The sequence below is a fragment of the Coloeus monedula genome, assembly GCF_965178545.1.
Source record: "Coloeus monedula genome assembly, chromosome: 1".
Lineage (NCBI taxonomy): Eukaryota > Metazoa > Chordata > Aves > Passeriformes > Corvidae > Coloeus > Coloeus monedula.
In genome coordinates this window covers 130,677,425-130,749,513 of record NC_138781.1, presented here as the reverse complement: position 1 = coordinate 130,749,513, position 72,089 = coordinate 130,677,425, and the positions used below count along the sequence as shown (strand labels likewise).

The 72,089-nt window shown below is 40.9% G+C and overlaps 2 protein-coding genes across 2 annotated transcripts; both read left to right on the top strand.

Annotated features, from left to right (window-relative positions):
- The first annotated feature begins 27,139 nt into the window (after nt 1-27,139).
- LOC309572208 (fatty acid-binding protein, adipocyte) lies at nt 27,140-30,551 on the top strand. Its single transcript, XM_082280333.1, has 4 exons — nt 27,140-27,320; nt 28,551-28,723; nt 28,943-29,044; nt 30,330-30,551. The coding sequence occupies exons 1-4, from the start codon at nt 27,248-27,250 to the stop codon at nt 30,378-30,380; spliced, it is 399 nt and encodes a 132-aa protein (XP_082136459.1). The 5' UTR covers nt 27,140-27,247; the 3' UTR covers nt 30,381-30,551.
- Nucleotides 30,552-36,898: 6,347 nt separating this feature from the next.
- LOC309572215 (myelin P2 protein-like) lies at nt 36,899-40,647 on the top strand (the record flags this gene model as incomplete). The annotated part of the gene is made up of 4 exons (XM_082280347.1): nt 36,899-36,971; nt 38,456-38,628; nt 38,898-38,999; nt 40,597-40,647. 4 exons carry the CDS (start codon nt 36,899-36,901, stop codon nt 40,645-40,647), a joined length of 399 nt encoding a protein of 132 aa, XP_082136473.1.
- Nucleotides 40,648-72,089: the final 31,442 nt, after the last annotated feature.

Below are 72,089 nucleotides of genomic sequence, written 5' to 3'. Positions count from 1 at the left end.
ATATGATGGGTGTAATTCACACTGTTCTTAGAGCCCTTTCCCTGTCCAGGTGTGTTATAATTCATCCACAGTAAGCCATACCCTTTCTTTTGTTCTTTCTCCTTGTTTCTGATAATCAGACAATAATACATTTGACAATAATATACATCTTGTTTATCAAGATAAAGTAAACCCCTTTTTTCCTGCCTAAACCATCAGTCTGACAGCATCATTTGGCCTCATAAAAATCTGCTGCCTTCTTTTTATGGCTGCAGTACAGCTATGCTAACTATATTGCTAACTCTACTAAGCTTATCTCAAGCTGAAGAATGTTTCATAAATTTTGCACTTTCTTTCTTGGTTTTGAGGATTTTTTTCTTCTCAAAACCCAGTCAGAAGCCAAAAAATTGCACTTACAACTTCTGTCTGCAGAATGTGTTTCTCACTCTCCTAGATACAGAGAAATTCAGAATACTCTGAAGACACAGACCTAAATGGATCAAAACCAAACTATATAAAGAAAATTGAGTTTATCTTAAGCTAATTTCATTTTAGAGGATGGTGAGAGAAGCAGGGAGGCAAGGGACTGGTTTTTGATTTATTTTTTTTTCTGTTTGCTGAGTGGTCTGTTACAGTTTGTCTCCAAAATGCAAAAATGCCTCCCCTTTCTGCACAAAATTAGAGAGCAGTGGGTTGAGCCCTGTAGTTTTATTTTTCATGTAGTAACAAACAGAAGACAACGTTTAAAGAGCCTGGGAATTGTTTTTCAAATAACCCACGCAGCTATTTGTGCATACATGCACAGTGTATGAAGGTGAGAAGCCCTTTTGAATCTGTCATTATGATGATATCAGAAAAGTATTGCTTTATCACCAGTAACTCTAAGGTTTCTTGGATAATGGGTCCATAAGATTACAGGTCCTGTGGGTGTAGCTTATCTGGTCTGCTCGCCATCTTCCCATTACCAGCTCACTGCATCTGCCTCTGGATCTGGAACCTGTCCTGGGGAGACCTCATTCTGCAGCAATGCCACCAGTGATGGGTGCAGGGAGAGAGACACCATGCATGGCTCACACAAAGGGTGTGATCTGGGAAAGCCAGGAGGGGACAAAGTCTGGAGTCATGACTACCATGGCAATAATACAGGTGGCTAGTGCTTCTGGTACTGTTGGGTGCCAGAGTTGTTCAGGAAGACCACTCTGCCCACGGCTGGGAACCTGTCCAGGTCTGGGAGCTGACACCTTATTTCCCTTGAATGAGCCATGTCCAGCCCTAATGCCTGGTGGGAAGCCCTTCAAACAGAAGTGAGCAACCCATCTCACCAGGATCTTGCTAGAGCCTGTAGAACTCATGGACACACTGACAAAACTGTGAGTTTTGGAGCTGCTGTCAGAGTTTGTGTGATTTTGAGCAGAGGGCCTTTTGCCTCATGGGCAGTAGCCCACAGAGCTGATATACCTGCAGTTCTGTGTACATAAAAGACTGAAAATCAAAGACAACTTTGAGAGAGCAGGTGGGCTCAGACATTAGTCCATTTTTTTTTTCCTACAGATCAGGTGGTCTGTAAACACTGTTACTATCCTTACAAACCCCACCACTCTCTTACACATCTTCATGGGTTTGGGTCAGCAGAAATTTAGAGTCCTCTGATGGTACAAGACAGAGGATGCTAGGTCAGACATGTGATATTAGCAAAGACATGGTCAGTCAGCCCTTCAATACCAAGCTCTGACTAGCACACTATAAATGAATAAATATATATGTAAGGAAACTCAGTGTAGCCAGTCCCCAACATTAAAAAAAAAACCCAACAAACAATGGTGACCTCATATGGCTAATTTTAAATATATGTATATTAAATTGATAAATTAGGTGCTATTACTTTTCAGGTACACATCTTTAGTGGAGCTTTGGTTTTTTGGGGGTTTTTGTTTTTTGTAGTCAGCAAATCTATAAATTCAGATTTTAAAAGAAAGCCTGTCTCCCATGGGACTTGAAGGAAGCTATGAATGTTGAGAAACGCAGGTAAAACCATCAGCTGGAAATATTGATATCAGAGTAGAGGTTTTCTGTGTGTCCTGGGGTGTGCACATGTGCACAGATGTGCAGGTAGTGTGGAGAATAACTCCAAAACTGATGGAATCAGAAAATGGTCACATTTCCTAGGAAAAAAGTACTCTAAACAGAGCTACAAGAAAGGTCCGATCTATTATAGTGCTTTAACTGGTTTTAGATGCTTTTCAAAACCACTTGATAATAGCACATATTGAGAAAAATAAGGTGAATAGCAGAAAGCATCAACAGTTGTGTTACAGCAGAATTTCACCTTTCCTTCTGTGAAGGCAAGAAATGCTTTGTTCTTTTACACAACATATTATATCCTGTTTTGCTAGGAAGATAAATGGTATGGTACTTTTTTTCAATTTTTTTTTTCTTATTTTTGTTTCTTTTCTTTTTTTTTTTTTAATTCACAGCTGGTCAATGTTAGCAGTGACAAGGCTTCCAGAGCACAGTTATGCTCACCAAGGTGAAGCCACACAGCTACAGGCTCTTTCCATCATCAGGTCCTGTCAGAGCTTTGGCACAACTTGAATTGCTTTTCTTAGCAAGGCACCTGCTGCATTTAAAAAACAAACAAACAAACCAACCTTAATTTCTCTGGAAAGAAAATGCTGTGGCAGCAATCTGCCAGCCTTGCTGGTACAACTGAGACTTTTATCAGCCAGCCCTGCCTGCACATGTAAGGCTCCCATCAGGTACTGGAGGGTGAGTGTATTTTTCCAGATATGTTCTCAAGGGCAAACTGCACATGTCTTGTGAAGGTGTGGGAAGAGTATTTGGACTGTTATGCCCTAATGGTGATAAAACCACTGTGTAAAGAGTTGCTTCTTTAAAATAAGTTTTCACCACATCACAAAGATTTCTCCATCACTGGGTTTTGAACATCATTCAGTGTTTTTTATACACAAAGTCTATGACTCACTCATAATCCCAGTTAAGGATTTATTTTAAAACTTCAAACTCAGAGTACTCTTCAATTTCTTCAATAGGTTTCTACTGTTCCCTACATTACATGATTGTCTGGGGTAGTGTGTTGGGGAGGTGAGCCTTAGGGGAAACATCAGCAGGTTGTCAAATTCCTTTTAATCCTACTCAGCAGAAGTAAACTAAATCTTAGTGGCATTCATATTTATGAGATACCTTTATTTTTCTGAGTCTCAGTTCATTGAGAAGATCATTATTTTAATCCTGCTTTACCTGGTACTGCTTTCTCTCTTAAGTAATTGTTAGGAAAGGATTTAGTGAAAAGAAGATGAGGGAAATGGTAAGGGCATGGAGAGCTGCCCACCAGAAATAACACACTGGTAACTTGAATAATTGGCCAGTATTAGCTGCAGTGGGATGCATCTCATTGGGATTAAGCTTCAATGCACCTGAGTTTCCCAGGTCCTTTCACAGAGAGTCATGAAGCAACAGACTTTGTTGGGGTTCCTCCCCCCTGGCATGGGGTCCAGGGGGAGGGGACCCTGGGGTAGAGGCACGGGGTTTCCCTGCTCCCTGGTCAACCTCGTTCCCCATTGGTTGTTTTGTGTTCCCCTGCCCGGGAAGGACCCTGCTGGTCCTGTGATTAAGGTTCTTCAGCGGTCGTCCAGCCATGCGGCTGGAGAATAAAGATCTCTGAAAAACATCTCTCAAGAATCAGTCCCTATTTCTTTTCCACGGGCCTCGTTGTCTATGTATGTTCAGAAATCCCCACTGCAACAAATGGTGATAATGCGTGCATAACAATTCCCTGGAGTCAGTGACTGTGAAACAATCAAGATTTTGAAGATCCTCAAAAAATTCATGAGTAAAGAAACTTTCTGGATCTCTCTTCTTGCTTTTGTTTTGCTGTTCCATAAACTATGGAGGAACTGTGGAAAAACTCTTGGCTCTCCGAGCCGCATAAGGACATTTATCTTAAACGTGAAAAGATTCTTGAACAACGATTTGTAAATTTTAGCTTAATTCAAGCTCAATAAGAACTGAGACACTTCCTGACATGGTTGTTTAAAAACTTTTTATATGTTTCTTGGGACTTGATTCTTACCAAAGACTTTTAGAAGAATGTTTGGACACAGTTAATTTCTGAGTCAAAATACGTGCCGATGGAAGAATATTTTCGTAAATATTATTTAATTACTGAGACTGTTGAACAGTATCAGCTGTGTCCTTACGAAGGGAAGCCTGGCTCAGGGACCGTGCAGCCTCGGCCATGTGCGCGAGTGCTCTGCGAGCAGCAGCGAGGCAGTTCCCATGCGTGGGCGAAGCGGCACCAGCCGTGGTGTCAGCAGCGGAGCGAGGTGTGGCAGGAGCGGTGTGACCCGGCGGTGCCCACCCAGCCCCGCACAGCGCATGGTGGAGCGAGCCCCGTGAACGCCCGGCTGAGAGGGGCAGTGTGCGGGCAGCGGCTGGTGGCGATGGTGGTGGAGCGGAGCCACGCACAGCCGAAACACGCGCCGGGACAGAGTCGTTTGCAGGGCGCGGGGGGGCTGCCAAGGGGGGGACTGGCCAAGACGTGGGCGTGGCGCCAGGCAGCGGCAGCACAGCTGTGACCAGAGGCAGCAGCAGTGGCAGTGTGCAAGGAGCTGAGTGGTGCGGCCTGGCCCGGCCCGTGCAGCCACGAATGAGACCCCGAGAAGTCAAGACTCCGCGGCGAGAGCGCACAGGCACAGGCAGCCCCGATGGCCCTGGCAGCACTGGCAGCACCCGCAGTTCCAACACAGGAGCGAGTGAAAGCGAAAGTGAAAGCAGGAGCACAGCAAGACAGAAAACAGCAGCCACTCAGAAAAAAAGAAAAAATCATCGTAGCTAAGGTTTTAGGAATAGAAAAATGGTATAATGTCAGACAAAATTACGGTTTTATAATGAGATGTGACAACAAGGAAGACATATGCGTTCATCGTACTGCCATTATGAAGAATAACCCCCAAAAATATATCCCAAGCTTAGGAGATGGAGAAGTGATAGAGTTTAAGATTATTCAAGGAAGGAAAGGCCTGCGAGCAGCAAATGTTACCAGGCCTGATGGTGTTTCTGTAAAAGGCAGTATATATGCTGCAAATTGTAGTCATCCCAGACAATATCCCCATTATAAGTCCCCCCTGACAGTCTCCCTTTCCTAATCCTACCTTTCCCTTTTATCCTATATCCTGTTATCCATTTTTCCACCCATGGTTTCCCTCACAAAACCCTGCCTTTACCAATTGTTCTCCCAAAAATCGCTTTCCAATGCTGAGGGGGGGAAGAAAAGGGGGGGAGAAAGAATTAGCTATTGTTGTTTAGATTTCCAACAGGTACAAATGGAAGAAACCCTTTCCTGCCTCAGTTTCCCCACAAAGCATGCTCAGAGAGTCCTGTCACCCTTCTGCCAGCTCTAAGATGTTCCAGAGAAAAAAAATCTGCTTGGACATTTAGAGACTCAAGCGGGTGGCTTGTTTTCTTTTGAAACTATTCTTGTTATCCAGTTGTTTTCAATGTTAAGTTTTAAATCTCTTTTAGTTAAAACAAAAAGGTGAATTGTTGGGGTTCCTCCCCCCTAGCATGGGGTCTGCGGGGAGAGGACCCTGGGGTAGGGGCACGGGGTTTCCCTGATCCCTGGTCAACCTCGTTCCCCATTGGTTGTTTTGTGTTCCCCTGCCCGGGAAGGACCCTGCTGGTCCTGTGATTAAGTTTCTTTGGTAATCGTCCAGCCATGTGGCTGGAGAATAAAGATCTCTGAAAAACACCAAGAATCAGTCCCTATTTCTTTTCCACAGGCCTCGTTGTCTATACATGTTGCAGAAATCCCCACTGCAACAAGACTTTCAGCAGGAAATACTAATCTTAGGAAGCTGTAATTGCTTACATCACTCTCTGTTGCTCACATCACTCCCTGTTGCTTTGGGCACAAGCCCTCTGTGGGTGTCCTCTTATTGCACAGTCCAGTGAGAGGAGGGCCATCCACCCTTACTTCCCACAGGCATGGGTCTAACAAAGCTTCCTAAATCTCCAGGGTGGTGGGTGGGCTATGTTCATCCACCATATTATGCTAAATTTTACACAGTGACAGATTTGGACTGTCTGAAAACTCTTCAAGACTACTCCCAAGCAAACAGTAGTTTTCAGCTGTGCTGTGTGATTATAAACGTATCTGGAATCTGAATGTAACACACAGGGTAAAAAAGGTAATGTGATAAATACAGCCATTCAGCCATAAGAAATTCCTTTGAGAAAATCTTTGCTTTCAAACCAACCTCAGTTTTTCCAATGATTACCTCAATTTCAGATCTGAAGAAAAATCTTATGAAAGTTGAACTAGGCTTGTCTTTGTCCTCAGCAATTTCAGTTGGTTTAGACTACCAAATAATAAAGAGATTAAAGATGTTGCATCCCCATGGAAATAAGCCACTCCACAAACATGAATGTTTTTGCCAAATTCTAAAATAATTATTTGGTTAATTTCTTTATTTTCATTTAGCAGATATTAAATATGAATTGATTTTAAAATGCTATGTGCCCACTGACCTACCTTAAGTGAAGTAATTGGAAACCCAATCATGTGATGATAGTAAAAGGTCACAGAATGAGCTGCTGCTCCTAACACCAAGCAAGGACCTAAGCAATAGAAAGCACAAATGAGAATTTCAGCACATCTCTCTGCCCAGCAAACTCGTTTCTCCTTCAGTTTCTCTGTTGGGATCTTACTCAGAGGTTAAATTATTCACCTTCCCAATGGCTACTGCAAAAAAGGCAACATTAACAAGCACTGTGGTACAAAATGCATGGTATGGCCAGACAGTCTGATGGGACCTGCTGGTCTCCCATTGTATGCTGTAACAAAGAAGCAGGATCAAAAACATGTAGCAGAAGGCAAGGGCAGTTGTTTAGTTAATATTTAAACATATATACAGCTTTCAGCCCTTGACAACAGCATCTCCATCAATTACACAGAGAAGTCCTTGAATACTGCCTGGATAACTCCCAACTCATGTTCCTTCTCTGGATATTTGAAGCTGTTTGCAGGTTTTTCCCCAACCACTCAATTTGAGTAGAGCTCTTAATACTTGTCTTATTTTCTTTTCTGTTTGCTGCTAACGTACAGAAGTGATTTCACCATTTCTCTACTTATAGCAGAACTCTGAATCTCCTCACCCCCTTTTCAATGGCAATCGCTTCTTCTCCAGTGCCCCCAGAGATCTCACCCCTGCTTTGTCTTTCAAAGGTTCCAGAAAAAGTCTTTTGTCATTGTACAAACAAGTTCTCAAACCCACAAATTCTCATCTTTTGAACTCTCATTTCTTCCTCTGCTCTTTTCTTCAGCATCACTGTACACTAGCCTTAAGCCATCATCTGCCACATTTTAAAGCCAGGAATACTACATATCTCCCTGATATTTCCCACTCAGTCCCTCTGATATTTCCTGCCTATTGCTGATGCTCAGCTAAGGACAAGAGCACTGAACATCCTTTGCCTCTGGGAAGCCATACCAGCATCATCAGCCTCCCTGCAAAACTGCCAAGTCACCTATCTAGACTTGCACTCTTATGCCTTTGAGAACGGAGTAGGGTAGGAAGCAGATGAAGATTGTTAATGGGAATTCAGAGTCAGCTGAATTGTTAATGGGAACAGTGAAATACTGTGGGATAAAGACTGAGATAAGAAAGTGAAGGGCTTGTGGATTGGCTTGTGACACACCTTTTCACATCAGTTCTGCCTAAATAGCATGTGTCATCATTCACAAGAATATTCTGGTTTTTATGTGTCACATGGATAGGGACACTTAGGCCCAGATTGCAAATGAATCTCCTTTGGATCATGACAGTGAAACAGTTGTTTCTTTTTATCCTTCACCATATCCAGAAAGGTCATTGATCATCTTTTGGGAACCTGAGATTAACGTCCTTCAAGAAATTATTGTAATACATGGAAGAACTTAATAAGACATGTTTTTTATGTATATTCTTATATGTACACACACACATATATGTACACATATATAAGTATAGAATATATGTGAGTGTATATATATGATATGATCTTTAAAAAGACTCTTATTGACACCAGTTAAAAATAGAAATAAGAGAAATAGGGATAGGAGAGAAAGGATGAAATAGTTTACTATCTTATTTGCAAGAATAAGGTGGCAATAACTATGAAGACGGAGAATATCTTGGAGGGAAAAAAGGAATAATAAACTCAGTAAAGGCTGGAAATGAAACTGTGGCGAGTAACCTATTTTGTGAGGTTTACACTGGCTGTGTAATCTGCTTCACTTAGAAGAGAATGTCAACTCTCTGCTATTACATCCACTTACTAATAACCCATATGTCAGTCTTCAGTTTTGGTAAAAATTGTATGTTTATCACAGAAACAGTGTTAAAAGGTAAGCTCAGTTTTATTATCTTAAGGATCATTTTTATTTTCCATGAGAAAAAATATGAAATTTTTTTATGGGAAACATCAAAACCCTAAACAAAAGGATAAAATTTTGCATCCAGAAAGCAACGAAACACTGTTTTAATGAAAATCCTTTTAAATACCAAGAACACTTTAAAAAGAGCCAACATTTGAAGGACATAGAAGATAAGAGCAGTCACATTTGTTCTTAATTTGCTAGAAATAAGTAAATTACTTGAGGTGATGCCACACCTTACACGAGGTGAGGCAGAGCAGGTGGGACAATCCTGTGCCTTGACTGGCGGGAGATGCTGCGCCTGATGCACCCCAGGACACAGTTGGCCCACCTGGATTTTGTGATTCTTTCTCATTTCAGTATGAAATGGCATGCATTGCTCGTGAGCTGCAGGTGAATACTGTACAGCAACAATATGTTTGCAGATTCATTTTTCATGTAAGTAGCGTCTCGGATAACAAGATTCAACCAGTTGTAGTATCACATGATCTTAATTCTTCAGGTCTCTCTGGACTCTGGAAGAGTACTGCTAGAGAAATGAGTCAATCTGCGTCTCTCCTTAGTTTGCTTTCAAGCCTAATCCTCGTTGGATGTTTAAATCTTCTATTTCAGCTTGTCTGGTCATGAGCAGCTTTGGCAGTAAATGGAGCTGATGGGTAGAGTCCCTACAGCTCTAAATGTTATTATACACATGGTTTTCTTTACAGAGTCAGTACATGTGCCAAAAGCATGTATTCTCATTTGTGTTCAGCTCCCCATTTAGTGATCAGTTTTTAGCACTATTTTAGCCCACTAGGAAAGCTGAAAAGGGGAATGCACTACTGCCCTTAGCAATAATTCACATTATGAAGATGGTTTAATGTATGCTGTAGTGGGTTGAACCTGAGTTGATGGACAGTCTTTTAGGCAATGATGCTTCTCATAATTTACATATTTAAACCGCACAGAAAGGCGGGAATTGCCTTTTGTCCCCACTTGCCTGCTAGAAGGTGGAGGGGGCCTCGGAGCCTCCGGGCTCGGCCGGGCCAGGGCCCCTGCCCCTCCCCTTTTCCCAACGCCACGGCGCAGACCCTGGGTCACTGGGTGGGAACCGTCCCAGAGCTGCAGACAGCTAAACCCAGCCATGGACTGCCACACAGCTAAACCCATCTGGCATGGCTTCCTGGGACCGGCGGGCCCTTATCCTCTCCTCTCTATGCGGAGCCGGCGGAGCCAACAGGAGCCGGCGTAGCCTTCTGTCTGCAGCCAGCACACTTTGCGCTGAACTGAAGAAGACACCATGCAGCCCAGAGCATGAAAAGAGAGAGGCTTTCTCCACTGCAAAGCCTGAACAAGGACACTCTTAAACGTTGTGGCTTCAGAGTCAGAGAGAAAGTGAGTCACATGAGACGAAGCTGAACATGGCGACGGGAGAAAAAGACGGCAGTGCCGCGTTTTTCGCGCATAGCTTAAAAAAAACTTCTTGCATGCTGTGGTAAGAAACTGTAATATCACAAACTGTTTGTCTCTTTAATGTATTTGAAGTACATGGGGGGATGGAGAATTCACGTGTGGCCTGTGGAAATTGTAAAGAGTGCCTATGCCAGGCTACATAGAAGCACTGAAAGGCTTTTAGAGACTTGTGGAGAAGAGAGCCTTTGTGTTCAGGCCAAAATAACTCATCCTTAAAAAGATTAATAACCCCATGTGATAGCCTATGTTTGGCAGTGTGAAGGAACTGTGAGATTTTCATGGGAGAGATGTTTTACACCACAGCAGATTGTTTCTTTCTGGGCCGGTCTGCTGTTGGTGACAGTTTGGAAACCATGTGCAGCTGAAGAAAACCCTTTTTTCCCTTAAGCATAAGAATGAGACTTTTCAAGAACTGCAGCACTGACTAACATCCCATGTTCTGTTACCCTTTGTGTGAGTTGGGTAAAAGGAGGAAAGTGCTGGAAAGGGGGAGGGGATTTGCTTTAATTTCTTGTTATTTCTCTTAAATTTTAATTCTATTAGTAATAAAACTCTTTCTCTGTACTGCAACTGTTTAAGTTTTGTGCCTGCTTTGCTTTCTCCTAATTCTTATATCACAGAGGGGAAATGAGTAAGTAATGAATATTTTGAACTAAACCACTACACTTAATTGGTGTTTCTGCCCGGTTTACAAACTGAACCTGCTACATGTGCCTTTACCCGCACCTCCTGAAGTGCATTCTGACCACAACTGCAGGGTCAGTGTCAAATCCAACACATTTATAGAATATCCTACAAAGCACTTCTGAGGCAGTTGTAAAAGACAGCAGTGGACTGCAGTGCTGGAAAATGTCTTTCCTACTTAGCAAATAAGAGTCACTGACTTTAATAAATGATAAATCACATCCTATCCTCAGCAGGAAATTAAATATTTCAGATGCTAAGAGCTCTTCAAGACGACATGCTGTGAAATGTTTGCATTTCCTATCAGTGCCACTTTTTTATTTACAAGACCTTCAATTCCACAGGAGTTTGCTAATTTTTCTGGCAGAGAGTAGACAATTTGATTTTTTTTTTCTTTTTTTTTTATTTTATTTTTTGAGTGGTTTTATCCTCAAGGAAACCAGTCAGGCTAGCCAAACACAGCATGACAATCAGGGCTGAAAGGCATATGACAACCTTCAAAACAACAAATGCCTTTAATGCAACACAATCTTCTTCATACTGGGTAAGGAGTTCAAACAAACGACACCACGTGACTGTAAAACTGAAGTAAAAGTCAAAGGTTTCCACTAGATTGCCCATATTTCCAGAAAAGAGAAAAGACATGCCGCTTATCAGCAAGAACATTTGTAAAACCCAACTGCTTTTGGAAAAAAATACTGAAATGGAAATAAGTATTTCATACCTAGGAGCAGACATGACCAAGGATTTCAATAAAACCACGAGGGGTATGTTTTCTGCATTGGATTCATGGAAGTTAAGGTATTCATCTGGCCACACTTCTGTATTTCCTAAATCATTCAACTTCACACAGTAGTGACAGCAAGTGGGACAGATAACTTGAATTTGATTAAAAATATCTTCTGGAGACATAATGATGATGATGATGATAATGATGATGAAAATAACTGGACTTGTAAACAAGATACGGAGAAAATCTGTCAGGCTTTATTAATCTCAATTGCTATGGGAGTGTAAATTCTATTTTTAATTTTTCCAGTTTCTGCTTTGAGACACAGGCTGTTGTTATGCCTTAGAGTGAAGAGCTGTATCAACATAAGAGTAACCTTTTGGTGTGTGTTTGCAGTGAAAACAAGATGACTATACTGCATTCAGCTTCCTTCTCAGTCTTTGTTTCTATATGCAACTCAAGCCATGTATGCTCCTCACTGTGAGGCACACTTTCTATCCCTCAGGCAATTTGTGCAGCTCATTCTGCATCCAGCAGTCTTTATACCATAAAAGTATCATACTCTTCTTAACACCACGAATAATCATATTAGCCCTGTTTGTCACACTGGTGTTAACACTTGGCGGTCTTTTCAAAATCCTTTACAAACATGCCATTTCCCAGTATTCCATTTTTTATGCATACTGCAGCACATTTTGTTTGTTTCCAAGTCCAGCTCATGCTGTATTACCAACCCTTCATCTGTCTTAATTTATCATTCTGGCAGCATTTGTGTCATTCATAGGATTTATTGGCAAGGATTTTATATCTATTTCCATTTTTAATAAAGGTATTAGATTGAGCCAGTACTGACTGCTGCCCAGCAGTTTTATGCCAAACCAGTTAAGTGATTGATCTACAGCATACGGATAGCATTCGGGCATTTCTAAGTGGTGGATAATCACTCCTTAATTCCTCAAGACCAAAATCTGTGCAGGCAGGAGGTTTAAATTTAAGATAGTTATTCATGTTCCCTCTGTAGCCAATGGAAAGATAAATTTATTTCCATGTGCATCCTGCCATAAAACATACCCCACTGGTATGTGGCCTGTCTCACTGCATCTTCTCTGGAGCTGGAGCTTAGTGGACTAACTTTGCTAAATTGACAAATTACTGTGAAATTTCTGAAATTAAGTTATATGAACCCAAGCCTCTATGATTTGGTAGAAGAGAAATACCATCCTAAAAAACAAACTGAAATTCCACTGTAATCTCAAGCATCACTGTAGCATGAGCAGGAGGCTTGTGATTACCTTTGCATTTCCTCAGAGCAATGTGACTGTGGAAAGCAGGTCACCCAACCAGGTCCAGAAACAGAACAACACAAAGTCCATAATCAAGAGACAAAAAGCAGAAGGAGCAGAAGCCTGTTTTCAGCCTCCATTCCAGTGAGAAAGTGGCTCAGCGTGTGCCTTATCGACATGATCCATTTTCTCTGCATAGTCGGGTCACACGCCAGGAACAAGATCCACTGAAGGGCAAGTTTGAGGTAAGTTAACATGACAGATTCTATGAAAAGTAGATGTACACTATAAACAACAGCTCCTGATTTATAACCAAGTCTAAAATTACTGACATAATGTTTTCTGGAGCTGTTGCATATCCTCTACTCTTAGGTGAAGAAAATTCAAAGGAAGCCTCAGGCAACATATCAGTCACATCAAGGTCTGAAGTAGGAGGAGAGTACTTGAGTTTCTTGGAACTGATGCTGCTTCTTAGACACTGCCTGGAATTCTGGAAAGGTCAGGGGGGTTGCTGTGACTACTTTCCCCCTCTTTGACTGCCTCTACAGATGGCTGGGTGGCTGAGGGCTAGCATGCTTTCTTGTTCAGTCATTAGACATTGTTTCTTAAGTACTGTAGCACTTGCCCAAAAATGTGGAAATGATGGGCCATATTAAACCTTCTACTTCCACCAAAGGGAGTCACAGCATATTTCTCCCAATTTGAAGGCTATTTTTCGACTCAGCAGAAGAATATGATCAACTTCTGTTAAGAAATAAAAAAATGAGGCAGTGGAGTATTAAAAACAACATTCTTCTATCTAGGAATAGTTCTTCTTTCCTAAAAGTATATAAAATTCTTACAATTAGAATTGGCAGTCTTTGCAATATAGTTATTATTCATTGTTGACTTAAATGACACATTGCTGAGATTATTTAATCTGCTGTACTTTATTAGCTCCCTGATGATTACAGGGATACAAAGCAACAGTTAGGACCAAGATGTCATTTGGATATTAGAATTACAGTGACAAAGAGAAGACATTGAAGGTCAAGGAAACGATTTATATCTTTATACACAGAAGATTGAATGCTGACCAGTGTTTCAAAGTATGATTGGAAAATTACACTTAGTGGTCATGTAGTTCTAATTCAAGAGAAAAACATTATTAAATTATTATATATAATTTATATATATATATATATATACATTATTAAAAACATCATTACTAGGGACAGGGACAAGCATAATTTTATAATCCTCAACTGCTCAAGTTCAGTTAGTGCAAATGGATGAAAACCTTGAGTGCATCCAACTCTCATCATTGTTGTCATCATGTAGAATGTAGCTGATCTAAGGTTTTGAAATCAAGTTACAGAGCTTCACAAAGGAGCACTCTTGTTTATTTTTACAATATATTAACACAATTGGCAATGTTTTCTTCTAGAATAGCCAGTGACCTAAAAATGAGTATATTTGTATGGTGTAAGGCACTATTGGTCCTCTGTTGTGTATAAAGGAGAATCCAAGGTGACTTGCTTTGTTATAGATACCCATTTTCTAGACATCCACATTTATCCAGGACACTCTTATCCAGGATATCAGCCAAACCACACTAGTCATAAAATATGAAATTATTAAGCTTTCCTTTACTGACATTTAGGGTTAAATCCTCTATTTGACATAGTCTAAGTACAGATTGTTTTCTTGGTGGCCACAGAACAGCTGGTGAATTGCCTATACTGCAGCTCAGCAAATTACAAGCTTATGACTGAATTAAAGTTATCTGCCTTTAATTATCACAGCTGAAGCTGAAGATCCAAGCCAACAACTCCTTCTGGTTTGCAGGTACATGCTCCGACTCTGATACTGGGACATGCAGAAATAGATTACTTACAGTGACATTTATTTCTGTGTTTTGAGAAATGGATTACTTAAGAAGTCCAAATATTCTTGGAGTTTAATTTGATCGTGAGACTCTTTCATACATGATGGTTTATTGCAGCAATATCACAGCACAGAGCTTCCAGTAAGAATGTTAGACACAAGCAAGTAGCTCGTCTTTTCCAGATGCCAGAAACTAAACACTGCTTTGAAGTAAATCGCTGGATAACCCCAAAAATCATTGCATTATAAAGTGTAAGGAGTAAGAACATTCTTCCTTGTGCTTTAGAAATAGCTTTTCAGGGAAGGGAAAAAGGTGTGCATGATTTGCTTGGTCCCTATAGCTGGAAACACCTTCCACCATGTACTTGCTTCACTCCTTGGTGAGGTGAACAAATCTGTGACATTTCTTTTACTCTCATATCCCAGAAACCTAACCCAATTTTCAGGTTTTTCCTGAGAAGGGAAGTTGCTGCTTCCTAACCTATACTAAAAGAATTCTATAGAGTCAGGAAAAGGAATAAAGTTATTTGATTTTAAAGGAAATGTTATACCAAATTTGTAAAAGGCTTAATTTTTCCATTCTGTTAAGAAAAAAATGAAGAACATTCGGGAGCCTTGCCTTGCCTTTATCCACCTTCATATGTTCACTCAGTAAGGTTCCTCATTTGATAGGCATGTGAATGGAGAAAAAGAGTCACCAATACTTGAAAGAGAGATGTGAATATCTGGACCCGAGGAGAGGCAGCAAAGACGAAGGCTGCAAAATGCAAGAGCTTGAGTTTAAAGGCTAGGAAGCGTAAGCAACTTTAAAAAGTATAAGCAACTTTATTGCATGAAAAGTTACTAATATACACAGAGAGGAATAAGTAGTGCAACGATTCTCTTCTGTTTTGCCTTTGCCTTTTCACAAACTTGGTTGAGAAACAATTAACTCCTTTTTCATCCATCTCATTGATGTAGCTCTCTGGAGTCAGTGCCTGCCTTTCCATTCATCTTGATGGCATTAACAAGCCCTAATCTAGGAGAAAGAGAGGCACTTTCCTCTCTGAGCACTCTGGTTCCTGGCAGCACTCTGGCCCTCTTATTCACACCATAAAGCAGGTCGCAGATGATCACAGACAGACACATCTCAAGCTCAACAACTCTTCCTTCAAAAGAGAAAGTTTTTATCTGCCTGCTTTGTGGAATAGAGGAAAGAAAAGGAGAAAAGAAAAAGTCTTGTGTACTTTCTGCTCTCCAAAGAGGCTTATTATTAGTGTATCATGACAGGCAGCAGAAAGTAGGTTTTGAAGTATGAGGGACATGGTTTCTGCAGAAGTCATGTTAGGTATTAATTTACCCCAGGTTGCCCAAACACAGACCATCCTCTTGCCTAAAAACAGATTGAAAATTTGGCCATTCAGCCACAGAGATTTGAGTCATTGTGACCTTGAATAGTATGAATTCAAACAATCCAAATAGATTTAGTTCAATCTTCAGAATTAATGTTTTCGATCAATGTTCAACATAACTTTTCCTGTTCAAACATGTTGCTTTGAACAATACAATAAAATTTGAAGATAAAAGGAAAGGTGAGGCAGAAGGCAGATCCACTGGCCTCTGAAATGCACTAAAGAGAAATCTGGGATTGAAGTATTCTGGTTGCACTTGACATTGTCCCAGAATGAATAGGAAAATTGCCACTTCAGTATGAAGACTAAATTATGTAGTTGGCAACCACTCTTGGTGGTTGTTGCACAAGAACACTCAGTAAGGTGTTTCCACAGATTATTTCACTCATTCAAGCAATATTCAATTTTGAGGCTTCAGCTGGCTGACATTACTGCAGACTCAAGTAAGTAGAAGTCATTTTCTCTTCTTACATGTTAAGCAAACCTATAATCTGGAATTATCCTGGTGTTTGTGCTGGCAGACCTGGACTCCGTTTATCTCCAATATGACATTGAATGACCTTTTTAGAATTAAATTGTTCTTTTAGTATGCAACGGTAATAATCTTGCATTTATCTTCGTAATAGAAATATGGTACAAGTAGAATCATAGAATCATAGACTCATTAAGGTTGGAAAAGACATGTAAGATCATCAAGACCAAGTGTTAACTCAGCACCACCATGTTCACCACTAAACCATATCCCCAAGTACCACATCCACGTTTTTTCTTGAACACTTAAGGAGAAACTAATCAAGATGGTGCTAATTATATAACTTCAAAATAATGATCTGTTAACCTAAGTATTGATATATTTAATACACTGGGTTTTGTCATATACACTAGAAAGTGACGGAATCTTACAAATTTCAACTTAAGTATGTGTGAATCCAAAGGCCACCTCTTTTGACTTATTCAGGTTGATTATGAATGTAGGAATCTTAATCTAGATTCCACACTTGCCCAACTATGTATGAAAGATAGAGGTCCCCTCAGGATAAAACTTTATTTACAGCCTAATTCCAATAACATTGAAGCAGGAGGGCCAGCCGGTCCTGGGGTGCATCAGGCACAGCATTGCCAGCTGGTCAAGGGAGGGGATTGTCCTGCTCTGCTCTGCACTGGGTGCAGTGAGTGGTTGAGTGCTGTGGGCAATTTTGGGCACAACAATATAAGAAAAAAACAGTATGGTATTAGACAACATCCAAAGGAGAGCAACAAAGATGGTGAAGGGTCTGGAGGGGAAGCCAAATGAGGAGTGGCTGAGGTCACTTGGTCTGTTCAGCCTGGAGGAGACTGAGGGGAGACCTCATTGCAGTTACAGCTTCCTTGTGAAGGAACTTGTAGACTGCAATGAGGGAAGAAGGGAAGACACTGAACTCTTCTGTCTGGTGACTAGTGACAGAACCCGAGGGAATGGCCTGAAGCTGTGTCAGGGGAGGTTTAGGTTGGATATTAGAAAAAGGTTTTTCACCCATTGGGTGTTTGGGCACTGGAACAGGCTCCCCAGGGAAGTGGTCCCAGCACCAAGCCTGACAGAGTTCAAGACAATGCTCTCAGGCACATGGTGTGACTCTTGGGGATGGTCCTGTGCAGGGCCAGGAGTTGGACTCAATGATCCTTGTGGGTACCTTCCAACTCGTGGTGTTCTGTGATTCTGTGATTCTGTGAACAGCACTTTCAAGTGTGAGTCAGGATACTGAGTTAAGCCTCTTCTGCTTTGATCCTAGAACTGGCTGCCAAACGGAAAATTTTTTTTTTTAAACAGTTGCCACAGTCAGGTTCTGGACCAGCAAATGTTCAGGAAACGTATGGGTAATTTGCTGTACCAGTTGAGAAAGCAGTCTCCAATATTTTCTGCTTCACAGAGCAGAAGTTGTTATGCAGCTAGATTAGACTGTATTAGGCACATAGCGTTTATGTAGTGCCAACCGACTTGGGTTGTTTGGTTACAGTGAGCCAAGCTTGCCCAAGAATGAGCCTGTATGTTGACCTGGACTAGTCTGGATATAGTTGTAGCTAAGCACTTCCAAGCACATGACAGATGTGTACCACCACTTATCCTACAGAATCAGAGTGGTGGTAGGAGTTTTCTCAGATGTATCAGTATGGTCTGCAAGATACAGTAGCTTCAGTACTGTCCCAAATTGCACGCCTTCTGACTAGCAGCAGGTAGTGTAAGTCTGATCATTATCCTACTAGACACTTGCTGGAACTGGCAAATAAACCTCTCTGGCTTGACTCTCCAACATTGTGTTTTTCAGCCAAGTACTTTTGTTGCTAATGGGACAAAATGCTTAACACCATGTTGTCTTGAGAAATAGTTGTTAGGCAAGACAAGAAGGATATAATGCTATTTCCACTTCAGAAAATATCTATTTCTATAGGGGGTGAGATAGTAAAAATGATCTCTCATCATTTCTAAAGACAAAAAAGAGTTCAGCCTAAGTAGGTATCATGGTAATCAAGGAAACAAACCATGTAATCTGCTAGGTTTGCAGCTAAAAATTCAGTCTTAGCCTGAACTTGGATTGATGGGCTGAGGCCAGTGGTATGAGGTTCAACAAAGCAAAGTGCCAGGTGCTGCACATTGGTTACAACCACCCCATGTAGAGTTATAGGCTGGGTGAAAAATGGCAGGAAAGCAGTCCAGTGGAAAAGGACCTGGGGGTGCTGGTCAATAGCAGCTGAGCATGAGCCAGCTGCACCCAGGTGGCCAAGAAGGCCAATTGTCTGTATCAGCAATAGTGTGGCCAGCAAGATCAGGGCAGTGACTGTCCCCCTGTACTGGGCAGTGATGAGGCCACACCTCAAGTGCTGTGTTCAGTTTTGGGCCCCTCACAGCAAGGACAGTGAGATGCTAGAGCATGTCCAGAGAAGGGCAATGGAGATGGGGAAGGGCCTGGAGCATAAGTCCTATGAGGAGCAGCTGAGGGAGATGGGGGTGTTTAGCCTGCAGAAAAGGAGGCTCAGAGGTGACCTTATCACCCTCTACAAGTACCTGAAAGGAGGTTGTAACAAGGTGGGAGTCAGCCTCTTCTCCCAGGCAACTGGCGACTGGACAAGTGGACATAGGCTCAATCTGCACCAGGGGAGGTTCAGCTTGGACATGAGGAAAATTTTATTCACAGAAAGGGTTGATAAACATTGGAATGGACTGCCCAGGAAGGTGGTGGAGTCACCATCCCTGGAAAAATGTTCAAGAAACAACTGGACATGGCACTTAGTGCTATGCTCTAAGTGGAGATCAAAGGTTGGACTCAATGATCTTGGAGGTCTTTTCCAACCTAAATGATTCTGTGATCAGTGATTCTGTGAGCTGTTATAGAGGCAGAGGAAGAACTGTATAACAACTATAAGTAACCAAAACAGCAGAACAAAATTTCCCTATCTCCACACTCTGAGAATCAGGAGATGTAGCTTCAGTAGCCACTTCATGCTGAGGAAATTCAAGCCTGCATACCCCACCTCCCACTAGCACAGTCAATGTATCAGCTTTCTTGGGCAGGGGGCTTCTTCACAGAAGACTTAGGGACTGTGTCAATGACTGGGCACAATCATGCCTTAATTGGGTGAGCAGTTTGAAGGAGCAATAAGCCAGGAACTAAATTTAAAATGACAGAAGATATTTTCAGATACTTCAATACAATTTCAGCAAGTTAGTATTGGCTTACAAGAAGCTACATTAACAAAGCTAAGGCAGAAAATACTGTTAGAACAGAGATATGTACAACCTAAAGCCATATCAGACCATAAAAGCAATTAAGTGATGTTAGCTTAAATAATTTGTCCGCAAGACTAAAGTGATATCAGCGAATGAGGAACCCATACCTGCAGGGGCTGAGGAAGAAACAGGATCTGTTAACAAAGAGCATGCATCATGCCATGCATCTCCAATAGAGACCTACAATTTGTCATACCTGCCAGCTGTGATGGAATCTTCCAGAGGGGAAAAAGTAGAAGGCAGAGAGCATTTTAAAGTAATTTTTAGGCTTTGGGATAGCAGATTTAAAGACTCTGTGTACCAAAAATAAGGCTTGAGTATAGTTAGGAATTTGGGCAAAAGAGCTGTAGGGACATTCTCTGCCCACATCTGCTGAAGATGGTGTTGGGAGGGATGCAGCACATAGGGTGGGAAACTCCACCTTCCCTGTGCAAGCTGCCCTGTGCTTCCAGTCCCTCCACAGCATCTTAAACAAGGATCTGGATTACTACCTTACATTAAGCAATGCATTTTACAGACACTCCCTTATTGGTGATGTGAGTTTTTTACATGTCGAACACAAACAACATTGACTAGTCCTGGCAAGACAGCTGTCCAGAGCAGGAAGGGCAGGAATAATGGATTGCTTAGAAAACCTTAGCATTTCTTTCCTCAGAGATCCTTTTGATTCCCAATCCATTATATCTGGTACAAGATGAGATGAAACAAGATTGTCAGTGACAGTGAAATCCACTAGCGAGGTGGCAGTGAAGGCAGCTGCAAGAGGCCACTGGCCTAGGCAAGGTCAGTGGCTGGGCAGGAGCTGCTGGCTCCTTCTCCCTCCCTCCAGCTGGCAGCGCCCAGGGGCAGCAGTCAGCTGCAGAGGATTAGAGATCGGCTGTAGAGAGCCAGAGAGCTGCCACCCTTCACACCCACCAGCTCCTCACCACGCTGCAGGAAGAGGGCTCTGGAAGGCTTTAACTCTGAAGGGCATTTCATACTTGGATTTTTTTCACTTTCCTTTACATAGAGCACTAGGTCTTTGGCTGTGATCCAAATGCATCTGTAAAAACAGATAGCTTTCTGGCAAATAGAAGGAGGAGTTCACTGAAAGTTTCAGAGCAAGCTGTCAGATTGAAAGCATAGGAAGCCAGAAACTGCAGCATGCAGAAAGGAGACATACATAAACAAGGCTGCCAAACCCATATATATTTTACCCAGAGTGCAGGTTTAGCAGAGCTTAAATGTTTTAGTCTTGTTGAAATATTGCTCTTACACTTTGTTCTTTCTTTGCTGTCTTAGAAACAAATGACATTCTGGAAGACCTCTTGCTTCACAAGAGGGCACCACTGATTGGAATAGCTTAAATTTACAAAATATTACATATTACCAATATGCACTAGTCTCTCATCCCTATTTTAAGATTTTTTCCTCAGCTTGATAAAAAGTGTTTAACAAGAAACAAACAAAAGAGTGGAAGGTTTCTAAATGCAGGTATGTATGGAAATAAGACAGGTGGTGTTGTAGGAGCTGCAGTTACAAGGCAGAGCTGGGGTGCAGTCCGCTTGGGCAGTCCCAAACTAGATGTGACCAACAGTCTTACTGCTCTGTTCAGATGGAGGCTTCAAGAGAGGGTTTCACCTGGATAATCTGGGATAATTCAGAAGAGCATCTGGGGAAGGACTACTAAGGGATTTTCAGAATAGTATTAGCAAGTCTAGTTTTCTAGCAAGTCTTCAAATTGCTAGAAGAAACCCAAAAGTGCTTTGGGAAACATACTACTTTCTTCATTTGCAACTCTGCTGCAATACCTAAATTTAGAGTGACATTTAGGGATAAAGAAGTAAGAAAAGAAAAACACCTTTTTACTTGTGGGGTGGGAGGAAGGTAGAGGGGAAGAACTGCAATGTGCTCTGAGGTAAGTCCATGGACAAGACAAAGCAGGACTCAGAAAAAAGCCGACTTTCATCATACACCCTCAAGAGGAGAAGCCCAAGATGCAAGACTTGTACCATACGTACAAAGAAATCTGACAGATTTGAACATAAGAAACTTTAGACAACCTTAAACTTGTTCTTTAGATCAGGGAGATCCATAGGTAGTTAGAAACATGAAGCACCTGCAGTGCCTACAATATAACCAGCAAATCAAGATCTTCTCTCATATAAACCTTCAGAAGTCATGAAGTTCAATTTATCACTAATCCACTATGGCAGTTGCTGAGTACGGGACATATGAGGTGGAACTCTGACATTTTGAATATTCTTATACAGAAATGTCCACATTATGTTCTGGAAACCCATCACCTGCATGCCTGCAGGAGCTAATGTACCTACATTTCTTCTCATTGCATTGAAATAAAACAACAAACCCAACATGCAAATACTCCTCCTTCCTTACTTTTCTGATATTCTGACGCACCTCCCAGCCCACTCCCTGCAATTCATAGCATTCACACTGCCAAATGCCTTGCTCCAGGAATGAGGGACATACATGTTAGAGGAGAGTATGAGAAGTCCAGGTTTTCCTCAGGACTAGCAGTCATCTGGTATGAGCCACAGATGTTTGAGAGCATATATTATTGCCATGCCATATGCTGAGAAAAGCCAGAATCTCAGCTGTCTCTTGGGAGAAGGCAAGGGTCCAGAGGCTTGCTGTTCCCTCCAGACATATCTGCATTTTTTCTTCATCTTTAAAGCAAGTTCAGAAAATGTAGTTATGCATATTTTAATTGCAAGTTAATGGAGTCAACCACTGGGTTTTGTCTGGGGCTTGATCTTACTATGCCTCAGAGTTACGAGATTTCATTTCTGTTGTTAAAAGCTTTACCACAAACTTAGCTTAGTGTTTGAGAAACACCTTTTAAATGTTTTAATTTTCATGCTCCTTCTTTCAGATATTGGAAACCTGTTTAAGGGTGTGGAGACTCACTGGTTGGGCTGAAGTTTAGGAGGAAATAAAAGAACACAGAATCACGAAAAGTAAAAAATCAGGTGCTGGGCCACACCAGCCCACGGTCTCCAAATGTCACAGCCCAGCAGTGTGGCTGGATAGAGTGGTGCCAATACCCAAGGAAACAGCAGATCTCTTGTTGCTGGCAAATCTGACTCCTTCAACAGTGACCATTTGCGATAGTACCCTCAGTTCTGAGTGAGGTCTGAAGCCACAGTCACAAATGAGGGAGCATCAGTTTGGTGCTGGGGACTGAGCACAGGAGAAAGGACCTGCTGTTTCTCCTGCTCATCTCCTTTCCCAAGAGAGAGAAAAATACCACTGAAAACCAATTGGCCTCTTGAACTTTCAAACCAACTGAAGCCAGTATTTTGCAAAGTCAGTGCCTCACGCTATGAGTACTGAAGCTTTAGTTACACCTTTTCCTGACTAAGCAGAAGTCCAAGGCAATTCACCTGTTTCAAATGTTAATCAGAAAAGTAGCAACTTTATGAGCAGAAATGGCATTCCTTTACCTGTTCCTCTCTGCTCCAGCATTAGATCACCTTTCTTGTAGCTACCCTGGGGCCTTAGAACAAAGCCCCAGTCTGGTACCCAGCCAGACAAACACTAAGAAAGGTTTTTGCTTTGTCTAAGTTGCAGAAGTACCACACAGTGCGATATGGTCCCTCCTTCCTAACATGAGGCCTGTTATAGCCCATCTTCTCAATAGGTGTTATTGTGCCTGAACAAGAAGCTTGCATCAAAGCCACGATTCCCTCCCTGCCTGAGGAAAAATCTCCATTTTTATAGCTTTGTCAAGAACAGGTGTTTCTTCTTACTATGAATATTGCCACCTGTGCCAGTAATAACCCCATACAGAGGTCACACTCCTTTTAAGAGAGTGTTCAACAGAAGTCATTGTCAGTGTCATCAGGGGTGGATTGATCATGGATGTCTTTTCATGCCAATTTTTGATTCAAAGAGTGAGACAAGTGCATAAGCACAATACACTGCTGCTCACTGGTAGTCACCAGTTTGATAGCCAGGGCACTCGAAGGAGTTGTACTCTGCTACCCTTCTGGGGCAAGGAGGAACTCGAGAAAGAAGCCTCCATTTAAGAAGTCATAACTGTTAACTTAGGTTTTCACATTCAAGAGTAAGATGTGTTTTTACTTTGACAATTCCGTGTTTACATTAAGTGCCAGGGAAGGTTTAGCACAATGCTCAGTTGAAAGGTCCCCTAGATGGCAGATCTTCACTACAGGAATAAACATCCTCTTTTTCACATACTCTATTGGAAGAGCATCATTGCTCCTGCAAGCCCAAAAGAGCCAAAGGGAGGGTACTGTTGTGCTTATTTTTGTAAAGAGCAGTTTATCTCAAGTAGATCTCCACCTTTGGTCTGACTCACAGAGCAAGATTTAACCCATCATTGCTACCTTCCCATCTACTGATTTCCCCTGCACAGCTGCTGCTTTGCTATTCCACTTCATAGAACCACAGAATTCTTTGATCCGTGATCCCTTCTGCATATCCTGCACCAGGAACTGTCCTCAAATGTCACAGCACCCCAAGACCACGTTGCAGACAGTGCATCATTGTTATTTGCAGACTGGAGCTGCCTCAGTTCATATCAGGATTAAGAGATGAATTTTCTTTGTCAGCTTTTCCTGTACTGGACCCTCACCAGCTTCCTTTTCTTGGTTTACCTCTTACCTGCTGTGGTTTCTTCAAAATTTCTGGTTATTTTGAAGGAGGTTTCTACACTTTTGTTCTTGATGGCATTAGATCACATCGGTGTCAATAACCACAGGCCTGTTTAGCCAGATTGCCCAGCTCTTGCTGTCAAGGCACTTCTGCAAGTGACATGAATCACTTGCTTAAACTTCCAGGCTCAGAAGCCTCACTGATTTCTTCATGGCCATTAAAAACTCCAGTCTTTATCAGCAGGCTGTATACATTTGCCCCAGAGAGCAGGCATGATTTGTATTAGATGACATCAGTGCCACAGGTTTATCTCTTGTTACTGGAGGTCTCTCCTGAGGGAAAGGATACCATTGGTAGGATACTTTCCAGCAAAGTGTGCATAAGTGTGCTCCCAGATAGCTGCTTGCTTTGAGTTAAACATGCAAGTCAAGCCACAAGCTGACTTGCTTCTTCTATTCTTGAGTCATCATGTTCACAAGATATCTACAAATAGCTCAGACTCACTTTAAGTAAGTGCAAGTAACTGACTGCCTGGGGAGGGTGCACTTGTCTGCTCCAAGTTGATTTGCATGGAAAAGTGCTTTGACTCTCCCCAAAAACTCTTCCAGTATCACAAGCATTGCAGACAGCTGTTAACACCAAAGGAAGGCCAATTGCCTCTCCCAGACGGTAGTTTTGAATATAAAAGCCCTGTTTCCCCTCCAAAGAAATGAATGCTGGTTGTAGTAAGCCACACACAGAATAGTTCCCAAAAAGCAAGAAAAGTATGAACAGGAACTGATTTCATCCATGTCGCAGCCTTTCTTTCTGGGCCACTGCAGCAATTCTCACCTGATACTTTCAGTTGTCATTATTTAATTGCTGGATTTGAGTTTCTATGTTCCTACCATCTGCTCACACACAGTACAGAGTTTCTCAAGCCAATAATCTGAAGTAAAAATACCTCAAGATAATGACACAAACTTGAGGGACCCTCAGAATTTCCTTTTAAAGAACACTTGAACATGTGACACTCTGAGAACACCAACCAGAAAAGGCACCAGCCACTTCATAATTAGAATATAGTTTTATTTATTTTGAGATGAAGCCAAAGTCAGTGAATATACAAGAAAAATTTTGAAAAGAATAGGCCAAATCTAAGATTAGCTATTCTAGTCCCAATAGACTTACATCTTAAAGGCACAAGGGGGTAACTAATTATAAATGTACAAACATACTCAGCTCTCAGAGCAATCCAGGCTGGGGACACACTGCCTAGGGAGAAGCCCTGCAGAAAAGGCCCTCAGGGTCCTGGTGGGCAATGAGCTGAGACCTGCGTCCTGGGCTGTATTTTCAGAAGTACAGCCAGTAGGTTGATGGAAGTGATTATTCCCCTTATCTCAGCACTCATTAGGCTGTATCCAGAGTACCATCCAGTTTTGGAGTGCATTCAACAGAGGATCCACAGGATCCTTAGGGGTCTGGAGCACTTGCCCTGTGAGAAGAGGCTGTGAGACTGAAGTGGTTCATCCTGGCTGAGCTTTGGGAGTGCTTACGAACAGCCCTCCACACCTGTGGGAAAGTGGCCAAGGAGTTGGAGCCAGACAATGACTGGTGAGGAGATGAGAAATTATGAATGAAAGCTGAAAGTAGAGAGGTTCAGAGAGAAGAGAAGGAGACCCTTTCCCCCTTGGCGCAGCTGGGCAGGGTGTGTGCTGCCCAGGGAAACTGTGCTGGCTCCATCCTTGGAGTTTTCTGATCCACAAAAGGGCACAGCTCTAAGCAGCCTGATATGGGCTCAGAGGTGACCCTGCCTGAGTGGAAGGATGCACTGGAGACCTCCTCACTTCCCTTGCCGTACAAATATCCCTAAGATCTTGCAATCCTATATAAATAACTCCTCTATAGCATTGTTACTTACAAAGACATCAAGTACAAAAATACGTGGTCCACAATTCTTGATGCCTAGCAACCAGCAGAGTAATTCCTGGAAATCCACATAAAGAGAATTGCAGGGGCTGGACTATGCTCTTATCAGGTGCTTTTTGCCGTTGGAATAGCACATTACAGACAAAGGAAGGTCTAAGAACTTGCTCAACTGCTTTCTGATTGTTTTTTGTGAACTGAAGTATGACAGGGCTTAGAAGATCAGTCAAGATGGACCTATTATGTCAGGCCTGTACACAACTTGACTCAAACAAGTTGATGCCTTAACAGCACAAAGAGAGAAGAAATTAAGTGTCATGGGACCTTTGCTGAGTCGATACTAGAGCCTAGCTTTATGCCATAATTACTCAAAATGCTAGTCATTGGGACATAATTCTTCAGAAAGCATGGGCGTAAAAGGGACAGAAATCCTCTGTTTTGTTATTTTTCTTCTCACAGAACCCTATATCCCCTCTATATTACATAAAAGCATATTACAGACCTATTCTTCGATTGATTCAGGTGGTGCAAGGACAAGGAGACCCCAATCAAGGAAGCAATTTTATTGCCTTAGCCTTCTATAAATCCAGCATTCACTTTGTGCTCCAAATCCACTTCTTCCTGTAATTCTGTATTTCTCTAGAGGAAATTTCTGAAAGCAGGGGTGCTGAAAGCAAGCTAAATGATCCCAATGAGCCTTTTGAATTGGAAAGTCTAGGAATTGAGCTGTGTGCATTTGATATAATGGACTGAAATGAAAGAGTATGGGAGAGAACATTAATTTTGCTCTGAGGGTTGAGCTCAAGCCTACTTTTTTATTCTGAAAGGTAATTTGATTTAATTATTTGCCTTTAAGGTAAAGTGTTCTTGAATGACAAAAATAATTAAATAAAAACACGACAGTGATCTTTGTGCTAGTAAGGGCATATGAATAATAGCACTATGACCTACTGGCAAAGGAGGGGCAGGGGAGGAAGAAAAACACTGGGCACTGGGACTCCCTCTTCATTGGTCATTCCAGAGCATCATGTGGCCACAGCTCCTTTTTAAAGATAAGTACTCTTCTCCTGGAGCTCATAATATTCTCCTGTTCTGCATTTCTGTTTGAACCTGTGGAAGACATCTTTCTAGCCTGACAAAATGTGCGACCAGTTTGTGGGCACCTGGAAGCTCCTTTCTAGTGAAAACTTTGAGGACTATATGAAGGAACTGGGTGAGAATTGTTATTTCAACTTCTTGTATCTGGGACAGGGAAGGAATGCCAATTTTGAACTTTAGCCTTTACTTGCTTTTTCTAGCTGCGCTGTTTATCAAGGGGGGTTGAATCCACTATTTTGATCAGGTGGTCTTAAACTGGAGAACTCGTCTGTTTCAATTAGTGGTGTTAAATTCCTGTAAAGAGGAAAAACTTTGATAGATATGAATAATTTCAGGTAAGCCAAGTCTAGGCATGCCTTATTAGTAGTGTTACAAATGAAAGTAAAACACATCACTGCAATATTTAGTGTGAATTAGCTTTTATCCTTGGACACGCAAATCAGTGTGATGCTAGAAAGCAGCAAGTTTCCTTATGTCTCTAAGCAACACACCTAAACAACTTTAAAATGCTACTGGATTAGGACACCAGTTAATTGCCACGGCTATTATATTGAATGAAACTCTGTAGCTGCCTCCAGTGAATATTAACAAAGACAATTGCATGGATTCATGCAGATACTTGCAAAGATTTGATGTCTAATGCTTTTTTCTAAGGGTGTAGACTTCTCACTTAGAACTAAAATTGGGATTTAAAAGGGTTCAACATTCTGTTAGTGTGGAGGAAGCAGGGGGTAACTTGCACAGATTCAATTAGTACATGCTAAAAAGCTGGGGGGTTATTTGCAGTTTAGGGGTAAAATACTTACTATGATTTCAAGGATTGAGACTCTTGCACTCTTAATCTTTACTCCAGATTTACTCAGGACATAACCATTGCCAGCTCTTTCTTAATCATTTCCTTATATTCAACCTACCCACTTGTAAATATTTAAAGTGCTTGCTTTTTTTTCCTTGTTTGTTTGTTTTGTTGTTTTTGAGGCTCAGAAATTGTCATATATTTATGCTTATTTACATTTAGACACAATAAGCATACAAGTTAGAGTACAAGCTATGAAAATTATTCTGAAGTCTATGTGCAAATATCTGGCATTAAAATAATTTCAGTCTTCAAAATATTGCTTTTACTATTTTGACAATGAGAGGGTAGAGAATTTCCTTACATCAACCCACCCAGCTTGGTCCATAGCAGTACCAAGTGAGATTTTATAAAAGAATCTCTGTAACATAGAGTTAATAACACTCAGAAAGCAATAGGGGAAAAAGCACTGAGAGGGTTTTTTCCAATGTATAAGAGTAAAGGATTGAGGAAAGATAAAAATTTCATAGTGCCCTATCTTATTTACAGGTGTGGGGTTTGCTACCAGGAAGATGGCTGGTGTGGCCAAGCCTAACATAACTATCAGCATCAATGGTGATGTGATAACCATCAAAACAGAAAGTACCTTCAAAAATACAGAGGTCTCTTTCAAGCTGGGTGAAGAGTTTGACGAGACCACAGCAGATGACAGAAAAACAAAGGTGAGTCCAGAAATGGCATTTTGCAAATACATCTCTCACAAGTGATGTGTGAGCAGCAGGATAGAGTTGTGATTTTTACACCCAGTGCAGAAATGCTGCCTCCCCAGGTAAGAGTGCTCTGGGTGCTTTGTGCTTAGTGCTGTTTGGACCTGGAGAGCCTTCTCCTCAGACCAGAGCACCCTGATGAAACAGACACACTTTGTTTTTTTGCTTTGGTAGAATGTCATAACCCTAGACAACGGTGTGCTGAACCAGGTGCAGAAGTGGGACGGAAAAGAGACTATCATAAAGAGAAAAGTGGTGGATGGGAACCTGGTGGTGGTAAGTTAATTTTTGTTACTTATCACTGAATTCAGCGTGCAGAATTCATGTTTGGTTGACGTATGACTTTGGATTCAAACACAGGGAGGGAAAGCATCTGAACGGGCTCTGTTCACTTGGTGAGAAATCTCTCTGATTGAGTCTAGAGTGTAAGTTAAAACTGAAAAGCTGATAAACTTACGGAATGGTACGGAAGTGCCTCTTCTCCATAGCAAGACATGGTTAGGAAAGTGTAGGAAGAGAAACCCAACATCCCTATGAGGGAAACTTTTTTATATCTGAATCTCTGAGTCCTGGACAGTACAGAGGAAGCATTAGCAAAGCCCACATTAAATACATCCACTCTAGGCTGATGCAGAATACTCGTGTTCATCTTCAGCAGAGGCTTAACAGCCATCTGTGGGAATCCTGCTATGCATCACCAACTGTGTTAATAATATGGTGTTAGAGCAAGGAAACGTGTCCAAGCTCTGTTGGTTGGTTTTATCTGGTCAGAGACTATTGTGCTTGACTTGGTGCCAGTAAGGCCCACCTGCAGTCTGGGGCTTCACAGCTCTGCTTTACAGTTTTAGAAAACACACTTTGAAGAATCTGGGACAGGACTAAATGTTCATAAAAGGCAGCTGAGATTCCTACACGCTGCAAAACAATACACACACACAAAATTCCTGAAGAGTTCTCCCCTCCCCTAGGGAAAAATAATGTGTCCATAAATTCAATATTTAAATTTCTTTGGATAGAGACCAGAGGAGAATAAATAGAAATAGTTTTTAATAACAACTTCATTAAGAAAAATTGAACAAAACAGAGTTTGATCTAACAGAAAAATAGATGAGGACAGAGCCTAACATGCAGAGGCTGACACTAGCAGCTCCAAGTCTGAAAGCTCTCTGTGTGTGCATGTTTTGTGCACACGTGTGTGAAGAAGACAAGACACAGCTGCAAAAGGTGAAAGAAGAAAAGGTTATAGCCCAAGTCCCGGGTCTAGTCAGCCTCCACAGAAGTCCTAGGAGCCTTCATTAAAGATTTTTAAGAAAAGATTAGAAATCTCCTGGGGGCCGCTGGAGCAGTTCTTGAAAATTCTTTCACTCCTGTGCTTGTTTTTCAGACTTCTGTTGCTGAAGCTCTCAAAACTTGAGTTTCACTCTTTTGGCAATTGGCTTTAGAGGAGGAGAAATGCAAATTTTTCTTAAACTGGTTCCCAATAGATAAGTAATTCTCTACCTTCTGACTAACAAACATTTAGTGAGAGATAAAAGCTGATGGAATTATCTTTTCTTTCCAGGAATGCACCATGAATAATGTTTCCTGCAAAAGAGTTTATGAAAAAGCATGAAGAAGCCACCTTCACACGGGACTAATGCTTAAAGCTGGACTAAAACAACCAAAGGAGAAAAGCTCCACAAATCTGTTTTAAAGAGAACTGTACTTTTTTCAGATATAACCCAAAGCAGATACATGCACTTAGTCTCATTTGTTGTTCAATAAAATGTTCTGCTTTCTACAACATGTGCTTATGCTGGAGTTTGTCAGAAAGGGGCTTGGGGGGGATGCAGCGTGGGAAGGGGTGCTGTGCAGGAAAGCACAGTGTGGAGCCAGTACCACACTCAGCCAACGTGACCCATCTTCCTCAGAGTCAGCCCAGTGCGTGGCACTTGTGTGACAGTGGCAGATGTACACCTGAACACTAAAACATCCTCTGGTGAGGGCTGCATGTGGGCTAGCCCCTGCAAGGAGTCTGTGCACAGCCAGGGGAAAAATGGGGCTGCTCTTCTTGGCTTCAAGCAGAGGTTGTTGTTCCTGGGGCAGGGAGGAGGATGATCTGTGGATGCCTGGTGTTGGCTTCCAAACTTGAGCAGGGTACCAGGCACCTCCTCTGTGCACAAATGCAGACAATTTTAAACCCAGGGACCATTTGAAGCAGCTTGATCCTGTCCTTTTCCGCCTCAAGTGTGAAATTATAGCAGCTCTAACTTTCATCTGTGATTATTTTGTCAATGTGCCTGTCTTGAACATCTCATTTTGTCCTAGATAGGCAAAATACCTTGAATTAAGAATCATAGCTTAAAAAATATTCAGGTTTACTAAAAGCCAGTACGATTTTGCTATGGGTACAACCTTCTTTATTACCTACATGCATTTTCTATTAACTCCTTAGGCTTGATCAGTCTTGGGAACATGAGCCTTTCCAGATGCAAAGCCCTTTGGACACCATGTTTTTCAACTCTGCTTGGTTTTGAACTACTGTCTTCTACTGTCCATAGTCCTGGTCTCCTATTTCAAAACTTTGCATCTACAGAAGCCATGATTTCTACATCTGGGAGGGCTTAAATTGAGGACAAAAAAGTATCAAGATTTCTAGGGAAAACCTGGACAATAAGTATAAAAATGTGTGCCTTAACTACTAAATGGGGAAATGACCGTATCTTGAGCAATTAAGATCTGTGAACCAAATTCCACATATTCCTGACATTCCTGAAGTCAGCTGTCAGAGGTGATGATGCTGAGTCCCTGCTGCAAACAGCAGAGACCTCTCACACACTTGAACTTTCCTCTGCATAACTCAGATTGTTCCCAAGTTTTTGCACTTTTTATACAACCAGAGACAGAAATGGAAGGACTTTTACATTTGACAGGAGCTGAGGAGTCATTTAAAAGCGATTCCAAAGACTACCAGTAAATTCTGCAAAAAATGTTAAAAAAGCCATGAACAGCTCCTGTGTTTTAACCTTGGCTTCATTGCTTGTGAAATCTCACGAAGTTAGAGAACAGCAGTTGGATATGGGAAGGAAGAATGCTTCAGAGCACACCATATATGCAGTAGAGATGCCTTAAGAGGCCTCCTAGAAACAGAGACTAGACAGGAGTAAGGGAATAAGGTAGGTATTTATTTGAAAGGCCTCTAAAGGTACCCCCTGGGGAGCCAGAGGCTACTGCCAAGATGGACCCCAAGATGGACAACAGGTCATGAGTTCGTTACACCTTTATAAGTTTGGTTCATTTGCATATCAGGGTTAATTCTCCAATTAAAGCTTCAATTTAATGATGTAATCCCCCTCCACTTGCCCCCCTTTAGAGGCCTTTTGGTTTATACTTTTTGGGCCTAGGATGGTCTGGGTGTCCTTGAAGAGCAGGCCCAGAGAGGCTTTGTTATGTCTACCTAGCACAAGTGAGCAGAAATTAACAGGCTACAAGAAACTTCAGAGTTACACACTAAGCAGTACAGAATTTGAAAAATATAAAAGTTAAAACCTAAGGCATCAGTACTAAATCTACGGAACACTTAACAAAACCAAAATTATTTATGAAAGTTAGGATACAACTACAGTTTAGTGGTAGAAAATATACATGATAGTGATGGTTGTAAGAAGCAGAAACATTCACTTAAATAAACTACATATAGACATTAAATATCAGCCCATTGTTAAATATATTCTATCATCCACAGATTTGGAAATACTCTGTCGGAGGTAAAATTCCCAATATTCTGATATTCACATAGCAGATTTTATTTTCCAGAAAACTTGCATTCTTAATGCAGCCAACAGCTACAGCTGTAACATTCACAGCCTAGTATTTCAGAAAAGGGTAATCTCTTCTAAAAGCATCACCGTTTATTTTGGTACCTCATGAATGACTTTGAACTTTGTGAATGAATCAAGACACTTAAAACTTCAATTTTTGGAAATTTCAATAAAGTGATATTCTGTCTATAAACAGGGACAGCACCATAATGAAGTATTAGCGATGCTTTTCTTAGAATATGAACACATTTGGATTTTATTCTCTGAAAAAGCCAAAATTTATTGTCTAAAAAAGGCAGCAGTCTAGTGACTGCTTGAATAAGTGGAGGTGATTCCTCTCTGTCAAGAAAAGGTGTGTGCTGTCAGACCTGCATGGAGGTGAGAGCACACATTTCTAAGGGCTAAAACCAGATCAGTGTCTTGTCCTTACCTTCAGAGCAGCACAGGTCTCTCTCTTCTGTCATGCTGAACTATTCTCCAAAAATCAGTAACCACCCCAAAGCACTCCTTTCTGCCAAAGAAGGATCTCACTAAATCCCTACAAACCCGTGGGCAGCAGACTTATCACAGCCGGCACCTTGAATGCTGAGAGGAGGAGATCTCTGCCCCTTACCATATTCACTCACTAGCCTTTACAGGTTTCTTGGATGACAAGAGGGAAAGGAGATTCACATCCAGATTTTTAGCAGTTCAGGAGAAAGATGAAGAAAGGCTTATTCTGAGGATTGACCTTTCAGTTGTTTTTCTTTTTTTCTTTTAACTATTTATTTCCACTTTAAAGAACTTGAAGGACTTTTGCGTCCTGACCGTGTGTGCGGTGCAGTCTGGACTCATTTCCCCATCCCAGCTGTCCCGCTCTGGTCTTGTAGGATGTTCCAGCTAAGGAGACAAGAAGATATTTGCACCCTCCAATGTAGCTACTGGGAAAAGGGAGGCTGCTAGCCCCATGTTCAGAGTTGATCCTTCAGTTTCATAGAGTCAATGCTAAAACATCCTTGGTGTCCTCACAGCAAGTCCCTCTTGGACCTCTGTTCTCCCCTTCTATTTCTGTTCTCTTAATTGCTCTCCTGGGAATCGATTTAGACTTTTTTTGACCCTTAATTTGCCCAGATAATATTTCCTTTAAAGAAATACACATAAATTTACTTTCTGTATTTCTTTAAATAGTATCTTTATTTCTAAATAGTCTCTGAATTTTTAGTTCTCTATTTTTATCAAGTTTTAACTTTATCTCTTGTGCTGCTTCACAATCTCCAAATTCAATGCTTTCAAATCCCATTTTAAATCAACCATAAGCAAAAAAAGGGAACCAAGGTTCTCCTTTATCACGTGTACTCACAATCCTTGACATTTTTCCTCTTTAAACTTGAAGAAAAGATTGGTTTCCACAATTATTTCTACTGGTGTATAATTCCCTGCTCTTGTTTTTTCTAAACTGTAAGTCCTTTAAATGAAAGTACTGATTTTTCTTAGTGACAAAGAGATAGATGGCAGCAATGTCAACATTGTTTGAGACTGCTTAAGACTGGGGTTTTGTCTGAATAAATAATTCTCTGTTACTTTTGTTCTTAAGGTTACTGGTACTGCAGTGTATCTGTTCTATTCTGACTAATTTGCTCATCTTGAATTTCTTTGGGTCTGATTTTACAACATCCCAATCATCTTTTATTTCCCAAAGGCAGCAGCCTTGTCTTGTTAAAGTGCCTTTATGTGGATAAGACAATTAAATAAAAGAACAAAGAATGCCTGAGGAGCAACGGTAGAATATTTTCATATTATTTCTCGAGAAACAGTGGATAGTTTCATTTAGGAGTAGTTTTCTCATTTCCAGAGATGGGATAAAAGAGCTAGCTATTCTTTACACAAAATGTGATATTATGCATGTCTGCTTTAGAAGAGTTTTGTGTGGACAACACCTTCAAAGACTGACATTTACTTACGTGTTACAGATCCAGCATCTGCTTCCTACTGTGGGGGAAAAAGAGTTCTTTGCCTTATTTTTATTGTCAGTGACTCAGACTTTTGCTCCCCTCACTGAACTGTCAGTGAAACCTGGGCAGCAAGGGAAGTTCCGTTCAGCTTCCCCTGTTGAGAGGGGTTTAAAAACATTTTGCATATGCCACCAAAATATGTGACTGAAGACCTTCTTATTTTCCACAACCACCATGTAAACCAAAGACTGCAATAATTTCACTTCTCAGACTCTATTATTTACATGTTTCAGGGTGTTCCCCTTCTTCTTTATGACAGCTTTCAAGTCAGGACCCAGATCTCACCCTCCTTGGCACACCACCATTTCCATCTCATTCTTTCAACTCTAAACACAAGAAATTTGGTCCCACAACATAAAATCCCAGTGTCTCTGCCCTTAAAAGGTAGATCTGGGTTGTCACAACCCAGAAATTACAATCATACAAAAAAAGGCAAACAGGTAACTATTGTTCACCCAAGTCAGAAAGAAGTCTCTAATCTTTACATGTACCAGCTAACAATTTCCTCCAGGAAGATGGTTTAAGAAGGGAAAGGACAGAACTACATCAGATGTGGTCTTGCACTAAATAGTTTCAAATAGTTTGAAGTGTCTTGAATTACAATGCTTTAAATTCCTGCCTGTCACATACACATGTGGTTTATGGATTTGGTTTTTGTGCCTGTTTTTTACCAACCATAAGACAATAATTCTAAATGTGGATTAAAAAAAAACCAAACTGGTTTTGAATGTTGAAAACTCAAATTTTTCATTCTTTCAATTTTGGCTTGGCAGAAAATGTTCTGGAGGTCCAGGCGTACACCAAGCTGAATATGACCCAGGAACATGCATCGGCAGTAAAGGGTGAGTGATGTCCTGGGCTGCATTAGGAGTGTTGGAAGTTGAGGGAGATTGTCCTTCCTCTCTATTCAGCACTGATCAGGCCACAGCTGAATGCTGGGCCCAGTTCAAGGCTCCCCAGTACAAGCAAGAAGAGGGTCCAAGGAGATCATAGCATCTCTTCATAGGAGCAGGGAAACCTGAGGAAATCTGACAGCAATAGGACACATTTGAATCAATGCCTTATATGATTGTGCTGGCTTAAGTCTTCCCTTTACCTTATGGCAGACCAACTATCCATGTGCAGAAAGACAAAAGAGAATATAATATGCCCTCCTTCCAAGTCTGCAAAGCTGCTTGCCTGTCACTGAGTGACTTTGTACTAAGAATAAGCACTTTAATGACTCAGCCCCTTCTCATGCCATCCACCAGTCAAGAACAAGAGCTGATCTCCACTGATGCACTGATTTTCTGAATATGCCCGGTTGTAAAAGCGAGCCAGTGCATATTGGCTGCTTCTTCTTTTTGTGATCCTGTCTGGGATATGTGCAGGGAAGCACCCACAGCTTGGAATCATTTCTCTGATTCAAAGGGAAACAACAGAACAATATAATTCAGTTCTGCCTTTAAATGATAAGAAATACAGACCCTTTCCAGGATGGATTATGAAATTAAAAAAATAAAAAAACACAAACCACTTTGTACATCATCTTGACAGTTCCTTCACAAAATCCATATGGCTTTGGTTTATCTGACTAACACATGGGTGACAATAGTGGTAGCACTCTACAGCTTCCTGAGAAGGGGAAGTGGAGAGGAAGGTGCCGATCTCCCCTCCGTGGTATCCAGGGGTAAGATGTGTGGGAATGGTTCACAGCTGTATCAAGGGAGGTTCAGATTTGTCATTAGGAAGCACTTTAAGTGAGAGAGTGGTCATACACTGAAAGAGGATTCCTAGAGAGGTGGTCAAAGCCCCAGGCCTGTCAGTGTTTAAGAGGCATTTGGACAATGGCTTAACATGCTGTAACTTTAGGCCAGCCCTGGATTGGTCAGGCATTTGGACGAGATGCTTGTTATGGATTTCTATTCTATATAGTGACAGCAGGAGAATAACACTGGGAGGACAGTCGGAGCTGGGTTTCACAGGGATGCAGTGCTCCTGTACTTGTCTTTGTGTTGCTGACACCCCTCTGCAGTGTGCCCTGACCGCTCTACGGGTGCAGTGGCAGTGTTCTGTCCCCATCCCCATGTGCCCCTCGTGTACTGGTGTATTCAGTGGAGGAAGCCAAGGCAGGCGTCACCCAGAGCCCTGGCACTGGCACGGCTGCCTTGGACAAGGTGCACATTGTCTCGCCCTGGTACTGCCTCCCCTATTGGCCATCCCAATCGCCACAGGGACCGGACCTCTTTAAAGGGACACCACTGAATCTGAGTTGGGCACACAATCTCTCTGACTGCCACCAAGAGCTTTTGTGGCCACTGCCTCTCTCTGCAGGACCAGCGCCTCACAAAGCCTGTACGATGTGTAACCGATTTGTGGGAACCTGGAAACTTGTCTCCAGCGAAAATTTTGATGACTATATGAAAGAATTGGGTGAGAAATATTCTGGGTTTGGTTGTTGTTTTTTTTTTTGTTAGTAAGTTTCCCTTGGGAAGGTTTTGTTCACGGATGGTGCCTTCTTTCTGTCCAAAAAGCACTTAACTACTCTTCTAGCATAATTTAATTTCTTTTCTTTAGCATCTAAATTGGAAAAGGTAGGTGATGAATTACTGTTATAAATTTACTTCTGTCTAACTGATCTGAACTGATCTAACTTGTTTTTCTCTCATAAGAGTAATCTATGGAGATGCAGATTTTTTTATGTTCCTCTTGATTGCATTATTGACTTGTGACTTATGATAATTTACAATATATAATGGAGCTGATGTCTCATGACACTGTAGTTTCAGATGTCTAAATACTATGAATGAATCTGTCTGTTACTGAAGAATGCCAGGAATGTAATAAATTAAGCATTGTTTTTTTTCATTTTAATGCTGGCTTCATTCCTATATGCCAAGTGCACAGACAGTCAGCTACTGTATTGCTTTTGCTATATAAATGATTCACAGATTTCCTTTATTTGAAGTGTTAGACTGAATAACAAAAGAATTGCAGTTAATTAATTAGCCAGGGTGAATGTGGGAGGAAAGTCCAGCTGCAGATATTTTTCTGAACATCTGAACAGAATTGTATGGTATGGAATAATTACTGCAGATAGTGTTATACTTTGCAGATAACTTTATACCCTTTCTTACAGATCTTTTCATCTGAGCATGGCATAGCACTAACAAAGGCACTAACTACAGCTATCCCCTTTCTGCTTTTATAAAGCAGTGATACATTGCCAGTGGCTTCATTCCTACTTGCCCCAAGCCTCACAACCTGCAGACAATGAACTGGACTGGAAGGGACTAGACAGTACAAAAGGCTTTTGGTATGGGATTTTCCTGGAAGCTCTTTGCAGCTCTCAAGTCTCATACCTCAACATTTTTTATATTTCATACTTGTACTTTTCACTGAGGTTTAGATGCAAGGATTCTTCAAGGATGCTAATAGCAACTTAGGAATTACCCAGTCTTCAGTATGTTTTAATGAACAAACACCAGCACACGGGCAATTCAGTGTCCAGTTCCTTCCTGGCAGCCATTAACAAAAGATTTGCCAAGGGTTTTTTAAAAGGATTTTTACAATTTTTTATGAGAACCAGACTATTCCTCTGAATTTTTCTACGTATTCTCTCTCTATGAAATTAATGCAGATTTGTAACAAACTATGTTTCTTCTTAGCTAAATGTGCACAGCTCTATAACTGTGTATATCTTTACTTCTTGCTGAAAGTGCACTCTATGACCTGGGCCTGCCTCAGCCCCTGAATGCTGACGTTACCATTCCTATCTCTAAGTAGTGTCTCAGCTAAAAGAATTAGCATTTCACTTCAATCAGGCACTGAAAAATTCGAGAAGAAATTCTTCCCTATTCTTCCGTGGAAGTTTCTTGCTTCTAGAATGTAGTGATTGTTTTGTTTCTGATTTCTAGGAGTGGGCTTAGCTACCCGGAAACTAGGTGGCTTGGCAAGGCCTGATGTGATCATCAGCATGAAAGGGGACACAGTGACCATCAGAACTGAAAGCACTTTCAAAAATACAACCATCTCTTTCAAACTGGGCCATCAGTTTGATGAAACAACAGCAGATGACCGGAAAGTCAAGGTAAGGGGGCTGATGATATCTAAGTGGTCTGAACATCTCCTAGAAGAACAACAGGAGAAGTTTTACCTACTCTGTCAGTGCACCTTGAGTTTTCCAAACTATTCCAATAAAGCCCTGAAAGAAGAAACAGTATAGTGCTGAATATAATGTTACTGAGTATTATATTATCATTATCCAAGAGTGCATATCTTGCTGAACATAAAGTGAATTACTACTCTAATCTGCAAAGCTCAGACTGCAGTTTGAAACTCTTCTCTTGGACTTTGCAGAGTGTTGTAACCTTGGAGAAAGGGTCATTGGTGCAAGTGCAGAAGTGGAATGGCAAAGAGACCACAATAAAGAGAAGACTTGTTGATGGGAAGATGGTGGTGGTAAGCTCACGTTCCTTGCACACTGAAAAAGGTCGGAAGGATACAGCCTTCAGTATGTTTCTGTCTAAACAGACTATCAATTCTGGCTTACTTTTTGAATCATGAGATAAATTAAAAGGGAGAAAAAGGGGACCAAACTTAGAAAACACCTGGAAGGAAATAAATGTTGTTGCATGCAGCAACTTGTCTTTAAAGTGACTATTTTGGCAGAGCTGCCGTAAATTGACAGCATAGTTACTGCTCTCAACATTATTGTTCTTAAAAGGAATAAGGTTTAAAAATAACAGAAACCTGTGAACTGTGTACAAAAGTTTACAAGCAGAGTACTTCTGTCCCTGGAACAGCTTTCTTTTTCCCTATCTTGGCCAAGTCAGAGAGATAACACATTTTAGGGACCCTAGTTGGAAGGGTTGCTATTAAAATTAAGATTTCACTTTTTCATTAAAGTTTTTAAAGATTGGAGTCAAACTAATTTTGGCAACTTGTTTGGAGTCAGCAGCATTACATCTTTACCTGTTAGCTTGTTCTGTGTTTTGTAATGAGTTCTCATATGTAGAATCATAGAATGGTTTGGGTTGAAAGGAACCTTAGAGATCATCCAGTTCCAACCCACTGCTACGAACAGGGACACCTTCCACTGGACCAGGTTACCCAAAGCCCCATCTAGTCTGGCCTTGAACACTTCCAGGGATGGGGCATCCACAACCTCTCTGGGCAACCTGTTCCAGTGTCTCACCACCCTCACAGTAAAGAATTTCTTCCTAATATCTAACCCAAACCTCCCCTCTCTCAGTTTGAAGCCATTTGCCCTTGTCCTGTCACTACACACCCCTGTAAAAAGTCCATCTCCAGTTCTCTTGAAGCCCCCCTTTAGGTAGGAAGGGTGATTTGCTTTTGCATCTCCTCCTAGCTGCATTTCTGCGTAAGTTTTTTCTAATTATTAAACCCTCTTCATAAAGCAGAGAGGTAAGGTCCCTCTTCTGTTGGCGTCTTGCTGTCTGCCCCTTGCCTCATACAGGGTTGTGGAGGACTCCTCTTTTGCAGACCAAGGAAGTATTTTTTTAATATCCTGTCGCCTTTGTCGCATGCATCCTGTGGCTGTGAATCATCAGCAGCCACTGAAGGCCACAGGGGTGAGAGGGTCAAGAGAAATATTTTGTGACTCAGAAGAGCAAAGTTTTTTAGGCCAGAAGCCTAACCTCTGAAATACCCAGGCTACTTCTGCTTCTACGCAAAAAAAACCCCCTACTTTGAAAATTTGGAAGTGTTGGTGGGCCATGATATAGAAACTAGGTGGGGCTAATATTTCTGCCAAGTCAGCAATAATACCAAGAAAAGTAGATTTGTTTGTGGAAGCTGAGCTTAATTTTGCAATCTCTTTGTCATTAAATGCCACTTAATTAAGTTTAAAGCTGTTAAAACAGAAACAACTCTACTTGCAATATAAAAATATCTTTGCTGTTTGTTCTAAACATTCTGTAAACGTGTAGAGATGTAAAACATGACATCTGGATTTTCATTGACTTCAGAGGTTACTGCAGCAGACACAACTGCTGTCAGCAAAAGGTTTATATTAATATTTTCCTTTATGCCTTAGGAATGTGCCATGAAAGGGGTTGTCTGCACTAGAGTTTATGAAAGAGTGTGAAGAAGTTCCCTCTCTGCTCCGGACTGGAACTGGCTCTAAAAACTCGACTTAGTTCCGTGACCAAAGCCTCATGCACTGTGCTTCTTTATTTTATTTCCTTTTATTGGGAAAATGGCTACACCATAATTTGATATTTCAAAGCCATAGTGTAACTAATCCAAAATATTGTGGTGATCCAATAAAAGCTTCTCAACACAGAAAATAGTGTGTTTCGCTCCACATGAATGATTTACATTTACTTTCTTGACTGGCACTATCTTTTCTGTTGATAGTGTCTGTACAAAAGGTCAGACTATTTCTGAGTAAAATGGTGAAACACAAGTAATCCATATCTGAGAGAGGGCTAACACTGCTTCTGCTAACCCTAACCCAAATATCATGTCCTGGACTCAATATTCCTTTCCTGCAAAAGATTTTATTGCTGAATAGCTCCTATAGGGAAAATTATCTTTACTACCAGTATGATATATCATTGTAGCCTTATAGTCTTAGCACATCATTGTTTCATACTCATCCCAAAAAGTTTATACTTTTTTCAGTATCAGGATTTATATACTGGCATTTATTTGGAAGAAAACAGATACTGGAGGAAAAAAAGTTGGAATATATTCCACATTTGCCTGCCAAAAGAACAGATAAACCCATGAAACAAAGTGTGGAGCAGGTGTGAATGAACTCCAGAAGTCTTAAGGCTAGAGGGCTTTGTTTTAAAAGTGCTCAGCAATCAATCCTACTTCCAGCCCAGAATTTAAGCGTATGCTTAATACTGAGCACACAGAGGAGTTGCATCGGGTAGAGTTTGCTGTCAAGCCTAACTGAGTAGCTAAAGTGTTCATTCCTCCCCGTGCACTTATGCTGCTTTTATCTAAGGAAAAAAACAGAAAAAGCAAACCTAAACTTCTGGAAATCTATTTAACCAAAAAGCACTCTGGCAGGTTATTAATATTTGCCTCCATTGGCCAGTGTTCAGTATCACTGCCATATTCACCTAATCACATTATTTCATCCCGTGGCCTCCGTGCCACCACACAGGGCTGTCCCTGCCTTCTCTGTGGGGTTAAAGCAACTGTGAGAGGAGCATGTGTTTATTTTGGCTCATTAGGAACTGCAGAGCTGGGATGAACCTTTGCCTACTGGTTTTACAGGCAAGAGCACAAATTCTCAAGGTTAAGACAAATACTGAATGTCAGAATCTAAACTGGTTTAGCCAAGCAGGGAGTGAAGAGATGGATATCATACGCAAACGAAAGCTATAAAGGTCACCTTTCTTCTCTACCCACCACTGGAAAAGCTAGAATCTGGGCCCAGATTTGGATATAAATTTATGTAGATGCAGTCTAACTGAAGGCAGCTGCCAGAAGGCAAACAGCAGTTTTAAGTAAAATTTATCCTGGTCTCTAACCTAGATGGAGGGACAAATGCCCCATCTTTAACCTTATCACTAAAACTCACCACTGTGAGTGTCAGAGTTTCTGTGACTCCAAGTCCTCAGTGATTCTAACAAGGAATGGAGGCAGAATGATGCCTCTTGTATCATCTGCTGCAAACACAAATGTAATCACATATTTCAAGTGAAGATGTTCCACCAGAAATCCATAAGAATAGTCATACAGTGTGAAATCTTATTATACATGGCCCTCCAGATTATTCTCCTAGTCTCTTAACAGAGTTAAGAGACATTTCCTACAGCTCATAATCTGCCTGAAATGGACTTGTGAAACTGGATTTTTGCTCTGCAGTTTCTTCATTCCCTTCCCTTGCAGTACAACACAGTCCCAGTGAAGCTGCTGGACCCACTCACCCCAGCCTGGCTCTGGGAAGCTGGAACTTGTCCAGAGCCTTTTAAGCAGAACTCACCTCCCATCCCTGAGCCACAGGCAAGGGAGAAGAGACTGCTGCAAACAAGCTCTGAATTTCCTTGGCTTTTCCTGATGCAACCTGTAAATTCTTCTTATAGCTTAGATGCAAAATCTCCTCTCCAATAGAATATTAGTATTCAGCTTTTTATTTCCTTAGTCAAAGGAAATAAACATTTACTTCAGTACAAACTATAGTTTTTCCGGATCTGGAAACAAAGAATAAAAACAAAGGACTGCTCACCTAGTCTTCATTTATTTATTTACGTCTCCATTTCTGTGACATAACCCATCTCTCTCTTCCTCTTCTCAAGAAACTTCTAGTTGTGTTTATTTTTCCAGAGATTTGGAATTAAAATAATGACAGCTTTGGGGTTTTAAGTCCCTAAGTAAATGCAGATATGCTGCTTAGGAGCCTAGTATTTGGCACTTTCACTCTATACAAAGGTCACTTAAAAATGTCATGAGAGCTGGAGACTTTCCAAAACAGGAAAAGTGCAGCAGCACTGATAGTGTTGAAGGCAAAAACAATAGGGCAGGTGGTACAAATCAGCATAGAAATGGAGCACTTTGGGATACTGCTGTCTGTAAAGCTGTTCTTGGGGTCTCCACGAGAATTTAGGGGGAATACGAATTTTTTAGTCTCATAGTCTTCTTCATGTGTTACTGTAAGTTGGTTTTTCATCTCTTAAACATTTTATACAGGCCAGATACTTCTGGAATGGACATCTATGCTGAGGTACAATGTCTGTGTCTTGAACTGTACTTTCACATTGACAAACAAGTCCATTTGCTATTTTCCTAGCTTGTGTATGGACTTAGCCTAGAAATATTGGCAGTCTGATGCTGGTGTATAAATAGCATTATTTAAAGCAAACAGCTTGGTCTGGCAGCCATCCCAGGCAGTGAAATCCTGGCTGATTTTAGAGTACCACACTCGGACTCCTCTCCCATCAGTCAGTCTTTCTGTAAGTTTTGTAAGGCTCTGTCACACCTCTGTTTTGCCTGCATCTCCCGAGACAATGGAAATTGCCTGCATGGGGTATTCATCCTCCAGTTGCAGCAGGTCTGGCAGTATTCCCTGCCTCTGCCCCCTCTGACATCTGCTGGGGAAGGAGAAGCAAGCTGTCATAGCAAGAGCCCCTCTCAGCCCCAGTGCTCCCATGGGGAGCACTGAAATCACATAAAAGCTGCATCTGGACTCCATCTATCAAAGCTGTTCCCTTGGACTGAGCAGAATTTGGCAATTTGTGATAGAAAACATCTCCTGGTGATGTATAGCTAAACCCGGAATGCTGGACCTCACATCCCAGTCTTTTTCCTATGGAGTGGAACAGAGAGTATAGGCTCTCCTACAGCTTTGAACTTCCCTTGACTATTTCCTCAAAGTTCATTTTGGGAGCAACTGTACTCCTGTAAAGTGAATTCACACACATCCAGGTGCCCAACGCACCGACTTTCTGTTGTTTACACAGAAACTTTGTCACCTGCTGGGACAGTTTGACAGGACAGCAAACGTGTGGCTGGGCAATTCTAGAAATAGCAGATTTGGGGAGGGGCATTGGGCTGTGTTATTAAAGCAACTGTGCTTCATAAGAAGTCCTCATCACTCACCACATTTTTTCCAAGAAGCAACTTTTTATGATGATAAACACTGTGCTGTTTATAAATTGCTCAACCGTGCCTTTTAAGACATTGCTACCTTGCCTGATTTTCATTTTGGATTAAAGAAGTTCTGTTGTTTTCTGGGATACAAAGGAGTGAAAGGTTAGCACTGAAGGGGTAATCAGTCAGAAACAAATAGGCTGATACCAAGAAAAAATTGCCTTCAGAAATCCTGGAATTTAGATGTAATCAAGGTCTTTGTTAGGGAGGGAATTAGAGCATATCCTCATCATTTCAATGAAAAACGTTGTGGTTGGCTATTGGCCATCTGCTGCAGATGAGAAACACAAGAAAATGTTATTTGGACTAAAGGGCACAACAACTTTGAGAAAAATACAGTGCCTAAGACACCACAGAGAGGGAAAGCTGTGTTAGACAGCATTTGTACAGTATTTGCAAAGGAAAGTGGGCTCTTTTTAACTTTCAAAAATCAATATTTAAATACATTTTCCTCAGATGTTATGAAAAATTTTAAAACTAAAATTAGAAGAAATACAATCATTCAGGGATTAGGAAGGGTGGGGCGAATGGATTGCATCTGGATTTGTTTTCAAGTTCTCAGTGGAGAATTAATAAAAGTATTTAAAGATCTTTTTTATATTTGCTATAATATGATCACCAGTATCAATCATACTATTTGTGAGAAGCATAAGGGAGAAAGAAAGTGTTTTAAATTCAATTGAAAGTGAACACACTCCCTGTCACACTCCCTTGTGGATAAGACTTCCTACAAGAGGCACCTGAGTCAGCAATGGGGTCAAAAACACTGCAAGAATTCGTCTTGTCTTTCAAGTTCATAGACATGATGTTGCAGCTAAAGCTGCACCAGGGGACACTTAGAGTGGAGCTGTGGGACATGCCTCCTTCAAGTTTGGCAGAACTTAGGGTTGCTTTGGGAAATCTGTAGACATAATTATGGGAAAGGGGAGATATATAATGTGTCTAGCTACTGTACAATACTTACATATGCCAACAACAGCCTCATTTATCTCTGATCCTAGTATGAATTTCCCAAGCTGAAATCTAAAATATATATATAAGTTTTACTTGGAAGCTCTGCACATTTGATACGAAAAAATCTGCGAGACAGTGAAGGTGAGGCCCTCAGTCTCCTTATATAATCCCCTAGCAGAGGCTCACAGCTTTCTATGGCATCGTGCCACCTTATTGTATCTTGTACCATACAGTGTTCAGAGTTTTATAAAGCCTACTGACTCCCATGGATCGGTATAGGTAAATGCATTTGAAAGGAACAGTAATTCCTTCACAAACCTCCTCTCCATATCAACAGTGGGAAAAGACTACAAAGCAATTTAACACTGTAAGACACAACTAATTACTTAGTCAACACAACTGTTTTCATTTAATTTAACAAGAGATAGAGCAGTCAGATTATGAAAGGTTAGGTGCATAAATATCTGTGCTTTCCAGATGGGAACTGAGCCCTCTAGCCAGGAGCACAGGAACCAAGATTAAGACTCTCCCTGGTGCTTCCTCTTTCTGGGGATTTTGGTGTAATCAAGAAGCATCATAACAGTTTATCCTGGCTCTGTCTCCAGTTGGGCAGAGAGCATGTTGTGAAATACAGAGGCAATCACTATGGTCTAAATTAATGACTTCAGAAAAGTAGTGTCAAGGAAGAAGATTTTTTTAAAGCATGGGGGTTTATCTGGATAAGGCATTTCAAACCAATCTCATTTTCCTCTCACAGGGTGACTAGTCCTGTGGATGGAAAAAAAACCAGAAGTAGTCACCTCTGCTGACTTCTGGAAGGTTTTAACAATACTACCAAAGACATCTGAGGCATACAAGAAAATTAGAGCGGGACTTCTTGCAAGGGCATGTAGGAAAAAATGGCAGAATAAAAGAGGACAGCTTTAGTTTGAGCATAAAGAAGAAATTCTTTACTGTGAGGATGGTGAGGCACTGCAACAGGTTGCCCAGAGAAGTTGTGGATTCACCATCCCTGGTAGTGTTCAAGACCATGTTGGATGGGGCTTCGAGTAACCTGGTCTAGTGAAAGGTGTCCATGCCCATGGCAGGGGGGTTGGAACTGATTGATCTTCAGGGTTCCTTCAAAACCAAACCATTCTATGATTCTACATCCATAAACATGCTGTAAATTAGGCCAGATAATGTAGCCTGCTGCAACAGAGATGGTAAAAACTGCTGCAAAAACCATACTTCACCAGCCAATGGTTCAAAGTGGAAGGACATAACATGTGGATTTGTACTGGTCCAGTCCTGCTCAATCTCCTCAGTAAAAAACACGTTATTATTTGTGGAGTGTACAGAGATGAGAGGAGATGCAAGTATAGCAGAGAGCAGGGTTCAAATTCAAATGATCTCAACAAACCCAGGAAATAGTTTGAAAAGCCAGAGGGACATTTAAGAGGGAAAAAATACACTAGGCAATATATATAAGCAGAAGCACAAATACCAGATGGAGAACAAGCAAGAACTAGAGCAAACACTGTGGCTTTACAGCAGATCACAGACTGTGAAAACAATTGAAGAATGTACCTTTGGACTTAATTTTAACTGTACTCCAAACAGAGTTCTGCCCTGAAATTCATAAGCTCTGAATTCTCAGAAGCTGCCTGCATGGTACATATGAGCACTTCAAGGTAGAAGATGTGTTGGACTAAAGACATTCTCAAGCTCCATGTCAACAACAGCTCTTCCGTCTAAAACCAGCTTGGAAACCCCTTTGATAGTTCCTGGTCATCAACACAGGGGCATCAATATGATTTATCTTTTTGATGTAAGGCTGTGCTCTCTGAATGAATATCTTAAAAAATAGTTAAAGTGATAAGGGAAATGGCCAAGATTATTTCTTACTGCTCAGAAAAATTCAGTTATGTCTACTGTTGCCAACCACTCCTGGCACCTTCTGGAGGCAGAGTTCATCTAGACAGACTGATGAGGGACTATCCCCAGCCACTGGCAGAATACATAATTCCTGAAAAATACCCAGCATGGAAGATAGCAATCAGCCCAGTCAAAAACAACTCTCTGAAAAAAGCCCTGAAGTGTTGAGGCTGAGCTGAGTGGATCAATACCCCCGATCATGATGTGCATTTCTCCAGGTAGTGGTCACAGCCAGCTTGCTTTTTCCATGCAAGATCCTTCTCAGTGCACCTGAAGTACTTCACCTCTTCTGGACAAAAGTCTGGGATCTGCCCACCCACACTCAGGCTGCAAGTACAGTTTCTGCTGCCTGACTACATCCATTCCTAACCAGGAAGGCTAGAAAGGGATGGATTCAGCAGGGTTCCCTCAGCAGCTTGCAGCATACTGCTCTGGTGGAAACAGAATCTATTTTGCCAAAAAACCCCAAACCACCAAACAAAATAAATCCTCCACACAGCATTAAACAGAGTAGCCATAAACACAAGGGGAGTAAAGCACATCTTTTCTCCTTTTTGCCTATAGCTCAAGCTTGTTCCTCCTGGCAACACACAGTGCTCACAGCACACTGTCCCCACATCTGTTTTTACCAGACACACAGATCACACCAGCTATTCTCTGCCTCTTCTCCTAACTCCACATTTTCCATACCTGTTTAAATGACTGATTTAACTTAATGTCCCATTATGCACGTTCATTCTGGTCAGCAGGGAGGGAAACAGAACAGAACCTGTCCATGTTTGTCTGAGTGCTGAGTGCTTCAGTCTGTGCTGGCCATGCATACAGGTGTACACGCAGCCACGTGTGCCTTTTGGCCACAAACTCAGTCTTGCTGCTGAGTGTACTTGAGGCAGAGATCTGCATCAGCCTCACCTTTGTGGGATCACTGAATTCAGTAAACCCACACAGACATCCCTGTTCCGCCTCCTGTGACTCAGCCATGTCTTCCTGTATGTTGCCATCCCTCAGTCAAGCCCTGGTTTCACAATGAGTTTTACCACATGTATTACTTGAATTTAACACTCCTCTCCTCTTGAATCCTAGCCTCTGATCTCCTCAATGCATGGTAGACATTTTCCCCTAGCCCACCAGGGACATCGACATCAACCCTACTACAGTCCTTGGAGAATGACAAACACCTTTAGGAAATACTTTAGCTCACCTATTTTAAATATCTTATTTTGGAGATGAATAACAGCTTGGAAACATGCTTTTTTCACTGCCTGGTAAAGGACTTATGTTATTGTCTGATACTTGATGTAACAGCTCACTGAGCTGAAGGTTTGGTAGCTCTCACCACTGTTTTGGCTGACAGGTCTGTGGCTGATCTCTCTTTGGTGCCAGAACTCCAAGGATCATAGAGCTGGAGAGTGGTGGTGTGCTGGTGATGCAGTGAAAACCCTCACACATTTCTGACTGTGTGCCAGTGACACACAACAATATCCAGCTGGGTAATTCAATCCACATTCTCTAAACAGGATCAATTCTGTTAACATGACTGAAGATCATCTACTGAGATGAGCAGAGATGACCTGCTTCCTTCCACTCAGCTGTGAAAGCGTGCTCCTGATCATATACAGGCATATGTGGTTAAACGTGGTGCTGGTTTTTTGCCTCTGCATGCTTGTGCTGCCTTGCTTGCTGCTGCCTTGCTTCCTGCTCTTTCAATGGGTTTGACAGCCTGTCCTACTTCTTGGGCTAAGTGGTTGGGCAGTACTGATGGCTGCTTTCCAGCTGATTTCTTATCCTAACTCAAAAGTAGTTTAATTTTGTTTTCAATTGTAGTGTTAGGAAAATGTGTGGGAATCTGAGGAACTAGAAAGTCCTTCTTGACTAAATGAAATATGCTGTTGTATTGTCATAACCTAGTTTGGGCTCCCCGGAGACTCTCATGAATCTGACAAACACTCAAAATACTGGAAGCAAAACTAACTTTGAATCTTTGTTCCTCATTTGTTTCTAAAAATACTGCAATTTTTCTACTCACAAAGTAGTAACAAAATTAGAAACAAGATTCTCATGATTTGTTTCAGACCTTTCATCAGGAAATTACTCAGGGCTCTCCTGAGCAGTCTTTGCACTGAGTTTCTCTTCTCTTGGTAAGTCTGTGAAGAGAAATTTCAGTAGATGGGGAAAGGGTGAAACGTGGAAATGATGTTAAGAGTTCAACAGCAGCATGATGTTTATGTCCCAGAGAAAAGGGGAACATCACCTCAGGGATTTGAGCATCCACATTGTGATCACATGGTGGAACATTCAGATCCAAAGCCAGGCAGTGGAAATGTGACCAGCGTCACTCCCAGGTGTGGTGCAAGGATGTACCACAGCCAAGAGGAAGGGAAGTCTTTTTTCAATAGCAGAAAATTCTCCAAGCACCATCTGGATTTGAATAGAAGTACTCATTGAAGGAAATAACTTATAAACGATGACACTACCCTTTGCAATTCACATGGCTTTCCACACACATCCTTCTTATAACACACAAACAAACACACACACAGAGCCGATGTACTCCTACTGTTTACAAATCCAGTCTCTCAAACTGTGACAAAGGGAGGACATGGCCAAAAGACAGAAAACCTGATGTATCTTCTTTAGCATCTAAATGTGTGGGAGAAAGAGAGCATAAATCTGCTCTCCTTAGTTAACACAAGCAATCCATTACTTTTCCTTAATTAACCCAATCAGTCCATTAGTTTTCCTTTCTTAGCCTAAGAAAACCATTAGCTTAAAATGCAGTAATTATTGTGATTGACTCCTGTGCAATGATTGATGGGGAAGAGGTGACCCTGAAGGCTTAGCAAGACTATATCACTACACATCTTTAGTCTCCTTCTGAGACTTTTCTATGACATCTGCCAGGTCTTTGGTCTTACAAAAACCCTAAGAACTCTCAAAAAAATGAGCTCAGTAAGAGTTTGTGGAAAAGTTAAAAGACTCAAAAATATATATTGTTAATTCTAATGGCCTACAATATTAATTGAAAATAACACTGGGTTTTCTTTCCTTTTCTTGCGTATTTGATATCCATCCACAGACTATAAAACAGTTCTTCATCCTTTTGGGAATTTCATCTACAATTTTCATAGAAAAGATGCTCTTTTCCATCAAAATGTGTGATGTTTTTTCTCTAAATATATTCCTATTTTCTCTCTTGGATGTGACCAGATCCTACACTAATAAGACAAAACATACAGGATGATAATTTAAACAAACATTCCTGAAAAGGATGCATTATCTGATGGAGTTATCTTGTTGCTAGCAATATGGAAGCAGAACAACTTGTTATCAGGTCTTCTGGCTAAATGCAAGTGACATTTGAAATCCAACTGCAACAATACAATGGAACCAGGACTTGCACCCTTTGTGCTAAACTGTACTGAGAGAGAGAACAGTTTCTGTTCCAAGGAACTTATGGTACAAGGAACCAGGGTATCATACAGGCCTCTAAGAAGGCAGATTTACCACTATGTGGCAGCTAAATAGTAGTGGAGAAAAAGGTTGGAATTCCATTTGGAATCATTGGTTGTTACTGAGAGAGATTCTGAAGTAAGTACAAGCAATTTCCATGGGCTGGAGAATGATTCACACAGGTCAGGCTGCACACTTGTCCTCACCAAACTGATTCCTTTCATCATTTCAGAACTTGTTTCTGTTGGGGTTTGTCCAATGGTGAGTTCCACTCCCTTGCTGGCAGAGCCAAATCACAGCATCTAAGTGGGTGAATATCCAAAAATGTCACAAGTAACCACTGGTAGCTGCTAATCACAGCATCTGGGAAGTGATACTCATTTTGAAAAAAAGCAGACTAGATTTAGCAGACATGTCCTCTCCCCCACCATCAGCACAACATTTGCTGTTCTGTCATCTTCTTGGGCAGGTCTGATCCGACTTTGTGTATCCACAGCAAGGCAAACTGCTTTTTACTGTGCCATTTTCACAGCCAGACTCACTGAGGACAGCCAAGTCATACTCACAGAGGTGGAAACCAGAACATGACAGTTTGGTCACCATGAGTGAATGGTAGCTGTGGCAGACAGGTGAAAAAGATGGTGTGTCAAGATGCAGAGGGGAAAATTGTTTCATTTGTCGTTTTGTAGAGAACCCATAACCACAGCACCTTGCACTGACTTGTTTGTAGTTTGAACACACAGAAAGTTCGCTGCTTTTCTTTTCCACTTCAGTCAGCATGACAATCTGTCTTCCAAGACACTTAAGCAATTAGCTCTGAATCACGTAAAAAAAGTTGAATTGATTTCAAAGAGATGGAAGAAAACCCTTTCAGTGAAAAGAGTATTTTCTATTTTTCCGCTATTAATCCAAACAAAAGGACGTGCTCTGGAGTCTGGCTCTGTAGGTACTGGGCCAAAAAGCACCTCAGACGACACTGGTCTTCAGCATGGTAATTGTACATAGTCACCTGTGGCAAACAATAGCAGGAAATCCAGCCCTCAGGCAACGGAAGGCTCCAACATATAATACCCAGCACATGTATTATTTATTCCTACATTAAGCATGAAACCCAAGATGGAGGAATGGTGGAAGAGTAACTCCATGCAATGTTTGTAGGCAGGAAATAAAAGCTATTTATAAATGCTTAATAAGAACACTTTTTTTTGTTCGACATTAAAAGTTTCTGTATGAAATCTGGTGAAATACACCATGCTGGTTTTGTCCTGTGAATGTTCTCCAATGAGAAAAAAAAAAAAAAAAAAAAAAAAAATTATGGCCACATTTGTTAGAAAGTTTATACTGAAACCACTCAGAGGAAAAAGTCATTAATCAGTCATTTAAAAATACACTTATGGAACAGGAAAAGGCAGAAAAGAATTCTTCCAAAAATCCCACTTATGTTCAGCACTGGTTTTACACTTTCCAATATACTTCATTTTAGAGTTTCATGCCAATCTCTCCTCTGTCCAGGTAACGTACGTAAACCCTTTCCCTCTCTTGTGCACTGCCTCATTGGCTGCAAGTCATTCCTTGTCTCAGGTTTCCCTTTCACAGACTCTGAAGATGACAAGTTTGGGGATCTTGTGCTAAGGACTTCAGGGATTTCACTTGGATAGAACTTGGTGTTTTATGTTGTATCTTTTCATGAATTTTCCCACAGAGCTCTCAGGCAGCAGTTAGAAATATGATCCAACAGCTGGGATGGCTTCCTGTGTATGCAGATTTGCCTTCATTTTTGTGCAGGCCATTTTGAGAGTGTGGAATTTCATATGTGGTAGCTTATACACATGAATATAAAACAAAGATCTGTGAACTTTGGAGAGAATAGAGCAAATAATGTGATTCCTTATTACCAAATTTTCCTGGAAGAAAGTAGCTTTGAATTAAATTGGAGAGGCCACAAACTCCAGATCATGGCACCTTGAAAATAAAGTTCAGTGAAAGAGTGAAAGAAACCTACACTACTAATAATTGAAGAGGTAAAAATGTTTTGATGAAAATAAAAACAGCACTTGTAAAAGTCTATTTGCTGCATCATGTCCAGCTTCTCAGCCACCAGTACTCCAAAGCCTTTCTCAGCAGGGCTGCTCTTGATCTGTTCATCCACAGCCTGTGTTGCCCTGACCCAGCTGCAGCACCTTGCACTTGGCCTTTTTAAAGCTCATGAGGTTCCTGTGGTCTCACTCCTGAAGCCTGTCCCAGTCCCTCTGGATGGCATCTCTTTTTTCTAGCCTATCTGGTATAAAATCCGGAGTCTGGTGCAATGAGTCTCAGGTAGGATGTCACCAGTGTTACATGGTCACTTGACTGCAGTGATCTGCTGTTGATATCTCTGAAAGCTGCCATGTCAGCACAGGACAAAGAGGGATACTTTATACAATATTATCAATAGACAGACACCATCCAAATGTATTTAGGAGGTGATGAAGGTGAAATCTGTGACAAACATTTGCTATCACTGGTAGAAAAAGTCAAGACAATGTGTATGACACATCAGTTGCTGGACATAGAGCCGCTATTACTAAAAGCAGGCAACATTAGTGGTAACTTGACAGAGTCCCAGCAAAGCTCCATCTTATCCAACTACAAAATGTATTCATCCTCTTTACACAAAAAGTGCAGAGATAGTCTTCATTCATACCCCATATTTTTTTAAAAGCTTCTGTTCCGGTTTGGCCAAATTTAGAAATATATCCTCTGAGAGAAGGCAGTCTACAACCATCCCTCCCCCACCAGGTTTGGGAAAAAATAAATTTTCCTCGAAGGAAGGTGAAAGAGATAAAAACTATTTATTTAACAAACACATAGGAAAAGGATAATGATGCTAAATAATAAAACCACCCTCTCTGGCGAGAAAAACCTGGGGGAAATTTCAGAGTCCTTCCGTAGATCTCTCTCTCCCCCTCCTTGGAGCTAGGACAGGGTGGTGAGCCCACCTCCAGGGCCAAGGCCTTGGTGAAAATTCCTCCCAATGTATTCTGATGTTGAAACAATCCAGCAGAGAAAAAAGGAAAAAAACGAAGTCCCAGGAAAACAAAAGTTCAACTCTCTGGAGAAAAAGGAGCTGAAGAAAAAAAAAAACTGCTGAAAGCTGGCTGGAAAGAAGAGCAAGACTGGTGCTTCTCTTCCCTCTCCTGTCGCAACTGAAAGAAAAAGGTCTCTATCTCTGTGTGATCTTGAACAAGCCGCAAACTGCTTTGAAAAAGTTTTGCTCAGTTTTTCCTCCCTCCTCTCAGGCTCAGTTTAAATGCATAGAAAGGCACAAAAATTAATTTCTGGGCATAGGGCAGTGATATGGGATACACACCATAAAGTCACCCCAAGACAGATTCATTTCCTAGTTTGCTTTTGATGATTTTCTGAAGTTATCATCTTACTGTTTTGCTGTGTCTATTGGAAATTTTATAAACAATTTTAAAAGACTTCTGAGACAACATGTTGTTGGAGGAAACTGGAATATTGTTCTCCAGCCGGATGTTTTAACACAGCCAGATGTCTTTCATGTGGTACAGAGGCAGAAGAGGTTAACAACAGACCTGATGCCACCTTAGGGGAAGGAAGATTTCCTCAAGTGCAGATCTAGCACATGTTGCATGCCACTGCACAAAAATCACAGCTCTCAGAAATGCTTAACTAGCCCTCATTATTTCATTGTCATCAGCCCCAAATATGTGGATCCCTAAGAAACTGTCCAAAACCACAGTACTTCACAGCCCTTTCCTTAGATCTTGTCCTTATGTTGCCAGCAATCACATTTTCAAGCTTTCTCTGCTAATAGATTAGTGGTTATTTCGTTGTTGTTTTTCACTGATTGTTTTGGAGGTTTTTTATGAAACTGAGGCTCTGAGATATATTACTCTGGGGGAGGCAGTTTTAGGAACAGAGAAGCAAAGTAATAAACATGTTTGAATAAAGTCAAAAAAAGATGTGCAAAGAAAGATTATTGACTCCATAAACACAAAAGCTAGAAAAACTCTACTTTTACATACATATAAATAGAGTCTTATGTGACAGCACTGATGGACTGTATGAGTCGTCTTGTACTGAAAGCTCTATTATAAAAAGAACCCTGACATTTAATATTTTGTCTATTATTTCTAGCCAAGTCTTACCCAGGCTGCTGGATCCACAGTGTGTTTCGAAAGATCCACTATGCCTACCAGTATGACAAATCTAGGAATTCTCTTTTCTCTGATTCTCTGTTTCTATTTACTGTGTGTACTTGTGCATTTTGAAACAGTATTCATTATGAGTGTGTTTGAAAGGTCCACCAATATGTGATAGAGATTCATAAAATCTCACAGGAAAAAAGCAGTTTGGGAAAGGAAGGGAAAGAATTAGATTAAATCATAAAAATTAACAATAGCTTTTGGATGTAGAAGAACATTTAAAAAGCCATGAACGAGGTCAGCCCATGTGTTTTCTGAACATACTGCACACACAGTGCTTGTTCCTAAACTCTCCTGGGGCAATGAGACTGAACACCGCTGAGGTACTTTGCCATGAAAAGACAAGAATTTGCAAAGTTGGATATCCAAGAGACATGCCTATATCACTGTTCCTTATAATACCTGTCTGGGATAAAGATCTCCTCAGGTCAGACCTGAGCCAGGACTTACACAGACACACTGGCCCTAAAACAGTCTTTGGAGGCTACATTAACCTTATCTGTCAGCATAGGACTTTGGTCAGTATTGCAAGGCATCTCCTGCATTTACAGACATTTTGTGTGCAATTCCCTTTCCCCAGGTGCCCAGGAAGATGGCACTTGTGGCTGGCAAGGCCGCCTGCAGGGCCTTCTGGGCGTGTAGTGTCACTGCCCTTTCACTGCGTGGCACCTCCCCTCATCTCCACGACTACTGCCCCTTCAAGTACTCGGGTCTGTGAACAGAAGCATGTTAAGAACCTCAGCATGCTTCATGTGCTAATGCAAATCAGCATGTTCAATATACTCTCTTCAAATATTCATTATTTTATGGCTGGTTCTTTAAAAAAGCTTTGAGCTGGTTTGCACTCTCCAGTTTAACATATGCTGGAAGGATAGGTATGGGAGGAAATCAGGAAAAAAACCCGGTTTTGTCAGAAAATAAATCCCAGATTATAAAATTCATTTCCTATCCAACAGCGAACAATGTCCCAGAGATCAGACAAAGCAGCTGCATGTATAAAGTGCTGGTTTTTTACTTGTACAAGAGAGGAAAATAGTAAATCAGTGATTACAAAGTCATGTACTTTTCTTGATATTTTAAATATGTATTAAATAATCATGTGAGTGCTTCAGTGCCCAGGATTAAGGTCTATGTTAAAAAGTCACATGCACCGTAAGCCAGGGACTCTGTGTATTGTACTCATTCTTTTATTTAAAAGCTGTTTTGGGGAAGATGCTGTTAAGCAAACATGACTCACAAAGGCTTTGAAGCCAATAAACTGAATTACAGCATATTTCTATTGAATTTGTGTTGCTGGCTGATTAGAGAAACTTATATTCATTAATAATTAGTGCTTTCCAGCATTAATGATATGACTTACTACCACACAGAGAACTCAGCACAGAACTAAGAAACGGGGGAAATTTCCACATTCGGAGCAAGTTTATAGTTCAGCATCCCACAGTTACTACCTGTAATCACACAGGCAGACACTTCAAGACCCTACGTGACCCAAGACATCTAAAACATTTGCTTTTCAGCCTCCACTCTGAAGGTACATGGAACCTGCAACACTATCTGCTGTCTTGACATAAAATCTTCATTTCCACCCTGCCAGTTGCAATAGGGGCAAATGAAAAACCTATTATGCGAAACAGGTAGTTTGATGGCAAAGGAAGGAGTAGGATTTTGTTTATATATTCTTGAAAGTTTCAAATTACATGAGTAGCCTATAAAGCAATGCTAATGCATAGCTTTATTTTCTTCCTCCATATCTTTTTATGTTAAATGATTTTTAAGGGCAAGAGGGCACTAAACTTGCTTCTAAAAATAAATGTGTAGTAGATAAGCATGAAAAAATGTGTAAGTTGACAAATAATTAAAAGAAGAATGAAAAGGCCAGATTTTAGTGCCATGTTCCTCATGCATCTATCACACTCAGTGACAACTCCGTGGAGTGTTTTTCAGCTGAAAAACCACCTTCTGAGTCATCACTCTCACTGACTGCATGGCACTGCTATTCTTAGTTATCTCTGTGACAGCCTGACCTAAGCAGTGCAGAGTGGGATAAATTTCCCTATATATGTGTTCTCTAAGCATAAGTCATCCCTGGCCTATTATTAGGATGCATATGCCTAATGAGACACCTAATCACTGTTACCACCCCTGGAAAGAAATAGCAGATCATGCAAAAGCTGGCACTGTAGTAAGCCATATGGGAACTAGAAAATGGCCCTCAGGTCACCCTTCTTCCGAGAGCTGATGACAAGAACAAGTGATCTGTGTTGGATTTCAGCTGTCAGGCCAGAAGGGAAAAGCCTACAGCTTACTTTCTGTGCCTTGAGTTCTGTGCCTTATTTGGAGAGGAATATATTGGTTATCCAGAGAGTGTTTTTAAATGTTAAAAAGAATGGTAAGAAGGAAGCGGTCTGGGGCAGTGAGATTTTTGAGCTGTAAGAAGACACTGGGATCTGCTAGTAAAAGCACCACCACAGGTAGGGAGCTACAGGCACAGACTCAGCACAGCCTCTGTGGCTGAAGTTGGGATGGATACTCTGGAGCCAGGTCTCACCAGACAGACCTTGGAAAGCTGATTTCTTGGTCTGCCAAAACATGAGACCATGCTCAGAGAAAGCTGTTAGAAATACCCCAAAATTGTGACATCAAAATGGCAGTGGAAGAAAGGTGGTTAGAGCACCTCCTTTCCTGCAGGAGATGCTGGCCTGAGGCCAAGCAGTACCTTCCAAGAGGTACATTTTCACTCTCTCTCAGATATGACCTCTTCCAAAATGCAACATATTTGACTTATGCAGTACGAAGAAGTCTGAAATTAATGCATACAATCACCCTTTCAGTACAATTCCTCTTCAGAGCTGAAGTCTCCAGACAAAACAACCAAACAATGACAACATGGGTAAAGTGAAATACCTGCTTTTCTTTACCACAGTTGCCAACTCACTGGTAGGCAGAACACCTCCTTTTAAAATTAGAGAGTCCTGAATCATCACTTTGTGCCTCATTCAAACATCCACAAGGTCACAGTCTCACCTTTTCTCTAGTCACTAGGAAATAGTGCTGCTGCGTGTTCAGATGATCCCAAAAATGTCAGGCGTGGAAGCTGTGATTTCCCAGGGACAATGAAACATCATTAAAGTTAGCAGACAGTGCTCATTGGGTAAATGCCAGCATCTAAATCTGTCTTCCTGAGAGAACTGTAAATCTGCTCCTCCATCCTCAAGCGAGGAAGTGAAACCTCTGTGCATATATGTAGGAGATACCCAGTAATATTTCATATCTACAGTGTTGGCTATTAAATGCCCAGGTCTTTTTCAAACTGGGTTAATAAATTTTCATGGTCAGAAACTGATCTCTATTTGTGATGCACTTTTATGGTCTTCCATAAAGACTAGTCAGAAGTAAAAACAACACTCCAAATCTGATACTGATGGCAGTGTACTTGTACAGGCTTATGTCACTTTTGAGTTGCAAAGCAAGAATTACTGCAATCACCAAAGATGCCATATTTTTATTAAGAAAATCCCATAATTTCAGGGGTTTTATTAAGTTAAGTGATATTCCAGTTTGTAAAAGGTACCTCTCATCTCCCGTCTAGAGTGTTGTGGAACAATTTCACAATTCAGAGCACAGGGAGCCCCCCTAAATCCCTGCATCTTCTCCACAAGCCACCTGGAAGCACTTCGCACAGGGATACCCCACATTGCACATTTACCTGGCCCAGCCACAGGCCCTGTGACGGTCCTCGCCTGAGCTGCCTGAGTGTCCCTGGGAGCAGCCCCAGCCCATGGTTCCTGTGCCCAGCCTGGTGGCTGCAGTGTTCCAGAGTCCACAGTCAGCCCAGGCCTCTTCCACATGGTACTGCATGTTCCTGTGCCCAGCACAAACCCAGGGCACCACCAATTATTATGATGCCTCACAGGGGTGCTCGGGGAAAGGCAAGGAAGCCTGAAGCAAGGACTCCAGGATATTATGAGCCCATTTTCCTTTTCCAGGCTATATTTTGCACAAGGTGGGGTCCAAACAGCAGCTCTGGAAAGCTAAGGAAGCCAGTGAGCCCACCACCCACTCTCTTAGGACCATTCTCTGCTCTGGATGTTAAAAAGTTGAACATCTTCATAGAAACCCTCAGTAAGTAGGGCCAGGACTGAAAGCCATTTCCTGAGTAGTCTGACCCTGCTCCAGCAGGGCAGGGCCTCCCTCCTCCCTCCTTTCACAGGGATTTGGACCTGCCAAAGTGAGCCTGGTGCCTTGTCCCAGGGAAGCTGCTGTCAGAGTCATGCATGAACTTCCTACCCCAAGCCACACCAGTGGCATTCCGCTCTTTAGGTAAATGTTTTCCATTACACTCCTACGTGGTTAATTAGCAGCTGTTCAGGTACTGTAAAAATGCAAGAAAGTTCAATAAATATAATTTATAAATAGATAACACCAAACAGCCTGGTTGGAAGCCTGTTGAAGCCAATGGGAAGATTTCTGCTGTCCTCAGTGGGCTTTGGAACAGGCCCAAAGGCTGTTCAGCATTAGATAGAAAGGATTATGTCAGGACTATAATACCTAATCTGTGTAGTAGCCAGATTAATTACACAATTAAATTTTCATTAATTATCCCAAATTGTCTTTCCTGATAGCTAGGATTAAATATTATGTCTTGCAGTCTTAAGCTCTGAAACAGTGAAGCATGTGCCTAACCTTGAAAATGCAATTAGTACCCTGGAATTTGTGCCCTGGTTCCTATTTTAGAGAACAGGAGGAGTTTGTAATGCTCTTGTCTCTATGAACAATGGTTTTCACTGATACAATATTAATTACAACATATAACCTGTCACTAACATGCACATTCATGGCAGATACCTATTTCTAGTGACCATGGGTCTTACTGCTTGAAAGATAACAAGACTAAATATATTGAGTTTGAGGACAAACATGTGCAGGGGAAGGAAGGAGGAAGAGAACATTAAATAAGTAAACATTTAAAGAAGTGCCTGCCGTTTCATCAATAGTCATTAAAAATGTTATAAAGTTCCTATTGAGAACGGTTTTATTCTCTGACATAAAATTTGTCTGTTTATAAGGCTGTCTCTGTGACTGACTCTGATGCTACTACACAGAGAACAGAGTTTAAGGGACTGGGTAAACATGGGAAGTTCTCTAAGTAACAAAGGAGGGAACCAATTTTCTGGGCTACTGATACCCACTAGGCTAAGAATGTAGTCAGTGGTGTAACAGTCTTTGGGCAGTTTCCAAACAATGCTGTGTTGTGGGAAGGAAGCTATAATGCAGTTGTGTGCCTGTCTTATATTGACTTCTAGGTCAAACAAAGCCTGAAGTGATTTGGAATTCACTTGCTGTGCCACTGCTTACTGCAGCTAGTTTGTGAAGGAAGCTATTGTGCATGAAAGGGAGAAACAAAAAGCATTTGATCCTTGCAGCCCTCATGAGACAGCAATGAATTTATGGCAACCTTTTTTCTTTCCAGGCAGCAAAGGAACAGATTACTATCTGATTATAGATCAGCATTTTTACAAATGCTGAACAGCAAATGCTCCCTGGCATCGCTTACTAGGGATGTGAAAAGGAATTATTCAAATGACTTAGAAATTGCCTGACAGCACTTTTGAGATAAAGATGCTTTAAAATAAATCTGTGTCTAAGCATTGCTTACCTAGAGATAACAAGATGGGGATTGCTGTATTTGATCAGGCTGAGAGTGCTTTTAAGACATGATCTCTAGCAGTGGCTATGAGGGTGAAGAGAAAAGCACACAAGAGTAAGCGGGGCATGTACCAAGTGATCCTTTCCCTTCATGCATCCCCCCAGACTTCAGATACCCCTCACATGAGGCACTGCTGGAGCTCACATGAACATTTTTACATTGAAGAGTCTGCTTGCTTCCCTCCACAAATTAATCTATACATTTGACCTCCCCACCATTCTGGGACCTCAGTTTCCACCACACAATAAATTTGAGTCACTACGTGAAAATCATAGTCATTTGCTTCTTTTTTGCTGCTTGCCTGTTAGCTGCCTGAAGCCCTTGAATTCTGCAAAAGTTGAAGGGAGGAAGACAACCATTTACACTCTATCTTCTCATAGATTTTGTAAGTCTGTATGACATCTGACCTTGATTATTTTTTCACAAGTTGAAGATGAACTTTAGCTTGAAAGATCGAATGATTAGTCAATCATTCTATACCTCATTTTCTCCAGTTATAGAATGAGTTTCTGATGTTAGGTGCATTTCTAAAATTTTATTTCCCCCTCCACCCCAATGTCCAGGAAAGCTCACCTAACAGAATGGTTTGAGCTCTTCCTGATATTTTAGTAAACTTCCTGACATTGCAAAGTTAATGGAGATGACAGGATCCTCAATTGCACTGAATACAGCAGTGTTGTACAGCAAATGCTACTGTTAACTCAGTTTTCATGCAAGAAACTTGATAGATATGTTAGGGAGAAATAAACACCTAACTGAAGGAAGAGCTCGTATTTTGCTGTTACGTAAAATAGTGGAAAAAGCTGCACAGAGATCACTCATTTACTTTTTTCAGTTTGTGTATCTGCAAAACAGAAAGCACGAATGGTCAGAAACGCCTGTGTTAGACATGAATATACCAGCCATGTGCAACAAAGGAATGAAAATGGCCTCTGGTGAGCTTAGTGAGCTAATCACTGGGAATGTGATCCTGTCTTCTTGAATCAGAGGCAAAATTCCTAGTTAAATTCCCAGGATGGTTTATGAATCTTAATGGGTAAACCATCTTTAAGGGGTGTGGTTGTAGTTTTTTGAACGTCATCTTTCAAATTCCCTGTAGACTTTAACAAAACTATTTTGACTTCTGAAACTCCACTTCCACACAAGAACCTTCTCTAATATGATACCAGACTGCCTAGCCAGGCTGACAAAAAATTCTGCCTCTCCCTGTCCAGAACCAGAAGTGAAACAGAATCATTTGCTTTTTCATGTAAAGAGCACAAGTCTCAAAATAAATAAATAAATAAATAAATAAAAAAGCATCTTGCTGTCACCTTTCAATGACTTGTATCTCATATGCTTGTTTGCTACGTTTCTTTATACTCATAAAAATGCACCAAAGAGCCCTGCCCCTTTACTTCACCGAAATTTAAGCTGGCTGCAATTATTAGAAAATTTCATGATTACCTATTCAAGGCTGAAGCCTGTCCAGCAACAAAGGAAATCCCTACCCAAAACAGTAGGAAGGTACTTGACTTGTGCCGGAAGACAGGACCATCAAACCTGCTTATATTTCCCTCTGCTGAGGTCAGGATGCCCAATAAACAGCTCAGGTCCCAGCAACTGCAGACTTCCTCATGTCTGAAAGCAGCCTTTTCAGGACTTCTGCCTCATTTCAAATTCCCTTGTAAAATCCAGGATTATTTCTACGTAATTTATTTATTCCTACATGGATATTTAGGCATACCACTTTAAATGTTTTGTTTCGGCATTACATACGGGTCTGTACGTCTTTGCTCTGCAAATAAAAAATTCTTGTGAGCAATTGTTTTGCAGAAGTCTCATTCAGATACTTGAAGAAAAACAGCAGTCCAGGACCTGGGTCTTTATTCTTGAATGCAAGAAGAATAAAGTAGGTGTATGTTGAATGTTGCAAGAGTGACACTGTTGTGCACACCATTTCTATTTGCTCACTGCAGCATTACTGCGCTCCCAGGGGTAATATTTGCCAGGAATGTGAGGATCCTGCAGGACTATGGCTGTCTATGGCTGGGTGGAGGGAAGCATTTGCCAAGGTGTACACACCATGCTCCCTGACATGCTGAGGTTCCTCCCCAGCAACATCCCACGGGGCATTGCAGGCCTGCTGCTCCTGGAGCATGCACAGGAGGTAAAGCTGACAGCAGTTCTGCTTTGAAGTTTCCTCCTGGCCGCAGCATTTGAGGATTTAACCCTTAAGGAGATTGCGGTTATAATCACTGGGATGAGAATCCTAGATTGCTTCCAAGAATTCAATTAAATATGTCACACAATAAAAGTGCATGCATAAGAGACCATTTGGGTTTGGCACCATGCATGGGACTAGAGTCTAATTAGGCCTTTATTGCTAACAACATCTGATTATAACACTGTCTGCATTTCACAATGGCTGTTTTGCAAGCTCTCTCTGGATTAGCTAACACAGGGATGCCTATGCCACAAAATGGAGCTTGATGCAGAAATCATCAAAGCAGCACTGACCAAAAACTGAATTTATGCACTAGCATTCAAAACCAGAGAGCCATGATTCAGTTATGGCCAATGATGCTAACAGGTCATTCAGTCTAATAATCAAAGAATATTTTGAGTCGGGTTGAAGACACCAGTACTGTGGCCAAGGAGAGTACTGTTCCCAAACTCATGGTCAGATGAACTATATAGTTTCTGAATTTTCACAGGGAATAACAACATTTGGACCTTAGGTCACCTGTCATTGCCTCGGTTCTGAGAGAAGATGACTTAAAATCATTCAAAATGTTTTAAAAGTGAGGCAGGAGAACACATAATCTCACAACACTCTCACAGGACCAAGTAGGCATGAACAAACTGGGAATTTTCTTTCAGAACAAATATTTCCTGTGCACTTGATCACCTCAGATAAATTTTGTTTTCTCAATATCAAGAAAATTAATTTACAGGTTTCAGTCAAATGTAGCGAAATATTCTTAAGGGCTTATTTGTGTCACTCCAAATAATGTAACTCTACAGAAAGGAGCAGATGTGGCAGTGCATGCTTGACAGTCAGATCCTGCAGGGTACAGATTTGCATCCAGCCCTGGGGCTTTTGGTTTCTTACTGATAACTGGAAGACTGGTAGTATTTGCCAAATATAACTTGAACTTAGGTGGTTGCTATTGAAACTGAGTAAGAATAGAGACATACAGTCAGAGCAAGATAAAGTTTCATGACCCATCAAAAAGAAGCAGATGCCTATTTTCACTTATTTGTTTCTGAAACATTATTTAATGGCAAAAGAATAAAGACAGTTTTCAAGCTGGTACAATAGGAAAAGAGTCATAAATTAAGAACTCTTTCTGAAGTGTGTCACTTGTGATTTTGTGGTAGTGCCATTTCTATTGCTTTCCAGGTGGCACCTACTAGATGAGTTTTTAATATCTATTATTCTCCACTGTATTTTCACAAGATCTAACATGTTAATTTAATATTTTTTAAAACTTTATTAATCTTTTAATAACAACTTTTGCTTCATGTCACAAGGTGGTTGTGATTTCTTGATGGAATCAGTTAAGGGTCAAGCTTTTCAGATCCTGCCAATCAAGGTAACTACACTGAACTTACTTACTCTAGCCTCAAGTCTCTATTAGAGTCTTGAGATTATCTACAACAAGTCAAACATAATAAATACTGCAATTAAGGACTAAATACTTGTTAGGGGCATCCATTTATTTGGAAACACTGTCTTTCTGGGAATGCTTTCTTAGTTCTTGTAAAACTACATATCTTGAACAGCTTTACTGCACACAGACTGGACTCTGATTTTTTTTTTTTTTTTTTAATGCATGGCACAAACTTTTTTGATCAACTCTACTTTTGAAACACAAAAACCAAAGTGGGGTGAGGCCATATAGTTAGCGTGTTTCAAAAAAATTTCAAACATTTCTATTAGGGCTTTTTTTGTAATTCATATATTAAAGCAGCATAGACTTACACAAATATTGTTACCGCTCCCTGGAGACCAACTTATTCCTGGATTCTTTTAATCTATTGTACTCCTAATCTTCAAGCAGTGTAAAGATCATGAGGAATGTGCTTTACTTTCATGTGCTTATAATTTTCTCCATGTGAATACAAACATTGTAGTTACATGGGTATTTCTCAGTGCAAAACACTCTTTGTAGACTAGTAAAAAAGCCAGAAGGCTGACAATGGAAAATAGGGGTAAGTTAGCTGAACTTATATATTATAAACTGATCTATTACACAAAAATTGGCCAGTTTGCAAGCCTTACATGTGCTTTCTAAACAGTGAAGGCTATCCTAAATACTTAGAGAGGTTGTAAAGTTAAAAGTAAAAAGCAGTAACTTCTCATTTATAATGATTTGCTTCATTTTGCAATAAAAATACAATGCAACAAAACAAAATAACTTTTTTCCTTTGGACTCAAGTGCTCAGATTTCATGAAAGACTAGTTTAACTACACTGGAATCCTTGCCAGTCACAGATGAGCATCTAGATCACTTTGGGTATCAAAATGCAGGAGCTTTTATTTTGTACTGTAAGAGGTGACCAGCTTCTGCTGTGTGCAATGTATTTTCTCATAAAAGCCACCCAAGGAACAAATTTATGTATGCAATATATAGAGAAATGTGTGCTTGTTTTGGGAAAGGCAAGGTTAATGTCTGTGTTGTTGTCGCAGTAGAAACGGGATCTTAGCAAGCATCTTTTGTTTCAAAGGAAGTCCATCCCACGGTTTGGAAACTGAATGTAAGAATGACTCTTGTTTAAATTGACAAAGGCCAAAGTCCTGTCTCAAGTGCAAATGCTAAATTTTAGCTGTTCTCTTAATTTCATTGGGGTTTTGGTTTTTTGGAGGGTTTTTTGAGTTTTTTAAACTTACTTGCTGAATTCATCAGTCATTTTCTTGGCATTAAAATTGGCCAGAATCATACTTTTAAAGGCCTTGAGAAATTTAATTTTAAGTCAGAAAGCTTAATTTTTATTGTATTGATAGTTTAACATATTATTCTGACTTTGTTCTGCTTGATAGTGTTCCTCTCCAGCATTTTTGCAAATGGGTTGAACTACTACAAAGTTATGGAGCTCTTGTTACTGAGTTCCTTCCTCCATCAGTATTGTTGCTGAGTTAACTGTCACTGAGACAATTTACACCATGATCATACCAAATAGTTAGCTACAAGAAACCCAAAATTTATTGGGTTTAGCAAACCTTTTTGGAGTTTAGCTACATAATGAATCCAGTCTAATATCACTGACCTCTGTTTTACAAAGCCTTAGAAAGACTGCATCAGAATTTGTAGACCAGGGAGCCAAAATTTTCTTATATGCAACATATATTCTGCACAGACTGAGTAGAAGCTTATCTTTGAAATACCTTTGAAAGCATCAAAAACTGCAGATGTAAGCTGGGGCCAATATCCCAGACCAGGGTGAGTACACAGTATCTGGATGAGCAGGCTCTTTGAATATTATCTCTCACTAGTTATAAATCCATCTTCTAATTGATGACATCTGCCTCTGCTACAACATGGCAGCAGCCAAACCAAGCAATGCAAGAGGAAAATATGAGGAGTATAGGGGAAAGGAAATCAGAGATTGTATCTGTTGATTTTTGTCTAAATATGGAAATTCTTATACAATAGACCATCAAAAGTAATTTCCTACTTCTTAGAGGACAAGCTGTACATTTTCTAAAATAGTTCAAAAGGTGTACAAACTTGAGCTCAGGCTGTGGAAGTGGGAGGAGGGGGCCAGAGGAGCTGTAGAGAAAAAGAAAGGGAGTACAGGATATCCCCTGCCCAAGCCTTTTTAAAAAATCCCTCAGTTTGACATTTCTGTGTATCAGAACAGACAGTCTGTTCACTTGATAGGACTGGGCCCACTGTGGATTGATGACAGGGATGTCTTTATATGGCAAAACCAAAGGAAAGACACAATTTTATGCAAGAACAACTGAGAGATCCCTTTCCAGCTCCACACATGAGAGAAGACATACAGTACCAGAGCTGAAGCATTTTCCTTGTGCCATTCTGCATCATGTCCTGCCAAAAGGAGGAGTCGGTAATATCACAATAATGCTCTATCCTTTGTTGTACTTTATCTTCTCTGCTTGAGAGTCCAGATGTGCCTTGGTCTGCCCCATCACAACCTTGCCCCTGCCTCACAGAACACTGAGCTCGGCTTCTCACTGAGGGCCACAGCCGTGGCCTCTTTTTTTACCAGGAGTGAATATAGCTAGTCCTGATTCCCTTCTTTTAATATCTGATTTCCAAACACTTTTATCAAGTGAATTCAGAAAGCTGCTGGGCTCTGCCACATGGTTGCAAAATCTTGAAGAAACCACTAGGCAGTTTTAGGTCTTTGCTAGGTCAAAGAAGAAACATAAAAGATTTCCAAAGAACTAGGACAACCTTTCTCCCAGTACTTGAAGAGTTGTGCTTCTTTCTTGTCTGGTAATACTTGCTGAGTATGTTGCAACAGACTTGTACAAGCATTCTTGCCTAATGTCATTGGGACGTTAACAGTAATGAGAAAATCAGTGCAACTTTACAGCTATTAAGCAAAGTGTTGAAAGTAGCAAGCATATGGATTCCTTCAAAATACAGTCTTGGGATGGTTGACTTTGTCACATGCATCCCAGTGCTCAGCTTTGGAAATGTGTTTGTCTCAAACACTTTTCTTTGGGTAAACCTGAGATCCCTGAATGAGGCACAAACTGAGAGGTAGAGATTTTTTATGCAGAGTCACAGTCCTTTCCAGATTAGTGTCCAAAGCTGACAGCTTGAATGATCAACAGGAGTGATGTTGTGTTTCCCTCCAGAGCTCAGGCTCATACAGCCTCGTCCATCAGTAAGAGGGCTGAAAAAAACAACAGAAAATCATATGTATAGGTGGAACACAATGATTTTGGTTGAACAGAAGAAGGAATTCTGAGCCTGAAATGTCACCTGATTTTTTCACCTATATCAGCTAGTTTAATAAAGAACAAAGCTTTCCCTGCAAATTCTGTTTCCCTATGTCCATCCAGCATGGTAGCTGTGGAAATATTCTCACCATTCAGTAACCTGTTCTAGTGAAATAACAGTTTTGAACAGGGGACCAGTAGGCAGAACAAACATTTCCTATTCATAATGGTAGGTGAAGCTCCCTGTTTTGATTTTAAATTTTAGACAAATTTTCAAAGCTGTCTGGAACAGCAGAAAGCTGGGAAACAGAAGATGATCGAGTATTATTTTAAATTTTAATAAGCTAATTTTCTGTATTTATGATAAGGCAGGATTGTGGAAATACAGATGTAGATAGATAAAACACAAGCTCAGATGTCTTTTCCTATGACCAGTTGCCCTCAGGAACAAGAACTTACCTGGATTTGAACAGACCATTTCTCTGTCCTCAGCAGTCTTGTGTTGATTTGCAAAAGGTGCAAATCCAATCCTTGATGCAGAGGAAAAGGAAATAAAGAGTGATATTTCCCTACTGGCAGCTTTGTCTGGGTAATTGTAACTTCAAAGTCAAAGCACAAGCACTCTGAAGGCAGCTGGGAAGTTTTCTCAGGCAGGAGGAAGTTCTGAGTAACACCGATGCACAGTGAGATTAGTATACTTGAATTTGACAGCAACGGTGCAGCATACCTGCAGGTAAGGAGAAAAGGATATCAAAGCAGGAACACTGGAATGCGGGGAAGGGTCAATTTATGCAGAAGGACTTCCACCACAGACACCCCTGAAGTTTTTTGGAGTGGCTTCACAGCACTCAGCAGTCTAAAGGAAAGAACTGAGCAAGTGCCTGATGATGCACATTTTATGCACCAGATAATCTCGCGCCAGAGTGACAGTGGTGTCACCAGTTATTCTGGTAATGGCCTGCTCTGTTTCTTAGAGGCAGAATGAAACACTTTCACTCTTGGCTTACAGTGATATTGTAGACAAGTAGGAATATTTTAGACAAGTAGGAATAGCAATGAGCACTTAGCCCATCTCTTCCTGTGAAATCTTCCATGTTATGTTCTTAAAAATATCTGAGAAGGTGTCCACATTTCTAAATTCCTATCTCCGTGAGAATAACAGGATCACGCAATTTTATAGCTAGAAGAGAAAATATTTTGCATGAGAAATTATGTGGCAGAAACACTTTAGAGCTGTAACCTTGTCCTGAAATGTGGAGCAAGCGAAATTCATTGCTGGAAACAGCTCAGTTACACTGGATGGATGATCGGGCTTGGAAAAAATAATGAAAAAGAAAAGCAATGAAGCAAAAAAATGAAGCAATTTTACCTGAAAGCAAATGCAGCCCTTAAAAAGAAAACTCTCTTTTCACAATACCGTCTTTCAAGCTAATTTTTTAATAAAATTTTTGAGCTATTCATTGGCAACACTGCCACACTATCTACAGATGAACAACTCATGGATGCAATATGAGACAGTTGCATTTGGACATTGAATGATTCCTGGAGGTAGGTAAAACATTATTGTAAGAGTATTTCTGCAGACTGGATGCTGGATTATATTGAATTCCTGTTCACTTGAGAAAACAATTGGCCAGCATGGGGAATATATATACATGGGTTTCAAGAGAACAGTAGGACATATAGTCACATTCTCCAAAAAGACATAAAAGAAGGAGAAAATTCATGGATGGAGGTTTAGGAGCAAACCAGGACATGAGGTAGCAAGTGGAAGAACCACTGAGTAGCTGAGGTGAGCTCGAAGGAGAGTTGCCTGTGGGACTTTTTTATCTTGGTAATGATGGGAGAGCTGAGTGTGACATGCCTTAAGCACTGATTCACAGGTGTCACCTTTGAAAAGTAAGAGCAGTGGTCAGCAGGAAAGTTGCAGAAGATACAGCATGATGTGCCCTGCCCAGTGGGAAGCACGGGGCCAGATTCTTCCAGTTAAGAGCAAAAGCACCTGAAAAATCCTTTACTGGTGAAAATGTCAGGGTCCTCAGTTCCTACTGAAATCTTCTTTGAATTTCTGTGCAAGAAAAAAATTCTGGATGTTAAATATAGAAGACAAATTATTTCTTTTGATGTATTGTACAAGATCAAGAGCAAACCTAAAAAACAATAAGTCTGTTGTTACCTAGGAAATTAATACTTACGTGTTTTAATTTATTATGAAGACAAAGAATGATATGTTCTGGCCACTATAGTGTACAATATCATTTCTCTCTGAACAAAGTTTCATCTGCCTTGTTTGTATCCAACAGCAGCAAGGCCTTCAGCAAGGTGTTGCCAAAGGCCCCGAAACGACTCCATTCAGGTGACACTTCTACCAGCAAACTGGGATATTTCCTTCTCAGTGATTCATTGGTGTAAGCTTTCTCTTGGTGTAAGCCTGCAAACATGAAATTTAAATCACCTCTCCTCAATGAACAGATCAGATGGCAACAAGGCAGACATGCTTGGAAAGATTTAATACATACTAATAAGAGAGGAAGTCATCAGGAAACTGACAGTTCCTCAAGCTAATGAACATGTCCCAACAAAAACGTGTCTATTATATTCACCATTCTTCCATGAGAGCATTTTTAGAACATTTATCCTGAGCAGTTCAGCAATATTTAGAAAAACATGCAATGTATTTGTTCATTTTTCTCCCAGGCTTTCACTTGACAATGGCCGGCATGAAGGTTTTCCTGAGTTCAACATTTGCCTTCCAGATTTGCAAGATTCTGATGGCTTGGAAATGTGACATAATCTTAATGATTTCCCCTTATTCTCCATTAGGCCATTCCACTGCTTAGGAGTATTGTGCTGCATTGATAATCACCTTGAGAAGACTTTAGTGAAAGCCTGGTGGGTGTGGTAGTATGAAACGTGGAAAGACACAATGCTCCTCAAAATGAGAACATACCACAGATTAAATACTCCTGTCTTGCAGCAAGGGAGTGGTAAGAATCTTGGTAGGTGTCCTGGCATAGGGAGCAGGACTGCGTGGACGTGCCTGGGAAATACATCAGGAACAGATCCCTTTTTAGTTCCTGAACACCAGTGTGAATATATGAAACATGACATCTCTTTAAAAAAAAAAAAAAAATAAAAGAAAGTCAGGCCTCCTTTATCGGACAGGCAAAGACTGATGCACATTCACAACAAAAACCAAAACACACCAACAAAAAAAAAAACCTACACCAACCAACCAAGAAAAACCACAAATAACAAACAATATGTTAAAAAAATAATAGGTCTCATACCCATTTACCAGTTTCATTCAAGGGTCACTAAAGCCTGATTACTAAAGAGTAGCATGATTTAGTTACCCTCTTTTGGGATATGCGCCCCCTGTCAAAGGGCTGTCCAAGACTGAGCTGTCTGCTTCGATTTCTTGGTTTCTGCTTGGTTCCACTTTGATTTGATTCTCAGATTTGATTTAGATTACTTTTCATCAGTGAGGCACCTTGACAGGCCATTTAAGTAGCACTGCTCAGTACCCCGTAGAGAGGTCGCATCCTGTTAGAGCTCAGTTTACCTTTGTTCTTTTCCTAGTGGAATTATTTCACCCTAACTTTTTTTAGTCTGGGTGGAAATTGTCTAGGTATAATCTAGTAATTTGTTCACTCACTATACCAGACAGAGAAAAACAAAAATCACTAGGGGACAGTTGACCTCATTTATAAACACTTGTTTACGGCTGCTGGGATCCTTGTCAATTGCCTACAGAGGAATATTCAGTGGCTGTGCTGGACTCTTCTGTGTCTGTAGTTAAATGAAATACTTTTCCACCTTGAACATAATTTTGATCCACCCTCCTGCACTGTAGCTGATGCATAAAGCTGCTTATTAAAGACCTGTTAAAACATCCAGTCTTCTTTGCTGATGAAACAAAACACAAAAGGTCATCTGATATTTGCTTTAAATAGGCCAAGGGTCACAAGAGATAGGATAAAATACAATCATCAACTTATAGCAGGATTCACATGCCCAGCCTACTATTTCCAAGTGCATTGCAAAAGTCTAGCATTTTCATAATCAGGTCACAGATGACTAAAATCAATTACAAAGGTTAATGCCTATGACAGCTCTTGTTGGTAGTGGATCTTAATTCAAAGTATTTTCTCTGCTGTTATAGTAAAAATATGTAATTATAAATTTAATCTCATATTATTGAAATTTTCAGATTTCTTACCAACTATAACAATGCAAAACTCAGAAATGAAGACTCCTTTTGGTTCACAAAATACAGCAACTATTTCTGACTCCATCCCTTTCCCTGCAGTAAACCTTGCCATATTGTAACAGCATTTTGCAAAGTAGCAAAATGTCATAATTATTATTGTGTTTTAGTAGGTACCTTCTCCTCTATGTCAGCCTTTCAGGATGCATCCATCCACCCTTTGGCTCATGCTGAGGTGCTTGGTGAAGAAATTTGGCCTTGGTGCAAGTCTGTGAGGATTTGCTAGCTAATGGGTCAAGGCAAAAGCAGGAGGAACATAACATAGATGGAACTATTTTACATAAGCAAAATTAACTTCTGAGTTGTATCTTGTTTGTTGCCTTATAGGAGAGAAAGTTTTGTCTGGTGAGTATTTGGACAACAATCTCTGTACTCCACAGGGAATACCAAAGGAGATGGTAGTTGCTCTGATTACAGGCTTCATATGACAGGCAAAATTTAAGCAAATTAACTCCTTTAATATTTGTACCACAAACTGAGGCTATTTACTTGCATGATAGCTTGATAA

Bases quoted from the DNA above. Each gene is read 5' to 3' on its own strand.
- LOC309572208 (XM_082280333.1), top strand. From the start codon at position 27,248: ATGTGCGACCAGTTTGTGGGCACCTGGAAGCTCCTTTCTAGTGAAAAC. The intron at 27,321-28,550 runs GTGAGAATTGTT...TCTTATTTACAG, and splicing joins GGACTATATGAAGGAACTGG to GTGTGGGGTTTGCTACCAGG. The intron at 28,724-28,942 runs GTGAGTCCAGAA...TTGCTTTGGTAG, and splicing joins CAGATGACAGAAAAACAAAG to AATGTCATAACCCTAGACAA.